At 41.3% G+C, this 72,089-nt stretch overlaps 1 protein-coding gene across 1 annotated transcript; it reads right to left on the reverse strand.

The window, feature by feature from the left end:
- On the reverse strand, positions 23,957-56,810 carry LOC102169502 (membrane cofactor protein-like). The gene is made up of 8 exons (XM_018059967.1): positions 56,672-56,810; positions 56,064-56,108; positions 50,781-50,969; positions 50,338-50,440; positions 39,456-39,541; positions 36,947-37,141; positions 26,371-26,553; positions 23,957-24,000 (listed from the first exon to the last, which is right to left on the reverse strand). Exons 1-8 carry the CDS (start codon positions 56,808-56,810, stop codon positions 23,957-23,959), a joined length of 984 nt encoding a protein of 327 aa, XP_017915456.1.

Raw genomic sequence — 72,089 nt, forward strand, 5'->3', positions numbered from 1 at the left:
CCAGCGGGCGCCCCATCGTCTCCCAGCAGGCGCCCCATCGTCTCCCAGCGGGCGCCCCATCTCCCAGCGGGCGCCCCATCATCTCTCAGCAGGTGCCCTGTCTCCCAGCGGGCGCCCCATCATTTCCCAGCAGGCACCCCATCATCTCCCAGCGGGCGCCCCATCATCTCTCAGCAGGCGCTCTGTCTCCCAGCGGGCGCCCCGTCTCGCCTGCTTCATGCCGCAGCTGGAAACATATCTGGGCCCTTCTGGTCCAGCAGCTAAGAAGCAGACCCTGCCCCCTTTCTGGCTGTAACTACCACAGGACAAGGACAAGGTCCCGCTCAGTATCTGGCAGAGGCTCTGGCCACCAGGACACCAGCCACACACTCTTTCTAGAGGAGAATGGCCAGCACACACTAAGGAAAAAGGCAGCAGTCATCCATAATAAAAACAGCCCTTCCACCAAAAACATTAAACCCATGCAGGCTAGACAGGGATGGGCCCATGTAAACTAGTCCTCCAGGACCACAGTAGATAACTGTTTCTACCAAATTCATAGAGGAAGAGAATTAAAGCAAAAGAGGAAGCAGAGGAACTGCTCCCAATTAAAAGAGAAAAAGAATTGACTGGAAACAACTGATAATGAGTCAGACGGAGCCCAGACAGACCAGAGGAGCCCACAAAAACTAGAAAACTCATTTCCTGAGACAAAAACTGACCTAAAGCCAGTAAGTTGAAGATTGAATAATGCAGAAGAATAAGTGATCTGAAAGGCAGAAAAATGAAAATCACCCAATCAGAAGAGCAAAGTCAAGTGAAAAACAGAATGAAAGCAATATAAAAGACCTATGGGATAATATAAAGTTGCCAATTTATGCACAATAGGGATTGCAGAAGAGGAAAAAGAAAAGGAGAGTGAAAATATATTTGAAGAAATTATGGCTAAAAACTTCCCATACCTATCGAAAGAAGCATATCCTGGTATACAAAGCACAGAGTGTCCCAAGCAAGATGAATCCCAACAATTCTACAACAAGCCATGTTACAATTAAAATGGGAAAATTAAAGATAAAGAGAGGATAGTAAAGGTAGCAAGAGTTAATTAATTAAACAAAGAGTTAATTACAAAGACTTAAAAAAAAGATGTGTGTGTGTTTGCGTGTGTGGGTTAGTCACTTAGTTGTGTCCAACTCTTTGGGACCCCATGGACTGTAGCCCACCAGGCTCCTCTGTCCGTGCAGATTCTCCATGCGAGAGCACTGGAGTGGGTTGCCATGCCCTCCTCTAGAGGATCTTCCTGGCCCAGGGACTGAATCCACGTCTCGTACATCTCCTGCATTGGCAGGAAGGGTCTTTAACAACTAGCACCACCTGGGAAGCCCTTGACAAAGATAAATAAGTATTAATATAAACTTAAGCAGCTCATTTGATATAACAAAGAACCTGATTAAAACAACAAAGATGATGAAAATGTGAGCTAATTACAGTTATGTTAAATTATCTTCAGCATTCCTTAAGTCAACTCCAAGTGTTCACAGACACTTGAAGCTCATGGGCTGTCTGAACACTTTCCTGCTTGGCTTTAGCCTCGAAGAAATCCTTAGAGAACCGCACAGAAACATAAGGCTGGCTAGGCCCACGTGCCATTCCAGGTGGGATGCTTTGTCTTCACCTTTTCCCCTGTGATGAAAGACACCACTGTGCTTTTACTAAGAAGTTGCCCCTCTCACTGGCCTTTGTAGAATCTGCTCCCAAAGTTGTGACTGTAACCTAAGGTAGAACCACATATCACAGGTTATGTAAAATGCACCTCCTCTCTTCCCCTCTCTGTGGACACACATTCTGGTCCCCCCGAAAGAACTTCTAATTCATTTCATTCAGAGACAGAAAGCAGAGGGGGGTTACACATCTGAGGGCGATGCATTTCATGATTTTCCCAAACCGATGGATGGTGGTGGATTTTATTATGTGATAAAAATATCCTAGTCAAGGAATGCCTTTGCAGAATTAATATTTACAAGTTGAAAGTGAATTTCTTTACAAAATTAAGTAAAATGTATTGTGATTTCTATTTTAAAAAAAAACAAAGTGAACATAAAGTGAACAGATTCTGTTATTATTTCTCATTGGGCTAAAAAATTCCCCCATGTTTTGGATTCCCAGCTCCTAGAGGGTAGAGGAGTTAGTCTGATGGATAACTCTGTGGTCAACAGTTACTTTAAGTAAGTAAGTAAGTGTTAGTCACTCAGTCATGCTTGACTCTTTGCGACCCCATGGACTGCAGCCCACCAGGCTCCTCTGTCCATGAGATTTTCCAGGCAAGGATATTGAAGTGGGTTGCCATTTCCTTCTCCAGGGGATCTTCCCAACCCAGGGATGGAACCCGGGTCTCCTACACGACAGGCAGATTCTTTACTGACCGAGCTACAAGGCTCCTAAGTCAAAGCAAAATGTGTGCGTGCACATTATTTTACATGAAAACAGGGAAGGTAGGAGAAAACATCAATAATCTAGCAGAGAGAACAAGAAACCAGGCATCCCTTGGATGTCCACGGCCAAATTAGTGTCAACAGCTAAATATTCATTGAACATCTCAGAAAAAAATGCAACAGAAGAGAGATATTTTTCAGTGGTAAAAGCAAACCTTTCTCTCTTCTCAGAGGGAAATAAAACTTCCTTGTCTGTGGCTCTCACCAGTGAGGTATGTGCTGAACAGAAGGGGAGAGTGCTGAATGAAATAGTGACGTCAAACAGAAAGGAGGCAAGGGTGGCATAAAAAAGGGATACATCAGTGAGGGAGGAGAAGGGAAGTAAGCTGACAATTAAGTTTATAAATTATGGCTCTCCTGATTCTCACTAGGAACCGGAAACAGGAATTTGGTGCAAGAAACCACTTTACCTTCAAAGTCTTATAGGTCATGCAGCAGATAAATGGCTTGTAAATTTGTGTACAATCTGTTTGCCCATGAAACCACTTAGCCTCAAGTGAGTAATGTAAACTCTTTTTTTCTCCGAATGAGACAGGATGAGGAGAAATGGTCCTGGCCTCTATCACCTTAGACTTTGAGGCAATGCACAGAGCAAGTATTAATTCCATGTAACGTTGTCTCTGAAATCGATTTTTATGACATCACACATTTTGAGATGGATCTTTTGTGTTGAAGACAGTTTCTTCCTGTGCCATAGTTGTTTCCACCTATACAGCTTATTATATAACCTTTCCTTTTCCTGAAATAGATCTAAATTTTGTACATGCGCTCTCCCAACTAATCAAAAAAAAAAATCCTTGTTATTAGTTTCTGTTTAAATTTTTTTGAAAAGTTTTTTGATTGCTCAAGAAGAGTAAGCCAAGTAGAAAAAAGTTCCAATTAATTTGAGCCTTCAAGTTTTTGCTGCATAGCTTACACTCCCACTGCCTGAATTGGATTTATTGAATCCAAAAAACTTTAGGAAAGCTCATTTAAGCAGACAGCTTAAAAACTACAAAGTTTCTGGATGAGTCATTATTTATATAACATTAAAATAATTTTAAGTTATAACGAATAAGGGACTCCAATCAAAATGGTGAAATAGGAGGTATAGCTCACTTCCTTCCTTAGATACATCAAAAATATATCTCCATGTGGAACAATTCTCACAGAATGCCTCTTTAAATGCTGACAGAAATTTTCAGATACCTAAAAAAACAAAAAAGATCTCCACCAAAATGGGTGGCATGAAAAAACAAACTAAAAAGGAGGCAGAAAGGAAATTGCCTGCATGCACGGGGGCAGGCAGCTGTGAGAGGGAAGGTTCCTGCACCCTGTGAGGTCCCTTCAGCGGCTGGGACAGAAGGGCAGCTTGGAGGAGTCAGCGGAGAGCGCGCCCATCAGTTTTCCTGCGCTGGCGGTCTATGCCGCCGCCCTGCGCTCCCCAGCCTGCGACGTGCATCCAGTGACGCAAGCCGGGCCTGGGCCCTGAGACTATGGAGGACTGACCCGGGAGAGGACGAGGGCTGGCTGCAGACGTCCCGAAGGGCCTGGAGGGTAGTATGGCGGCCACCGGCACGTGTATATGGAAGAAACCTCGGCCTCCCCCAGAAGCGAAGCGCCCTCGTCGCCAAGGGTCACTGGAATGGAGGGTCTGAAAACAACAGCCTGACTTTCGGTGTGCTCAGAGTGGGTGTGGTCTAAGGTCTAGCCTTAGCGTCCAGTGGCTGTGTGCGCAGAGAGACTGGGCCAGGCCAGGGTCTGGGTTGCTTCCAGAGCTCCGAGTGTGCATCCGTTTGCACAGAAGTGGCACGCTTACCTGATTCAGTGCAGAGACACTTAGCGAGCTGCACCGATGTGAAAACCGCGCCTGAGGGACGGCAAGACTGCTGGTATCATACCCGTGACTGATGTGGGGCTGAGGGCAGTGCCAGCAACACTGTAGCTGGTGAGCCTGCGCAACAGGTGACAGGTGACATCACAGAGAGTGCACCCTGTGGGCAGAGCCAGTGGAGGAGCACTGGGCACCCCGTCTCCCAGCGGGCGCCCCATCATCTCCCAGCGGGTGCCCCATCTCCCAGCGGGCGCCCCATCATCTCTCAGCAGGTGCACTGTCTCCCAGCGGGCGCCCCATCATTTCCCAGCAGGCACCCCATCATCTCCCAGCGGGCGCCCCATCATCTCTCAGCAGGCGCTCTGTCTCCCAGCGGGCGCCCCGTCTCGCCTGCTTCATGCCGCAGCTGGAAACATATCTGGGCCCTTCTGGTCCAGCAGCTAAGAAGCAGACCCTGCCCCCTTTCTGGCTGTAACTACCACAGGACAAGGACAAGGTCCCGCTCAGTATCTGGCAGAGGCTCTGGCCACCAGGACACCAGCCACACACTCTTTCTAGAGGAGAATGGCCAGCACACACTAAGGAAAAAGGCAGCAGTCATCCATAATAAAAACAGCCCTTCCACCAAAAACGTTAAACCCATGCAGGCTGGACAGGGATGGGCCCATGTAAACTAGTCCTCCAGGACCACAGTAGATAACTGTTTCTACCAAATTCATAGAGGAAGAGAATTAAAGCAAAAGAGGAAGCAGAGGAACTGCTCCCAATTAAAAGAGAAAAAGAATTGACTGGAAACAACTGATTATGAGTCAGACGGAGCCCAGACAGACCAGAGGAGCCCACAAAAACTAGAAAACTCATTTCCTGAGACAAAAACTGACCTAAAGCCAGTAAGTTGAAGATTGAATAATGCAGAAGAATAAGTGATCTGAAAGGCAGAAAAATGAAAATCACCCAATCAGAAGAGCAAAGTCAAGTGAAAAACAGAATGAAAGCAATATAAAAGACCTATGGGATAATATAAAGTTGCCAATTTATGCACAATAGGGATTGCAGAAGAGGAAAAAGAAAAGGAGAGTGAAAATATATTTGAAGAAATTATGGCTAAAAACTTCCCATACCTATCGAAAGAAGCATATCCTGGTATACAAAGCACAGAGTGTCCCAAGCAAGATGAATCCCAACAATTCTACAACAAGCCATGTTACAATTAAAATGGGAAAATTAAAGATAAAGAGAGGATAGTAAAGGTAGCAAGAGTTAATTAATTAAACAAAGAGTTAATTACAAAGACTTAAAAAAAAGATGTGTGTGTGTTTGCGTGTGTGGGTTAGTCACTTAGTTGTGTCCAACTCTTTGGGACCCCATGGACTGTAGCCCACCAGGCTCCTCTGCCCATGGAATTCTCCAGGAAAGAATACTGCAGTGGGTAGCCACTGCCTTCTCAAGGGGATCGTCCCAAACCAGGGATTGAACCTAGGCCTCCTGCGTTGTAGGAAGATTCTTTACCATCTGAGCCACCAGGGAAGTCCTGAGCAGTCTTTTAAAATATATATATACAATTACCTTGAATCACTGAAACAGTTTCCAGTAAGCCTGGCGATGTTTCTTCAGAGTTAAAGAGCTTGGGCACATCAATAACAGTTGATGGTTTTATTACACCTGGTTTCTCTCAGTGTCCTTCAGGCCCAGCAGCAGCCTCACTGGGGAATTCTTTAGAAATGGGTTCTCAGAACTCTAATGCTACTGATATTGGTGGTGGGATGCTCAGATAATTGTTTGGCTTTAAAGAAACTCATTACAATGAGAGACAGTTTGGTTAATGTTTGAGAACTTTTAAGCATTTTGCTGCAGTAATGTTTTAAACAATGAAGGAGTAAGGAGCAGAAAGCTATTTTACTTTGCTTCTTTAGAGGTTATTTCTACAAGTCTTTTGGATCTTTAAAAATATCTTTTAAAAATATATCATCAGTTTAATTTTCTCTTAGACTTCTGTGTATACATAATTAAAAAGTACTGCTGATAGAGTAATCAAATATGCCTATCATGTGTTCTATTAATATAAGATTTACGATTCATATCAAGGCATTATGGGTATTTTAAAAAGATTACCAAACAACATTTTAAAAATTTGAGCTCTAAAGGAGTGAAGAAGTTACTTTTATTACACAGTCCAAGCTCATTCATTAATATAAAAATGTGTATATTAAAACCACAAGTAAACTATGAGTTGCAAAATCCTTAAAATTATTAGTCTGATTTGAAAGCGATTTCCAAAGCATTACAGGGGGAAATTATGAAAAATCATGAATTTCAAAACACCTTATCTTAGTCTATGCTCCATGATTTATTCTAAGTCTTTGTTAAGTTGTCAGTTATTTCATTACAATTTAAGCTTGATTAAAAAACCCTATTCTCCTCAGAAGATATGCATTTATATATATTTTTAAAAAATCAACTCCCCCTTCCTTTTTTAAATTTATATATAAAAAGATAGACAATATTAATGAGATGTCTTGTAAATCTTAACCCACTCAGCAACTCAGTTTAACCCCATTGGTTTTACTACTACCCGTTCTTTTCATTATAGGGGACTGGAATGCAAAAGTAGGAAGTCAAGAAACACCTGGAGTAACAGGCAAATTTGGCCTTGGAATGAGGAATGAAGCGGGGCAAAGATTAATAGAGTTTTGCCAAGAAAATGCACTGGTCATAGCAAACACCCTCTTCCAACAACACAAGGGAAGACTCTACAGAGGACATCAAGAGATGGTCAACACCGAAATCAGATTGATTATATTCTTTGCAGACAAAGATGGAGAAGCTCTATGCAGTCAACAAAAACAAGACCGGGAGCTGACTGTGGCTCAGATCATGAACTCCTTATTACCAAATTCAGACTCAAACTGAAGAAAGTAGGGAAAACCACTAGACCATTCAGGTATGACCTAAATCAAATCCCTTATGATTAGACAGTGGAAGTGAGAAATAGATTTAAGGGCCTAGATCTGATAGATAGAGTGCCTGATGAACTATGGAATGAGGTTCGTGACATTGTACAGGAGACAGGGATCAAGACCATCCCCATGGAAAAGAAATGCAAAAAAGCAAAATGGCTGTCTGGGGAGGCCTTACAAATAGCTGTGAAAAGAAAAGAAGCAAAAAGCAAAGGAGAAAAGGAAAGATATAAGCATCTGAATGCAGAGTTCCAGAGAATAGCAAGAAGAGATAAGAAAGCCTTCCTCAGCGATCAGTGCAAAGAAATAGATGAAAACAACAGAATAGGAAAGACTAGAGATCTCTTCAAGAAAATTAGAGATACCAAGGGAACATTTCATGCAAAGATGGGCTTGATAAAGCACAGAAATGGTCTGGACCTAACAGAAGCAGAAGATATTAAGAAGAGGTGGCAAGAATACATGGAAGAACTGTACAAAAAGATCTTCATGACCCAGATAATCACGATGGTGTGATCACTCACCTAGAGCCAGACATCTTGGAATGTGAAGTCAAGTGGGCCTTAGAAAGCATCACTACGAACAAAGCTAGTGGAGGTGATGGAATTCCAGTTGAGCTGTTTCAAATCCTGAAAGATGATGCTGTGAAAGTGCTGCAGTCAGAAAATTGGGAAAACTCAGCAGTGGCCACAGGACTGGAAAAGGTCAGTTTTCATTCCAATCCCAAAGAAAGGCAATGCCAAAGAATGCTCAAACTACCGCACAATTGCACTCATCTCACATGCTACTAAAGTAATGCTCAAAAGACTCCAAGCTAGGCTTCAGCAATACGTGAACCGTGAACTCCCTGATGTTCAAGCTGGTTTTAAAAAAGGCAGAGGAACCAGAGATCAAATTGCCAACATCCGCTGGATCATGGAAAAGGCAACAGAGTTCCAGAAAAACATCTATTTCTGCTTTATTGACTATGCCAAAGCCTTTGACTGTGGATCACAATAGACTGTGGAAAATTCTGAAAGAGATGGGAATACCAGACCACCTGACCTGCCTCTTGAGAAACCTATATGCAGGTCAGGAAGCAACAGTTAGAACTGGACATGGAACAACAGACTGGTTCCAAATAGGAAAAGGAGTACGTCAAGGCTGTATATTGTCACCCTGCTTATTTAACTTCTATGCAGAGTCCATCATGAGAAACGCTGGGCTGGAAGAAACACAAGCTGGAATCAAGATTGCTGGGAGAAATATCAATAACCTCAGATATGCAGATGACACCACCCTTATGGCAGAAAGTGAAGAGGAGCTAAAAAGCCTCTTGATGAAAGTGAAAGAGGAGAGCGAAAAAGTTGGCTTAAAGCTCAACATTCAGAAAATGAAGATCATGGCATCTGGTCCCATCTCTTCATGGCAAATAGATGGGGAAACAGTAGAAACAGTGTCAGACTTTATTTTTGGGGGCTCCAAAATCACTGCAGATGGTGAGTGCAGCCATGAAATTAAAAGACGCTTACTCCTTGGAAGAAAAGTTATGAGCAACCTAGATAGTATATTCAAAAGCAGAGACATTACTTTGCCGACTAAATTCCGTCTAGTCAAGGCTATGGTTTTTCCTGGGGTCATGTATGGATGTGAGAGTTGGACTGTGAAGAAAACTGAGCGCCTAAGAATTGATGCTTTTGAAGTGTGGTGTTGGAGAAGACTCTTGAGAGTCCCTTGGACTGCATGGAGATCCAACCAGTCCATTCTGAAGGCGATCAACCCTGGGATTTCTTTGGAAGGAATGATGCTAACGCTGAAGCTCCAGTACTTTGGCCACCTCATGAGAAGAGTTGCCTCACTGGAAAACACTCTGATGCTGGGAGGGATTGAGGGCAGGAGAAGGGGACGACCGAGGATGAGATGGCTGGATGGCATCACGGACTCAATGGACATGAGTCTGAGTGTACTCTGGGAGATGGTGATGGACAGGGAGGCCTGGCGTGCTGTGATTCATGGGGTCGCAAAGAGTCGGACACGACTGAGTGACTGAACTGAACTGAACTAGATTAAAACAATATAAGAGGGCAATCAAATAGTGTTGTTTTTAACTCCCAGTTTAGCCTGGATAAATAACAATCTAAATGAAAAGTAATCAAACAGGGTATTTGAATTAGACACCTATGCAGCTTCTTAAAACTACCTAAGCTACACAGACAAATGAAACATTTACCATAACAATTTCAGTGACTACAGTTTTCAAGTCTCCACAGCTAACCATTTTAAATTTAATCTTGGACATTTGTCCAATCTAGGCACAGGGTACATCTAGGGAGGGAAGGCTCATGACTTGCTGCAGCACTTAAACCTCTAGTCCCACAGAAATTTTTCTTAAATCATAATAGCTGAAGTGACCACCGTGGCCACTCTTCTTGAGTTGATATTAGCAGCAGATAAAGACATTTTTAGTGAAGAAATTCTACCTGAATGGCACACACGTGCACACAGTTTTTTGTTTTTGTTTTTGTTTTTAAGTCAGCATGTAAAATAGAGTACAAAAAAGCTTCACACAAGTATGTCAAGAGTGAGAAGGACCAGTAAATGAAAGAAACATGCTTTAATGTACCCTCTCTGTCCGCTCTGCAGAATATTTGTACAGGCAGGCAGTAACTATTCCAACGGCAATAACTATAAGAAACCAGGAAACAAGGGACATGTAATTGAAAAATCACTGCCAAGTTTCAAAATCTAGCAGAAGAAATAAATGTTGGTTAGATTTCCATGGTCAGAAAATGATATTTTATTTAAGCAAGTACACATTTTTATTCTGTTTTGTCTCTTCACTATCTGAATCCAATTCTCTGGAATCACTTACACGGTTCACAGTAAGTCAGAGAAGCCCTTGATTAATTTCAAAAATGACCCACACCATATTTGGGGTGTAAACTCATATGGCTATGCATCTTGAAACAACATATATTATTTAGCGTTTGTTAGTAAGTGGGCATATTGAATATAAAAGAATATATACAAGATAGTATATTACATGAAAGTTTATGTTTTCCTAAACTGGTTTACTTAATTTCACACTATTAAAACTAAAGAAACTGAAAAATCACTAAAAAATCAATGCACTTCTTCAGAGTGATATCTTGATTTAAGTGGTATCAAAGTTTGGAATACTTACGTACAGAAAGAATAATCACACCAACGACTGCTGCATCTGGGAGAAACAAAAACACTTTGATGATAATTGAGCATGTAGGTGTCTCCAAGTAGCGGTTGCATCTTAATGTGTAGATCAGGTATAATTACAGCAAAGAAAGAATTATCAATCTACTTTTAGCATGACTGCAAATGCATCCATGTCTTTCTGACCACAGAACCTTTCGAAATAGATTCCTTTTGAAATTCTTAACAAGACCCTTACATTTTAACATTGTGTGCCGTAACTGCCATCCTAGGTTATTTAGTAAGGTAGCTGGAACAATTAGAATTCAGTAGATTAGAAGAAAATTGTTTTAAAACATTTTGTCCAATTATATTCAGTATTAAGTCTATCCCTTATGATTTTGCTAGGCATTTTACATACTTTTCCCCCCAAAGTGTGATTGTTTAATAAACCATAATGAAGTTCTAGAAATCTATCAAACATATGCTATGTGCCATCTTCACAAACAATAGCTTTATCTTATCATCACCCCTCTTTATTTCCCTGTCCCTGGAATTAAGATACAGTCCTAATTATAAGGAGATTTTCTCTAATAATGCAGATGAAACATCAGGGCATATGGATAAAAATTATACACTGAAATGTAAACATGTGTTTTTTAAAAACTATCCAGAGAACAATAAATATACTACCAAATGTTAATTCTCAGAAACGTCTGTCAGTAGCTCCTCTGCTTCTAAACTACCATTATTTGTATTATCTAAAACTCAGACCATAAAATGTCATGTTAGGTCCTGCTCTTTTTATTCCATAAATATTATGAAGTAATAACATCTGAAACAGAAGATATGAAGAGGTGGCAAGAATACACAGAATAACTACACAAAAAAGATGCTAATGACCTGGGAAACCACAGCGGTGTGAGCACTCACCTAGAGCCAGACATCCTGGAGTCAAGCAGACCTTAGGAAGCATCACTACGCACAAAGCCAGTGGAGGTGATGGAATTCCAGTTGAGCTGTTTCAAATCCTACAAGATGATGCTGTGAAAGTGCTGCACTCAATATGCCAGCAAATTTGGAAAACTCAGCAGTGGCCACAGGACTGGAAAAGGTCAGTTTTCATTCTAATCTCAAAGAAAGACAATGCCAAAGAATGTTCAAACTACCACACAATTGTCCTCATTTCACATGCTAGCAAAGTAATGCTCAAAATCCTTCAAGTCAGGTTTCAACAGTATGTGAACTGAGAACTTCCAGATGTTCAAGCTGGATTTAGAGAAAGGCAGAGGAACCAGAGATCAAATTGCCAACATCCATTAGATCATAGAAAAAACATAGGAAAAAACGTCTACTTCTGCTTCATTGACTACTCTCAAACCTTTGACTGTGTGGATCACAACAAATCATGGAAAATTCTTCAAGAGATGGGAACACCAGACCACCTTACCTGCCTCCTGCAAAACCTGTATGCAGGTCAAGGAGCAATAATTAGAACCAGACATGAAACAATGGACTGGCTCAAAATTGGGAAAGCAGTCTGTCAAGGCTGTATCTTGTCACCCTGCTTATTTAACTTACATGCAGAGGACATCATGTGAAATGCCAGGCTGGATGAGGCAGAAGCTGGAATCAAGATTGTGGGGAGAAATGTCAACAGCCTAAGATAGGCAGATGACACCATCCTTATGGCAGAAAGCGAAGGGGAACTAAAGAGCCTTTTGATGAAGGTGAAAGAGGAGAGTGAAGAAAGCTGGCTTAAAACTAAGTATTCAAAGGATGAAGATCATGGCATCTGTTCCCATCTCTTCATGGCGAATAGATGAAGAAACAACGGAAACAGTGACAGACTTTTTTTTCTTTGGCTCCAAAGTCACTGTGGACAGTGACTGCATCCATGAAATTAAAGACACTTGCTCTTTAGAAGTAAAACAGTGACAAACGTAGACAGCTTATTAAAAAGCAGAGTCATTACTTTGCCTACAAAGGTCTGTCTAGTCAAAGTTTTGGTTTTTCCAGTAGTCATGCATGGATGTAAGAGCTGGACAATAAAAAAGGCTGAGTGCCTAAGTTTGATGCCTTCAAACTGTGGTGTTGGAGAAGACTCTTGAGAGTCCCTTAGACAGCAACCAGAGTTCCAACCAGTCAATCCCAAAGGAAATCAACACTGAATATACATTGGAAGGACTGATGCTGAAGCTGAAGTTCCAATACTTTGGCCACCTGATGAAAAGAGTCAACTCATTGGAAGACCCTGGTGCTGGGAAAGGTTGAAGGCAGGAAGAGAAGGGGACGACAGAGGATGAGACACTTGGATGGCATCACTGACTCAATGGACGTGAGTTTGAGCAAACTTCGGGAGTTGGTGATGGACAGGGAAGCCTGGCACGCTGCAGTCCATGGGGTCGCAAAGAGTCGGACATGACTGAGCGACTGAACAGCAGCAAGAGTAGCCTCTGAAGATGGCCCTGAATTTACTTGGCACGGTGGCAGTCTGGCCACAGTTTTCAGAGGGGAAAACGTTAACAAGCCTCAAGTGCATTTTATAAAAAGCTTAACCTGACTAAACTAGTCTAACCTAAAGAAAAACAATAGCTATTTCTCTTCATTTTCTGATCAAGAAATATTTATACTTCATTTAACTGTCACCACTATACTTCACCAAGCTCTTAAGCATATATTGTGTGAATTATGTGAGAAAAGATAAAGTGGGCAACTCCTGCCTGTTATAGAAAAAGTATTTCACTTGTCCATGAGGCTTGTGTATACAACATAGCAACAGAAAGAAAACCTATCTACAAATCTCCATCACAAAATAACTCTCAAATCACAAGTGATACATTTTAATGTACACATGACCTTAGCATTTAAGAAAGTTACATCATCCTACTGGAAATCCTAAATTGGGACACTTCTTGAAAACTGCGTTATCTGCATGTCTACACATAATGCTGCTTACATTGGTCATGGGATTAGCACTATGAAAATATAATATGTGCCAATAACCACCAATCTGTGATACAATGTTTCTTCTCTAATTACAGATCATTGACATAGTTTCATGTAGAACACTAGGGTTTCACAATGCAAGGTTATTTATAACCAAAATAATACCGAGGTCCTCTAAATATTCGGGCTCTAAGTCAACAGTTGGAGAGTCATGTGCTGAAAAAAGAAGAAAAAATAGGTATAAGAAAAAAAGGTAGAAGAAGAAAATTATAAAGGTCAAAAGATCTATAAATTTAAGGGGTTTAATTTGTTTCTAAATTAAATCCTTAATTTCATTTTCCCCTGCATGAATTATATTAATGCTTCTCTTTAAAGCTAGTGTTATAAAATCATAAATTTATATTCAATGTCAAAGCATTCTTCTTCCTATCCATTAACATTTCCTAGGATATTTTGCGGTACAGAAAGCAAATTTATCATTAGTATAATGCCAAAATTAGCCATCAATTTAATGTGGTTTCACTTAAAATTAAAAGACATAAGATGGCTTAAATATAATTTAAACATTTATCTGCAATAGAATGAAATTCAACCTAATAAAGATCATTTATGAAAACCCATAGCTAACAACATGCTCAACAGTGCTTTCGTGCTCACTCGGTCGTGTCTGACTCTGAGACCCCACGGACTGTTGCCCACCAGGCTCCTCTATTCATGGAATTTCCCAGGCAAGAATACCGGAGTGGGTTGCCATTTCCTACTCCAGGGGATCTTCCCAACCCAGGGATCAAACCTGTGTCTCCTGCGTTCTTTACCTGTGAGCCACCTGGGAAGACCCATACTCAGTAGTAAAAGATTGATTCTTTTCCCTTAAGTCACCATACAGGATGCCCACATTTGCCATTTCTATCAACATAAAATGAAATTTTAATTTCTTTTTCTTGCCTAATCAGAGCAATTAGGCAAGAAAAAGCATCCAAACTGGGGAAGAAGAAATAAGATGATCTTGTTCCACATTAAATAATCTTTTAAGTGGAAAACTCTAAAGATTATACATACATACAAATGCACAAATACACACCAATTAGAAAAATTAATTCAACAAAGTTGGAAGCTATAAAATCAACAAATAAAAATCAGTTGCAGTTCTATACACTACCAATGAACAATCTAAAAGTGAAAGTGTAAGACGCTCAGTCGTGTCCGACTTTTTGCGACCCCATGGACTATACAGCCCAAGGAATTCTCTAGGCCAGAATATGGAAGTGGGTAGCTTTTCCTTTCTCCAGGGGATCTTCCCAACCCAGGGATCAAACCCAAGTCTCCTACACTGCAGGCAGATTCTTTGCCAGCTGAGCTACAACAATCAAAAAGAAAAATTTAAAAATCCAATAAAGTAGCATCAAGAAAGATAAAATACAAGAGGAATAAAAGTAACCAAAGAGGCGAAAGCCTTGCACACTGAACTACAAAGCATTGCTTCCAGAAATTGAAGAAGACATAAAAATATGAAAGCAAATCCTGCATTCATGGATTGGAAGACAATATTCTAAAGATGTTAATACCGTAAAAAGCAAATATACAGATTAAACGCAACCCTTTGACCATACTGAAAATGCACTTTTCATAAAGAGGCAAATTAAACCTGTAATTTATATGGAATCTCAAGGGAGTAGAATAGACAAGAAAATCTCTCAATAAGGAAATGCAAAGTAGAAAAGACTCATTTTTTCTAATTTCAGAATTTACTTAAAAAACTACAATAATCAAAACAAACTGGTATAATCAGAGGAAAAACACACAGACCAATACAACAGAATAGAGAGCCCAGACACAACAGGATATACTGCGCAGCACAGGGAGATACAGCTATTACTTTGTAATAACTTTAAATGGAGTATGATCTTTAAAAATAAAAAAATCACCATGTTGTACACCTGAAAATAATACTGTAAAACAGCTATATTTCAATTAAAAAATAAAGAGCAGAAAGCCCAGAAATAAACTTTCACTTTTATTGTCAAAAGACACTTCACAAGGGTACTAAGAAAATTCAACGGTGAAAGGGCAATCTTTAAAAAAATGAATCTTGGAAAACTGGATGTGTGTTAGTCGCTCAGTCGTATCCGACTCTTTGCAATCCCATGGACTATAGCTCGCTAGGCTCCACTGTCCTTGGGATTCTCTAGTCAAGAACACTGGAGTGTGTTGCCATTCCCTTCTCAGGGGATCTTCATGACGCAGGGATCAAACCCAGGTCTCCCGCATTGCAGGCGGATTCTTTACCAGCTGTGCCACCAGGGAAGCCTGATTTCAGTACTGACCACCTGGTGATGTCCATGTGTAGAATCCTCTCTTGTGTTGTTGGAAGAGGGTGTTTGCTATGAGCAGTGTGACCTCTTGACAAAACTCTGTTAGCCTTTGCCCTGCTTCATTTTGTACTCCAAGGCTAAAGTTGCCTTTTACTCCAGGTATCTTTTGGCTTCCTACTTTTGCAATCCAATCAAGGACATCCGTGTTTTGTTTTGTTTCGTTTTGTTGGAGTTGGTTCTAAAAGGTCTTGTTGGTCTTCAAAGAATTGTTCAGCTTCTTCAGTGTTAGTGATTGGGGCATAGACTTTGATTGCCATGATGTTGAATGGTTTGCCTTGGAAACAACCGAGATCATCCTGTCATTTTTGATTAAAGAGATTAGATCTGGTATATAGAGTTCTAAAGAGGTATGGAAGGAGGTTCCAAACATTGCACAGGAGGTGTTGACCAAAACCATCCCAAAGCAAAAGAAATGCAAGAAGGCAAAGTCATTGTCTGAGGAGGCTTTACAAATATTTGAGAAAAGAAGAGAAGCAAAAGACAAAGGAGAAATGGAAAGATTTCCATCTCTGCATCTGAATGCAGAGTTCCAGAGAATAGCAAGGAGAGATAAGAAAGTTTTCATAAGTAAACAGTGCAAAGGAATAGAGGAAGCCAATAGAATAGGACAGATTCGTCACACTGTTTATTTAATGTCTGTGCAGAGTACCTCATGAGAAATGTCTGGCTGGATGAATCACAAGCTGTAATCAAGATTTCTGGGGGAAATATCAACACCCTCAGATGTGCAGATGATACCACTCTAATGGCAGAAAGTGAAGAGGAACTAAAGAGCTTCTTGATAAGTGTGAAAGAGGAGAGTGGAAAAGCTGGTTTAAAACTCAACATTCAAAAAACAAAGATCATGGCATCTGGTCTCATCTCTTCATGGCAAATAGATGGGGAAACAGTGGCAGATTTTATTTTCTTGGGCTCCAAAATCAGTGTGGATAGTGATTGCAGCCATGAAATTAAAAATGCTTGCTCCCTGGAAGGAAAGGTATGAAAAACCTAGGCAGTGTATTAAAAAGCAGAGATATCATTTTGCCAACAAAGGTCTGTATAGTCAAAACTTTGCCAGTAGTCATGTATGGATGTGAGAGTTGACCACAAAGAAGGTCGTGAAGTGAAAGTTGAAGGTGTTAATCTCCAGCAGGCAGATTCTATACAGTCTGAGCCAACAGAGAAGCCCCCAAAAGGTTGAGCACCTATGAGTTGATGCTTTTGAATTGTGGTAAGACTCTTGAGCGTCCCTTAGATTGCAAGGAGAGCAGACCAGTCAATCCTAAAGGAAACAAACCCTGAATATTTGTTGGAGGGACTGATGTTGAAGATGAAGGTCCAATACTTTGGCCACCTGATGTGAAGAGCTGACTCATTGAGAAAGACCCCAATGCTGGGAAAGACTGAGGGGAGGAGGAGAAGGGGGCAACAGAGGATGAGACAGTTGGATAGCATCACCGACTCAATGGACATGAATTTGAGCAAGCTCCAGGAGATGGTGAAGGACTGGGAAGTCTGGCATCCTGCTGTCCATGGGGCTGCAAAGAGTCAGGCATGACTTAGCGACTGAACAACAACAAATGGATGAAAATGACCTGAAAAGTAGAATAAATGATCTTTACAACTAAAGATATAAAGAAGGAACCAATGTGAGCCAGGAAAGAGGACCAGAGACATGGTATAAACAAGACCTGTAGCTCTGGGGAGCTGACCCACAAACTGTGGCAATCATTATAATTGCAGAAGCTCTCCCCACAGAAGGAGGGGTCTGAGTTTCACATGGGATTCCCCAGGCTGGGGGTCCTGCACCAGGAAAACGAGCACCCACTACCCCAGAATATTTGGCTTTGAAGGCCAGCATGGCATACTTTTGGGAGATCCAGGGAGTTTTAGGAAATAGAGACTCCACTCTGAAGGGTGCAAATAAAATGTCATACACTCTTGAGACCCAGGGCCAAAGCAGCAACTTGAAAAGATCTTGGCTTAGATCTACTTGCTGATCTTGGAGAGGCAGAGGACAACGAGGACTCACTCTGGGGACCAGAGGCTGGCAGTAGCCACTGTTAGGAACTCATACCACAAACACTCTGGTGCTGGCAAGCATCATTTTGAAATCCTCACTCTATCTTACTAGCACCAAGATTGTGATATGACCCTTCCCCCCAGGAAGGTGGGCACAATGGTCTCAACACCGCAGAGTGAGCAGTTACTGGACTGGCAACACAACCCCACCCACAAGCAGGGAAGTGTCATCTTGCATCCTCTGGGACCCATCCTTGCCCTCCAGCGGGTCCAGGACCTGCCCCAGTTCGCTGCAGTCAGACCCTCGGCCCTGGCTCTCCTCACCAGGGGGCCAGCACGAGTCCTGGAACCCCACGGGCAGCAGCCCCACCAACTGCAGCCTGATACCAGCTCCAGGAACTGTCAGCCCCTCCGCCAGCTTCCCCAAGGTCAGACCCCATTCACCAGCAGGACAAGAACAGCTCCAGGACACCCTGACACTATAGTCAGCTACGTCAGGAAATGGCTAGCCCACCAGGACCCTCCAGGCCACAGGCCTATGGACCAGAAGGCTGACACTTGCTCTGAGGCTCACAGCCTGTTTCCCCAGCTCTACCGAGTCAGCCAGTACTAGCCCTGCTACAGCAGAATCATCCACATCTGCCATAAATAGTTAAAAGATGAGCAAAACAAAAACATGTAAAATACGATGGGACAAACATTAAATGTGATGGGATGGAGTGAAAATGCAGTGTTGTTAGAATTATTTCAAAATGAAGAGTTTAGCAACTAAAATAACCATATGTTGGATATTTGTAAATCTCATGAGAATTACAAAACAAAACTCTATCATAGATACACCCATAAGAAAGAGTAAGGAATCCAACATAACATTAAATATAGTCATCAGAGCACAAGTGAAGAGAGGGAAAGAAGAAAGGAGCAAAAATGAACCGTGAATTTAAGAGCTAAAATCACGAAACTCTTTAAGGAGAACACGGAGGACAGCTTCAGGATGTGGGGTCTGGCTGTGATTTCTCGGATGTGTCACCAAAAGCACAGACACCCTGGGTTTCATCAAAACCAAACGCAGCCGTTTACAAAGGGACACTGTCATCAGAGAGCAAGCAGGCCACAGAATGGAAGGGAACTGCATTACATATCTGATAAGGGGTTAACCTTCAACATATATTATGAGCTTTTAAAAACTGAAAAAAGATCCAATTCAAAATTGGGCAAAGGACTTGAACAGACATTTCTCCAGAGAAGATATAGAAAAGACCAACAACATGCACATGAAGAGATAATCAATCACTAATAATTGTAGAAATGCAAAGAAAAACCACAGTGAGATACTACTTCTCATATATTGGTATGGATTGTATCAAAAAAAACAAGAAACAACAAGTGCTGGCAAAAAGATGGAGAAATCAGAACTTTTATGCATCACTGGAGGGAACATAAAATCATAAAATCATAAAATCGTGCAGCTGCTATGGAAGACTCTATGGCTGTTCCTCAAAAAAAGTAAACATAGGCCTACTATATAACCCAGCAATTTATTCCTAGGTACATAACCACCAAAATTAAAAATCGGGACTCAGATACTTGAATGCCAATGTTCAGAGCAGCGTTATTCAGAATATCCAACAGGTGGAAACAAACAAAGGGTCTTTCAACGAATGAATGAATTAAGGAAATGTGGCTTATATAATGGAATATTATTAAGCTAGAAAAGTAATAAAGTTCTGATACATGTTACAAGGTGGATGAACCTTGAAAACATTAGGCAAAGTGAAATAAACCAGAAGTGATTCCAAGTCTGTGAGGTACCTAGAACAGTGAAATTCACAGACGCAGAGAAGAAGCAATGGTTAGCAGGGCTGGAGGAGGGAGAATGGAGAAATTGTTTCATAGGCATAATGTTTCATTTTGAGATGATGAAAAGCATTTGGAAATAGATGGTAGTAATGGCTGCACAAACATGTGAATATACTTAATGCCACTGAAATGTACAATTAAACCAGTTTAAAATGTCAGTAAAATAAAATAGAAGCTGGTCTAGAAAAATCAACACAGAGAGTAGCCTGAACATCTGAAAAGGAAGTGTTCTGCCAGATATTAAACGCATCATTGTGCTGTAATCAAAGCATCGATTTGGTGCTGGGGCAGGAATGGGCAGAATTCAAGGGAACAGAAAGATCAGATCACGCATGAATTTAACGTGTGATAAAAACTGGCACTTTCACAAGCTGGAAAGGAGACGACTTACTCAACAAATGGTGCTGCTTCTCATTGGGGTCTGGACCAGCCCAACAGCGAACTGACCTGAGGGAGCGGTGCCACAGAAGAATGAGGAAAAATAAGACTCATTCACAGGCAAAAGCCCAGATCCTAATCTTTGCATGCCTTTTAATGTTGACATCTACTTCCTTCTACAGATATGCTCTAGAGATATCCGTTCTTTACAATCTCAGATCCCAGATAAAGATAAAGCACAGCCCTCAATGTCAAACCTTCAGGCCTTTCATGACTTTGTTTAGCTAGACACGCCCTTTCTCAGCAACTCCCTTAAGCCTCTGGTTACGGGAACAGTCACTAATGGTTTTCCATCACTCACATCAGTACTTCAACATCTTATTTTCAAGATGTCTTTCCACAATGTACTTTTTACTGCTCCCAGCCCTTCATCTGGGAGTGATGATAAAGTCATTTTTATTTTTCAAAGAGGCCCTGTTACTAATAGTACAGGCCTGTGCACAGCATATTCCCTATAATTGGATGAAGGTCGGTGGAATGAGGAGAGGCGCAATCTCATTTCCCATACCATAAAGAATGTGAGATGAATCAATGATCTAACGCAACCACACAGTCACGTTGCAGAAACATTTATATAATTTAGCATGGAGAAGATCTGAAACTTTTTAAGAGAGACACAACACTCATAGTCATTAGGGAAAACATCAACGCATCCAACTTCCTATTAATGTAAAAATTCTGCGCTAATTACCACTGAGATAATAGTTGAGTGAAACATGGTACATGTTAAAATCATCATTTAAAAAGATGGGAATAAATCTAGCTACAGCTCCAGTTCAAGTGGAAAAAGTGCAAATTTCAGAAACACATGAATAGCATAATGACGTGTTTTGGATAAAAAAGGAAAAAATGCTAAAATGTATATAAAAATAAGAATGCTGATGTGTAGAAATAGATTAAAAAGACACCCTAAACTCTAAAGATATTAGCTTAGATAATAGATCAGAGAAATAAGAATGCTGATGTGTAGAAACAGATTAAAAAGACACCCTAAACTCTAAAGACATTAGCTCAGATAATAGATCAGAGAAATAAGAATCCTGATGTGTAGAAACAGATTAAAAAGACACCCTAAACTCTAAAGATATTAGCTCAGATAATAGATCAGAGAAATAAGAATGCTGATGTGTAGAAACAGATTAAAAAGACACCCTAAACTCTAAAGACATTAGCTCAGATAATAGATCAGAGGAAGAGGGGAGAACTAATCTTGCTCTCTATGCTTTTGCAACGTTTGTGATTAGCTCAGATCGTAAAGAATCGCCTGCAATGCAGCAGGCCTGGGTTTGATCCCTGGGTTGGGAAGATCCCCTGGAGAAGTAAACGGCAACCCACTCCAGTACTCTTGTCTGGAGAATCCCATGGATGGAGGAGCCTGGTGGGCTACAGTCCATGGGGTAGCAAAGAGTCGGACAGGACTGTGTGACTAACTTTCAACTTTCACTTTTCATATTAGTATCTACTTATACAATTAAAAGTTTCAGAAAGGAATCTGTAGGAAATAGAATAAAATCTTAAAAGAAAACTGACTAGTAAAATAAGGCAAAGAAAAAACCTAGAAGAAAATTCCACTTCATGTTAAAAGAGCTTAAATAATAAATTGACCAAAAATATATTTCAGAAACCACATAGAAAATTAACAAAGTACCAAAATACATGACAATTGACAAAAAATTCAGCTTTATTGATAATTTAAAAATGCAAATTAGTACATTACATCATTTTCACTCATCGCCTTATTAAACTCTAACCAGTGTTAGTAAGATAAAGAGGCACCGAACCTGCGTGACTTGATGCTGCAGCTGTAGTTGGACGAAGACCTGGAAAAATTGATTTGATTCAATTCACCCATTTCATCAGTACAAAATTATAGATTTAATTCTGATGTTTCATTCTTCAAGATTATTTCCCAAAATGAATTACTTCTCAGAATGAAAAATATGCATCCTTTCCAAACTATGTTATTCTACTTCTGGAAAGTTAACCTAAATGTATATTATTAACATAAGTACATAAGAATGTATACATAAAAATGTTTACTATAGCTTTGTATTAGAAATCAACAAAAAATAAATCATAAAGATCATGTATTCAGAATAAATATACAATGTTTTAAAAATACCATCCACAGAGTGTCATACTACATATTTTGTATCGTTTCTTTTTCACCTCGTGTTTTGCCCACATTTTTTCATATACACATAGTCACATCTCCCTGGAAGGGCATAAAATTCCCAGGTGGCACAGTGGTAAAGAATCCATCCGCTAATGCAAGAGACGAAAGAGATGGGGGTGTCCCTGGGTCTGGAAGATGCCCTCGAGAAGGAAATGGCAATCCACTTCAGTGTTCTTGCCTGGAAAATTCCATGGACAGAGGAGCCTGGCAGGCTACAGTTAACGGGGTCACAGTCAGATGCAACTGAGCACACACACATAATCACATCTACTTTATACCATTATATTTCACTAATGGTCCTTTTCATAGTCTTTTTCTAACTGATGATAAAAACTCATGTTCTGATGATAAAAACTCTAACTCATGTCCTCTCATGAGGAATTTTGATTTTTATATTTTAAAAAAGGTCCCTGTAATTTACTTTCTTTATAAACTTGTCCTCACAATTCTGTCTTCTTTTAAACACTAAACTGGATCAGTGTTTTATAAATGCTTTATGAAATGCTTACAGTCAACTCTTTCAAAAGAGCATATAAATATAGTTACCACAGTGCATATTCCCATTAGGAACAGGTGATTAAACATTGGTGGGCCCATGAGTAAATATATGCAATCTTTATATATCATCCACCAAAAAAAAAAAAAAACTTTCCCCACAAAACTTCACAGCACTCACCAAGGTACTCAATGACTAAACTCAGTGAGGGTACCAGGTTTATAGGAATTATAAAAAGATGTTCCAATTACCATGTTAACATGAATAATGCCCCTCACTTTCTCAAAATGTTAGGGCAGAAGGAAAAAAACAAACAAGAAGGCAGTAAGTGACATTTGTCTGAGTCATTAAACAATGGGAAACTGGAACCTATAGCAATGATATTACTTGTGAGCCAAGCCACACTAGGACCCTGAGTGAGGTCTGCCCAGGCTAAGGCTGTTCCCACTGTTCTCCTTGTCTCTTGCTTCTGCTGAAACCTAAGAGAAGCCAAAGAGAACAGCCCTGGAATCAGGAAGGTAATTCCTTCCACCACATCAAAGTCTCTCAAGTCTTAGGCAAGAGTAACTGCTCAGTTCCTGTCCCTGCCAGAAAACCTCCATTTCATTTCAGTAAATAAGGGCAAGTCTTACAAATGTATGTTAGTACACTACTTATGTAATTAAAAGTTGTAAAAAGCAATCTATATTCAGTAGTATAAAATCTTATAATTTTATACAACTGACTAGTAAAAATAAGGCAAAGAATAAAACTAGAAGAAAATTCCACTTCATGTTAAAAGGCTTTTAATGTGTATAATGAATTCTGATAAGTCAACAAGATAATTACTTCTGAAACCACATAGTTAAATACACAGAGGTGTAAAAATAAGTGAAAGTAGATAAAAAATTCAGCTTCATTGATAATTTAAAAAGCAAAGTTAGCATAGGATATCATTTTTCACCCAACGCCTTATTAAGTTCTAACTGCGTAGATAGGCAATGGCACCCGACTCCAGCACTCTTGCCTGGAGAATCCCATGGACGGAGGAGCCTGGGAGGCTGCAGTCCATGGGGTCGCTAAGAGTCGGACACGAATGAGCGACTTCACTTTCACTTTTCACTTTCCTGCATTGGAGAAGGAAATGGCAACCCACTCCAGTGTTCTTGCCTGGAGAATCCCAGGGACAGAGGAGCATGGTGGGCTGCCGCCTATGAGGTCGCACAGAGTCGGACACGACTGAAGCGACCTAGCAGCAGCCTAGCAGCAGCATGTAGATAGGATAAAGAGGTACTCAACCTGTCGAAGTTGGCACTGTAGTCGTATTTGGACGAGGACCTGGAAAAATAAATTTAATTCATCAGTCTCATCAGTACAAAATTATAGAATTGTTTTGGTTTTTCAGTTTTTAAAAAATTATTTCTCAAAATTAAAAATAGATTTATTTTCCAAACTCTGTTATTCTACTTCTGGGAAGTTAATCTAAATATACATTTATATAAGTACATAAAATTGTGTGCATAAGAATGTTCACCATATAGCTCTGTATTATGTAGAAGGTAACAAATAATAAATTATAAAAATCTTGTCTGCCCACTCTTTCTCCTGTTCTTGCTTCTGCTGCAACCAAAGAAAAGAAGATAGAGATAGCAGCTCTGAAGTCAGGAAGACAATTCCTTCCATCATATCAAAATAGTCTCTCAAGTCTTAGGAAGAGTAGCTGATCACTTCCTGTCCCTGCCAGAAAACCTCTATTTCATTTCAATAAATGACAAATCTTACAAATGTATGTTAGTATACTATTTATGTAATTAAAAGTTATAAAAAGCAATCTATATTCAATAGTACAAAATCTTACAATTTTATACAAGTGACTAGTAAAATAAGACAAAAAAAACCTAAAAGAAAATTCCACTTCATGTTAAAAGGGCTTTAACTTATAATGAGTTCTGATAAGTTAACAAGAAAATACTTCTGAAACCACACACGAAAAAATGAACAGAGGTCCAAAAATCAGTGAAAGTAGATTAAAAAATTCAGCTTCATTGATAATTAAAAATGCAAAATTAGCACAGGATATCATTTTTCACCCATCGCCTTATTAAGTCCTAACTATGTAGATAGGATAAAGAGGTACTAGACCTGTCGAACTTGGCACTGCAGTTGTACTTGGATGAGGACCTGGAAAAATAAATTCAATTTATCAGTCTCATCAGTACAAAATATAGAATCGATTTTGGTTTTTCACTTTTTAAAAGATTATTTCTCAAAATGAAAAATAGATTTATTTTCCAAACTCTGTTATTCTACTTCTGGGAAGTTAACCTAAATATACAATTATATAAGTACATAAAATTGTACACGTAAGAATGTTCACTATAGCTTTGTATTATGTAGAAGGTAAATCATAAAAATCCCGTCTTCCCACTCTTTTCCTTGTCTCTTGCTTCTGCTGCAGCCAAAGAGAAGAGACAGCAGCCCTGAAGTCAGGAAATATCAAAATAGTCATTCACGCCTTAGGAAGAGTAGCTAATCAGTAGTCGCTGCCAGAAAGTCTCTATTTCATTTCAATAAGAAGGGACTTTTCCTGCCCTTCGGTTGTTATAAAACTTATTTTCTGCTGCCACACACACACACACACAAAAGCCAAGTAAAGAGAAAAATAATAATTGCATGGATTGGCAGGTGTTGGGGGTGAGGAGTAGAAACACCGGTCTTGTTCTGAAGACAGCAGAAATTTCTCAGTTAAAATTACACTATTTAAAAAGAACCAAATTCCTTATTGGCAGGAAAATGAAACACATTCCTGGACCCAGATGATACCCTGTACAGGTGTCAACAGGTCACTTTTAAAGTGAATAAATTATCGATGTTGATGATACAGAAAACATACGTGTTAAAAACCAGTAGCTGTGGATCTTCCTCTATACTAATACTAATTACAGTGAAACTGGGCGCTAGCAGAGCTCCCTTTAAGAGCTTTCTAGACGCTAGGCCCTGTGCCAAATGCTTTAGGTGCATCCCATTGTAACTTTACTATCACACAGTGAGGGAGGCATTCAACCATTATACGTGTACGTAAACAAGTTTATACACATTACCTAAGTTTACAGATCTGGTTTAGTAAATAATTTTAGACTAAGTACAAAAATGGCTGTAAATGCATTCTCCCTCCTTCTATGACCAAAAATTACAGTGAGTGTAAGTCACCAGACATTTAAAGGATTTTGAAAATTCACAAAGAATTAAAAGGATATTGACAAGTATGAGCAGGGCTTTATGAAACCTGAAGCACGGGTAGTTGAAGGCTTAACAGTAGCAGCAACTGGCACTGGAAAACAAAAATATAAACTCATTGAATTACTTGGAATTTATCACTTTCTTTTCATTTGCATACTTATTTGTATAAAAATGTAATTGCTTTAATTTACACCGAAAAATGTTTCCTATCCATCTTACATGTAAAGATGCTGAAAAAGAGAAATTTATGCAGCTGTGATGTACATAACATCACATTTTAAGAGCCTATAAAAGCACAGAAAAATCAAAACAGCAGCTTTCTTTGTGAATTAGTTGTCATGCATGCAACATGGAAATGGCTATAAGAGAGAGATCAGTACTAAAATTGTTTCTTTTCTGTTATTCTGTATCATTGAGATTTATTGTAAAAAAAAAAAAATCACAATAAGGAGAAAAACACCTTCATACCTTTAGCACATGTTGGTATCTCGGGCTCCCAAGTACTGTTTGCATTACAGACAATTGTGTTGCTGCCATGAAGGGAAAAACCCTGGTTACACTGAAATACAACTTGCGCTTTGTAGTAAAATTTTCTTCTAAATCCTGATAATATCATTCCATGTTCAACAACTGGATAGTCACATTTGACCACTGAAAAGGGGAAAAATTCCAAAATTAATGGAAATCTGCTTCACATAGCAGCAAAAGTCTAGTGCAAAGTAATACTTACCAGTGGGAAGAAGCAAAGAATGAAAGGCAGGATGTTAATTGGAAAAAAAAAAAAAAGACTTTATTTGTGCATTTGACTTCAGGGAAACAGATTTAGAGGAATCTAATAATGTTTTTCTACTAGGAACAGACCATCATTATAGTTTATTGACTTTTCTACATTTTTTTTCCCCCCCAGTGCTGGCAAGTTTTGAAAAGGTCTGACTATCAGATACAAATTCAGGGTAAGTTCAAAAGTGACTTTTGCTATTCTTCAGCTCTAGGATTTTTTTCAGCTCATGCTGAGGCTAATTACATACCTTGTTCTTTTAGAAAGATAGTAAAGACTTTTGGAGAAGGTAATAGTTGGGCTCAAATTTAAAAGTTTAAAAGAAGCCAGTCATGAAAAAAATATGAAAAATAAAAGTTTTCATATGGCAAAAACACACAGGAACTGGGGTGTTCAAGAAATACAAAGGCCAGTGTAATTAGGACGGTGTTTCCCAAACATTTTGGACTACAATCAAGAAATAATTTTTAAGTTGTAAAGCAGTATCCAAGCATGCAGACCCAAGATCAGGTTTCAAGTTAATACTTAGTCCTCACACCAGTGTGCTCTGCTATTTCCCGTTCTACTCTGCTTCTCCAGACTCCCCTGGTGGCGCAGAGGTTAAAGCGTCTGCCCGCAATGCGGGAGACCTGGGTTTGATCCCTGGGTTGGGAAGATCCCCCGGAGAAGGAAATGGGCAACCCACTCCAGTACTCTCGCCTGGAGAATTCCATGGACAGAGAAGCCTGGTAGGCTACAGTCCACAGGGTCACAAAGAGTTGGACACGACTGAGCAACTTCACTTTCACTTTCTGCTTCTCCAGAAGCAAATTACAGATTATGACACTCAAGCTTGACTTCAGGATCTACTAACAGCTTTTGCAGAACTTGGAAACAAAGCAAAACCAAAAAGCGCTGGACTGGGCAGTGACTTCAAGAGAATGTTTTATGAGATTAAATCTGCAATAGATGCAAGTGAAAAAGTGAAAGTGATAGTCACTCAGCCTTGTCCGACTCTCTGAGGCCCTACAGACTGTAACCCGGCAGGTTCCAGTTGACAGGAAATTCTCGCTTGTTTCCAGTGCGGGATGATTATGAGTAAGGATGCTATGAACATTCTCATGGAGGTTTCCATCTGTACCTGTTTTCACCTGACTTGGATCGCTGAGTTGTACCTTGAAGTGTTAGTCTCTCAGTCAAGTCCCAACTCTTTCAACCCTATGAAACGTAGCCCACCAGGCACCTCTGTCTACGGATCCTCCAGGCAAGGCTACTGGAATGAGTTGCCATGCCGTTCTCCAGCGGATCTTCCTGACCCAGGGATTGAACCCTTAAGTGGATGCTTAACTGTATAAATGCTAAATTGTGTTCCAAAATGGTCATACCACTTGGCATTCTTAACAGTAATGTATTGGAGTTTCAAATACATCATATCCTTACCAAAACATGAAATTGTTAGTTACTCTTTTTAATTTCAGGCATTCTAATTGGTTTTTAGCAGGTTTTTCATCATGATGTTAGATTAAGTTTCTGTTATTACTAACGATATTGAGCAACATTTCATATACTTCATTGGCATTCACATTTCTTCTTTGGTGAAAAAATTCTATTCAAATATGTTCCCCCTTTTTTGTAAATTGGGTTGCTTTTTTCATATTGTGTTTTAAGAGTTCTTTATTTATCATAGTTTGAAGTCCATTCAGCAATGTCCTTGGCAAACATTTTATCCCAGTGTATGGCTACTTTTTCTTTCTCCAATGTGTTTGAGAGCAGCAGTTCTGAAATTTTAAGAAGTCTGGTTTATTCATTTTTCTTTAAAGGATAATGCTTCTAAGGTTTTCAAAGAAATCTTTGGTTACTTATAAATATTTTCTATCTCTTCCCATAAAGTCTTAGAGTCCAGGTCTTACATTTGAATATATGATCAAATATCTTTTCTAATCACAAATCAACCACAGAAGAAAACTGGAAAAAAAAATGCCACATGGAAACCAAAAAACATGTTACTAAACAGTCAATCATTCACTAAAGAGATCAAAAAGAATATAAAAAATTTTTAAGATTAATGAAAATGATGTGTTTCAAATCTGTGCAACACAGGAAAAGCAGTCTAAGAGAGAAGATTATAGCCACACAGGTTTACCTCAGGAACAAGAAAAGTGAAAGTGAAGTCGCTCAGTCGTGTCCGACTCTTTGCGACCCATGGACTGTAGCCCACCAAGCTCCTCCATCCATGGGATTCTCCAGGCAAGAGTACTGGAGTGGGTTCTCAAGTAAATAATCTAAACTTACACCCATAGCAATAAAAAACAACCCTCCCCACAAAATGTGTACAAGGAAGAAAATAATGAAGAACAGAGTGGAAATAAATGAAATTGAGCTAAAAAACAGTGAAGATAAGAGATGGTTCTTTGAAAAGATAAAATTGACAAACATATAGCCACACTCATCAAGAAACAAAACAAAGGATCCAAGTAAATGAAATAAAAAACAGAGGTTACAACCAATACCACAAAAATACAAAGGGTCATAGAGAATACTATGAACAACTACACATCCAAAGTTGGAAAACCTAGAATAAATGGACAAATTCTCAGAAACATTCACTCTCCCAATACTGAGTCCAGAAGAAATAGAAAATGTGAATATAATGATTGCTAGTAATGAAATTGAATCAGTGATCAAATAACTCCCAAAAAACAAAATAAGGATTATGTGGGTTCACAGGTGAATTGCAATAAACATCTAAAGAATAGTTAATTTCTACTTTGAAAGACAGTGTATAGAAATAAATACAGTGAGACATAGCCTAGGGGAAAATAGAACTACCATATGATCTAGCAATTTTACTTCTGGGTATTTATCCAAAGAAAATAAAACACTAATTAAAAAGATTTGTGCAGCACTTTTTCCATTACAGCATTTTTTTTTAAAAATAATAGCTAGCAAGGTAATGCTCAAAATCCTCCTCAGTTCAGTTCAGTCGCTCAGTCATGTCTGACTCTTTCCGACCCCATGAATCGCAGCACGCCAGGCCTCCCTGTCCATCACCAACTCCTGGAGTTCACTCAAACTCACATCCATCGAGTCAGTGATGCCATCCAGCCATCTCATCCTCGGTCGTCCCCTTCTCCTCCTGCCCCCAATCCCTCCCGGCATCAGAGTATTTTCCAATGAGGCAACTCTTCGCATGAGATGGCCAAAGTATTGGAGTTTCAGCTTTAGCATTATTCCTTCCAAAGAAATCCCAGGGCTGATCTCCTTCAGAATGGACTGGTTGGATCTCCATGAAGTCCAAGGGACACTCAAGAGTCTTCTCCAACACCACAGTTCAAAGCATCAATTCTTCAGCACTCAGCTTTCTTCATAATCCAACTCTCACATCCATACATGACCACTGGAAACACCATAGCCTTGACTAGATGGACCTTTGTTGACAAAGCAATGTCTCTGCTTTTCAACATGCTATCTAGGTTGGTCATAACTTTTCTTCCAAGAAGTAAGCATCTTTTAATTTCATGGCTGCAGTCACCATCTGCAGTGATTTTGGAGTCCCAAAAAATAAAGTCTGACACTGTTTTCCCATCTATTTGCCATGAAGTGATGGGACCAGATGCCATGATCTTCGTTTTCTGAATGTGGATCTTGAAGCCAACTTTTTCACTCTCCACTTTCACTTTCATCAAGAGGATGTTTCGTTCCTCTACACTTTCTGCCATAAGGGTGGTGTCAGCTGCATATCTGAGGTTATTGATATTTCTCCTGGCAATCTTGATTCCAGCTTGTGCTTCTTCCAGCCCAGCATTTCTGATGATGTACTCTGCATATAAGTTAAATAAGCAGAGTGAACTGCTTATTTATACAGCCTTGACGGTCTTCTTTTCCTATTTGGAACCAGTCTACTGTTCCATGTCCAGTTCTAACTGTTGCCTCTTGACCTGCATACAGGTTTTTCAAGAGTCAGGTTAGGCGGTCTGGTATTCCCATCTCTGACAGAATGTGGTCCACTGGAGAAGGGAATGGCAAGTCACTTCAGTATTCTTGTCTTGAGAACCCCAAGAACAGTATGAAAAGGCAAAATGATAGGATACCAAAAGAGGAACTCCCCAGGTCAGTAGGTGCCCAATATGCTACTGGAGATCAGTGGAGAAATAACTCCAGAAAGAATGAAGGGATGGAGCCAAAGCAAAAACAATACCCAGTTGTGGATGTGACTGGTGATAGAAGCAAGGTCCGATGCTGTAAAGAGCAATATTGCATAGGAACCTGGAATGTCAGGTCCACGAATCAAGGCAATTTGGAAGTGGTCAAACAAGAGATGGCAAGGGTGAACGTCGACATTCTAGGAATCAGTGAACTAAAATGGACTGGAATGGGTGAATTTAACTCAGATGACCATTATATCTACTATTGCAGGCAGGAATCCCTCAGAAGAAATGGAGTAGCCATCATGGTCAAAAAAAGAGTCCGAAATGCAGTACTTGGATGCAATCTCAAAAACGACAGAAAGGTCTCTGTTCGTCTCCAAGGCAAACCATTCAATATCACAGTTATCCAAGTCTATGCCCCAACTAGTAATGCTGAAGAAACTGAAGTTGAATGGTTTTATGAAGACCTACAAGACCTTTTAGAACTAATACCCACAAAAGATGTCCTTTTCATTATAGGGGACTGTAATGCAAAAGTCAAAAGTCAGGAAACACCTGGAGTAACAGGCAAATTTGGCCTTGGAATGTGGAATGAAGCAGGGCAAAGACTAATAGAGTTTTGCCAGGAAAATGCACTGGTCATAGCAAACACCCTCTTCCAACAACACAAGAGAAGACTCTACACATGGACATCACCAGATGGTGAACACCAAAATCAGATTGATTATATTCTTTGCAGCCAAAGATGGAGAAGCTCTATACAGTCAACAAAAACAAGACCAGGAGCTGACTGTGGCTCAGATCATGAACTCCTTATTACCAAATTCAGACTCAAATTGAAGAAAGTAGGGAAAACTGCTAGACCATTCATGTATGACCTAAATCAAATCCCTTATGATTATACAGTGGAAGTGAGAAATAGATTTAAGGGACTAGATCTGATAGATAGAGTGCCTGATGAACTATGGAATGAGGTTCATGACATTGTACAGGAGACAGGGATCAAGACCATCCCCATGGAAAAGAAATGCAAAAAAGCAAAATGGCTGTCTGGGGAGGCCTTACAAACAGCTGTGAAAAGAAGAGAGGCAAAAAGCAAAGGAGAAAAGGAAAGAGATAAGCATCTGAAAGCACAGTTCCAATGAAAAGCAAGAAGAGATAAGAAAGCCTTCCTCAGTGATCAATGCAAAGAAATAGAGGAAAACAACAGAATGGGAAAGACTAGAGACCTCTTCAAGAAAATTAGAGATACCAAGGGAACATTTCATGCAAAGATGGGCTCGATAAAGGACAGAAATGGTCTGGACCTAACAGAAGCAGAAGAGATTAAGAAGAGGTGGCAAGAATACAACTGAAGAACCGTACAAAAAGATCTTCATGACCCAGATAATCATGATGATGTGATCACTAATCTAGAGCCAGACATCTTGGAATGTGAAGTCAAGTGGGCCTTAGAAAGCATCACTACGAACAAAGAGCTAGTGGAGGTGATGGAATTCCAGTTGAGCTATTTCAAATCCTGAAAGATGATGCTGTGAAAGTGCTGCAGTCAATATGCCAGCAAATTTGGAAAACTCAGCAGTGCCCACAGGACTGGAAAAGGTCAGTTTTCCTTCCAAAATCCTCCTAGTTAGACTTAAACAATACATGAACCAAGAACTTCTAGAAGTACAAGCTGGATTTAGAAAAGGAAGAGGAACCAGAGATCAAATTGCCAACATCCATTGGATCATATAGAAAAAGCAAGAGAATTACAGAAAAACATCTGCTTCATCGACTACTCTAGAGCCTTTGACTGTGTAGATCACAACAAACTGTGGAAAATTCTTAAGGAGATGGGCATACCAGATCACCTTACCTGTCTCCTGAGAAACCTGTATGGAGGTCAAGAAGCAACAGAACCCGATAAGGAACAATGGACTGGTTCAAAATTGGGAACGGAGAATGTCAAGGCTGTATATTGTTACCCTGATCATTTAACTTATATACAGACTACATCATGTGAAATGCTGGGCTGGATGAAGCTCAATATGGAATCAAGATTGCCAGGAGAAATATCAATAACCTCAGATACGCAGATGACACCACCTAACGGCAGAAAGCTAAGAGGAACTAAAGAGCCTCTTGATAAAGGTGAAAGAGGAGAGTGAAAAAGCTGGCTTAAAACTCAACATTCAAAACAAGAAGATCATGGCATCTGGTCCCATCACTTCATGGCAAAAAACAGAAACAGTGACAGATTTTATTTCCTCTGGGCTCCAAAATTACAGTGGACGGTGGTTGCAGCTATGAAATTGAGACGCTTGCTCCTTAGAAGAAAAGTTATGGCAAACCTAGACAGTGTATTAAAAAGCAGATACATCATCTTGCCAACAAAGGTCCTTCTAGTCAAAGCTATGATTTTCCCAGTAGTCATGTATGGATGTGAGAGTTGGACCGTAAAGAAGCCTGAGTGCCAAAGAATAGATGCTTTTGAACTGTGATGCTGGAGAAGACTCTTGAGAGTCCCTTGGAATGCAAGGAGATCCAACCAATCAATCCTAAAGGAAATCAACTCTGAATATTCATTGGAAGGACTGATACTGAAGCTGAAGTTCCAATACTTTGGCCACCTGATGCGAAGAGCCAACTCACTGAAAAAGACCCTGATGCTGGGAAAGACTGAAGGGAGGAGGAGAAGGGGACGACAGAGGATGAGATGGTTGGATGGCGTCATCGACTCAACGGACATGAGTTTGAGCAAGCCCTGGGAGATAGTGAAGGAGAGGAAATCCTGGTGTGCTGGAGTTCATGGTGTTGCAAAGAGTCGGACATGACTTAGTGACTGAACAACAAGATATGGAAGCCACCTAAGGGTAGAACGGGTGAAAAAGATGTGGTATGTATGCAATGGAATATTACCCAGTCATAAAAAGAACGGAATCTTCCCATTCATGACAGCATCGACGGACCTAGATGGTGTTATGCAAAGTAAAATGTCAGTCAGAGAAAGACAAATACCATATGACTTCATCTATATGTGGGATCTACAAAATAAAGCAAATGGACTAACAAAACAAAACAGAAATAGATTCATGGATACAGAGAACAAGTAATAGATGGAGAGGAGGTGGTTGGGAGGATGCACAAAATAAAAGAAGTGGATTAAAAGGCACAGACTTCCAGTTATCAGACAGATAAGCCATGAGGTTACGTCATACACAACAGACAATACCGTCAATAATTCTGTACTTACTCTAAACAGCGACAGGTGGGAACAAGACATCATGGTGATCAACTTGCTTTGATCTTGTAAATGTCAAATCGCTATCTTGTACGCCATCTGCTTTTGGCGTCAGAGCAATGCTGTCCTCATGAAACGAGCTGAGGATTCCCTCTTCTTGTATTTTCTTAAGGCTTTGTGTAGAACTGCTATCATCTATTCCTTAAATGTTTGGTAGAATCCCCCAGTGAGGACACAGGGTTTGTAAGTACTCTTTGTAAGGTTTAAGCTGTCAAATTTATAGGCATACGATGGTTTGTTTTCTTTCTTATTTTTCTTCAAATGTCTGTAGGATATTTTGCAGTGGTCTCCTTTTCACTCTTGTTATTGGTAATTTATATCTTTTTTCCTGTCAGACTGTCTATAAGTTTATCTATTTCATCTATTTTCTCTAAGAACCAGGCAGATTTCTTTGATTTTCCCTGTTTTGTGTCTCTTCTCAATTTCATGGATTTCTAACTTTATTATTTCCTTGTGTTTTCTTGCTTTGGGTTTAATTTGTTCTTCTTTTTCTGTTTCTTATGGTAGGACTTAGATGACTGATCTAACATAAGTATTTCACACTAACATAAGTATTTCACACTAAAAATATCTTTTCTAACATAAGTATTTCACACGAAAAATATCTTTCTGAGCAACACTTTTGCTGTAGCCCACATCTTCTGATCTACTGATCTGCTGTGCTCTAATCTTTATCCGATCCATCACTGTCTAACCATCCTTCTGACTGCTTCTTTGACTCATGGGTTCATCAGTAGTCTCTTGCATACTTTTCAAATATTTGGGAATTTATACATAGAACTTGCTTTTTCCATGATCCAGTGGATGTTGGCAATTGGATCTCTGGTTCCTCTGCCTTTTCTAAAATCAGCTTGAACACCTGGAAGTTCACGGTTTACGTATTGCTGAAGCCTGGCTTGGAGAATTTTGAGCATTACTTTACTAGTGTGTGAGATGAGTGCAATTCTGCGGTAGTCTGAACATTCTTTGGCATTGCCTTTCTTTGGGACTGGAATGAAAACTGACCTTTGCCAGTCCTGTGGCCACTGCTGAGTTTTCCACATTTGCTGGCATATTGAGTGCAGCACTTTCACAGCATCATCTTTCAGGATTTGAAATAGCTCTACCGGAATTCCATCACCTCCACTAGCTTGGTTCATAATGATGCTTTCTAAGGCCCACTTGACTTCACATTCCAGGATGTCTGGCTCTAGGTGAGTGATCACACCATCGTGATTGTCTGAGTTGTGAAGATCTTTTTTTGTACAGTTCTTCTGTGTATTCTTGCCACCTCTTATTAATATCTTCTGCTTCTGTCAGGTCCATACCATTTCTGTCCTTTATTGTGCCTTTCCTTGCATGAAATTTTCCCTTGATATCTCTAATTTTCTTGAAGACATCTCTAGTCTTTCCCATTCTGTTGTTTTCCTCTATTTCTCTGCACTGATCACTAAGGAAGGCTTTCTTAACTCTCCTTGCTATTTTTTGGAACTCTGCATTCAGATGGGAATATCTTTCCCTTTCTCCTTTGCTTTCACTCCTCTTCTTTTCTCAGCTATTTGTAAGCCCTCCCGAGACAGCCATTTTGCTTTTTTGCATTTCTTTTCCATGGGGATGGTCTTGATCCCTGTTTCCTGTACAATGTCACAAACCTAATTCCGTAGTTCATCAGGTACTCTATCTATCAGATCTAGTCCCTTAAATCTATTTCTCACTTCCAACATTCAGAAAACTAAGATCATGACATCTGGTCCCATCACTTCATGGGAAATAGATGGGGAAACAGTTGTAACAGTGTCAGACTTTATCTTTTTGGGCTCCAAAATCACTGCAGATGGTGATTGCAGCCATGAAATTAAAACACGCTTACTCCTTGGAAGGAAAGTTATGACCAACCTAGACAGCACATTTAAAAGCAGAGACATTACTTTGCCAACAAAGGTCCATCTAGTCAAGGCTATGGTTTTTCCTGTGGTCATGTATGGATGTGAGAGTTGGACTGTGAAGAAAGCTGAGCACCGAAGAATTGATGCTTTTGAACTGTGGTGTTGGAGAAGACTCTTGAGAGTCCCTTGGACTGCAAGGAGATCCAACTAGTCCATTCTGAAGGAGATAAGCCCTGGGTGTTCTTTGGAAGGAATGATGCTAAAGCTGAAAGTCAAGTACTTGTCCACCTCATGCGAAGAGTTGGCTCATTGGAAAAGACTCTGATGCTGGCAGGGACTCAGGGCAGGAGGAAAAGGGGACGACAGAGGATGAGATGGCTGGATGGCATCACTGACTCGATGAACGTGAGTTTGAGTGAACTCCGGGAGATGGTGATGGTCAGGGAGGCCTGGTGGGCTGCAATTCATGGGGTCTCAAAGAGTCAGACACGACTGAGTGACTGAACTGAACTGAACTGAATATTCCATTACACACATACACTATACCACACCACATCACACCACTTCTTCTGTATCTATTCATATATTGGTGGATACTTAGTGGGTTAGTCTTTTAATATTCCTGTAGCCAGAACTCTCAGAGATCTTGTAATACAAGATAAAATTTTCTTATTTCTTAAGCCAGGGTGTGTTGAGTTTTCTGATGCTTTCAAACAAACAAGAAAACCAAAAAGTTCTAGCTCGTGCATATACACAGTAGCTCATGATGTATAAATTGGAATGCCAAGGACATGTGGAGCGACTGGTGGGGAACTCTACAACTAGAATTATCTTTTAATTTGATTTGACCAATATTAAATTAAATTAGAAGTCAATTTAGCAAGAGGAGTAACTATTTATGACTGTTGTGTTTACTTATAGGTGAAACTATTTATGAAGTGCTTCCATGGTCTTTGCAGACTCAGGAGGAAATAAATGGAAATATTATTACCTTTACATTCTGGAGGATCACTGCTCCATCTGTCTTGATCAACACAAATAAGCCTACTCTCTCCAACAAGAGAATATTCATCTGGTCCATTTGAAGGATCACACATATAAGTTACTACCTCATTATAATGATATTCATCCTTGTAAATGGTAAATCTTCCATTTTTTATATTTCCAGGTGTGGAACACAAAATCTCTTTAAAGGGGAGAAAAGGACATGAAGCAAAGATAAAATAGTAAGACAGCATTAGCAAAGTCCTATGAACGTCCTTCAAATAATTCATAACATACAATTAATATAAGCTAGCTGTGAATCCAATATCCAATTAGAAGAAAGTCTCTATGTCAAAATGTATTATCTCAAATTCAAAGCATTAATTTAGAAATTAACTTTTAGAATGAAGCTTATTTCCCAAAATATGACATACATATATTTATCTACAAGGCCATTCTAAGTTTTGTTTTCACCTTCATAAAAGCAGCTGACAATTTAATGCTAAAATGTACTTGTGATTAAAAATAAAAGTCTGTGCTAAGAAAATCCTTTATGATTTATAAATATCTCCACTAACAAATTGATTGTTAACATTAATACTGAGTATTACTGTCATTTTTCAATTTCATCCCTATGAGAGTATGGTTAAATTTTTCAGAGGTTACAAACTGTGTGATTTTGCAATAGGCTGAATCCAGATGTCTTCCTTTAAGCCAGTTATGAAAGTATTTTGCAGACTCCCTTGGTGTACAGAGGATAGGAATCCATGTGTCAGTGCAGAGGACATAGGTTTGATCCCTGTGGTCTGGGAAGATTCCACACGCTGTGGGACGCAAAAGCTTGCAGCCCACAGCCACTGAAGCCAGAGCGTTCCAGGCCCGCAACCCGCAACCCGCAACTAGTGAGCACCTGCGCTGCAGCTGCTGAAACCCTGCATCCGGAGCCTGTGCTCCGCACCACAGAGAGGCCTGCACACCGAAACGACCATCAGCCTCACATGGAAACGTGCAAAACCACTGGTTATCACAGAAATTCCAATCAAGACGACAGTGAGATACCACCTCACACTGGTCAGAACGGCTATCACCAAAAAAATCCACAAGCAACAAATGCTGGAGAGGGTGTGGAGAGAAAGAAGCCCTCCTGCACTGTTGGTAGGAATGTAAATTGGTGCAGCCACGATGGAGAACAGGATGGAGGTTCCTTAAAAAACTAAAAACAGAGCTACCGTATGACCCTGCAATCCCACTATTGGGCATAGAGAAAAAGTTGGCTCAAAAAGAAACATGCCCCCCAGTGTCCATCGCAGCACTGTCTACAGCGGCCAAGACGTGGACTCAACCCAGATGTTTATCGACAGAGGAACGGATACAGAAGAGGTGGTGCGTATATATACAGCCGTTACGAAGAATGGATCGGGCCATTTGCAGCAAAATACAGATGGACCTAGAGAGCGTGATCTTGAGTGAAATAAGCCAGACAGAAGGAGAAACATCATATGCCGTCCCTTGTATGTGGAAACTAAAAAGAAATGATGCAAATGAACTTACTTAGAAAACAGAAGGAGACTCACAGACTTAGAAAACGAACTCATGGTTGCCGAGGGGAAGGGATAGTTGAGGACTTTGAAAAGGTCCTGTGCACACTGCTGTATTTAAAAAGGATAACCAACAAAAACCTACTGTACAGCACATGGAACTCTGCTCAATGTTACGTGCCAATCTGGATGGGAGGCGGCTTTGGGGAAGAATAGATACATGTGTATGTACAGCTGAATTCCTTCACTGTTCACTGAAACTATCACAAAATTATTAATCAACTACAATCCAATACAAAATGACTTTGGTGTAAAAATAAACAAATAAATTAAATAAAAAAGAGTAGCCTCTTGTTCACAGTAACTAGAGAACACCTGTGCATAGGAACAAAGACCCAGCATAACCAAAAATAAATTAACTTTAAAAAATTATAAAGTGTGCATGGAATCTAGAAAAAAATTAAGTAATATGGAAAAAGGTAAAACAGTACCACAATTCTCACTTTTTGTTTTAAAATTTTTTGATTTTTCATAAAAATTTGTTGCATATATTTACATGTATTGTGCTTACTCTTCTTAAAAGTGAATTAACAATTATTTAAAAATTTTTTCAGCTTTAATTCCAGTATAATATTAATATCAATAGACATAACCCATATAAAGAAAAGCTCTTGGGTGTCTACTTCATTTTAAAAGAATAAAGAGGTCCCTGCATCAAAGGGGCTTCCCTTGAGGTTCAACTGGTAAAGAGTCTGCCAGCGATGCAGTAGACCTGGGTTCAAACCTTGGGTTGGGAAGATCCCCTGGAGAAGGAAAAGGCTCCCCACTCCAGTATTCTGGCCTGGAGAATCCCATCGCCTGGATAGTCCATGGGGTTGCAGGGTCAGACACGACTGAGCACCTTTCACTCACTCACACTCACCACATCAAAAAGTTTGAGAACTGCCACTCCATATGCTAAAGAGAGGATATACTTACTTTCACATACTGGGGGATCATCATTCCAGTTCACATTATTTTCAGAAATTTCACAATGTAGAATTCTTGCTCCAATCATATAAAAACTAAATGAGAAAAGAACAGTTGCTATGTTCTTTAGCAATTAGAAGTTGTGGATAAAAATGAAAAAATATTAATAGGGTTGTCTTTCTACACTATAGTAAATTGAAAAAGAAGTTTCTTAAAATATTATGGATATGCTAAATCTGGAACTCAATTGAAGAGAGTTTCTGCATGTGGACCCACTTTGGCCTACAGTAAAATGGGTAAATTACTGTCACGCTGGTCAGTGTAGCCCCTCTGCTCCCTCTGGCAAGTGTATTACACACTGACTTCTACTCTATGCTCACACCATTTTCCTCAGTAAGGACTAAGCAGAGAGATCAGGGCCCTAGAACTTGCCTGCCTGGCATTCAAGTTTCAGCTCCATGACTGCCTTGAGCTTGAGAAATCCCATCAGTTCAGTTCAGTTGTTCAGTCATGTCTGACTCTTTGCGACCCCATGAAACGCAGCACGCCAGGCCTCCCTGACCATCACCAACTCCCGGAGTTCACTCAAATTCACGTTCATCGAGTCGGTGATGCCATCCAGCCATCTCGTCCTCTGTCGTGCCTTTTTCCTCCTGCCCTGAGTCCCTGCCAGCATCAGAGTCTTTTCCAGTGAGTCAACTCTTCACATGAGGTGGCCAAGCACTGGACTTTCAGCTTTAGCATCATTCCTTCCAAAGAACACCCAGGACTGATCTCCTTTAGAATGGACGGGTTGGATCTCCTTGCAGTTCAAGGGACTCTCAAGAGTCTTCTCCAACACCACAGTTCAAAAGCATCAATTCTTTGGCACTCAGCCTTCTTCACAGTCCAACTCTCACATCCATACATGACCACAGGAAAAACCATAGCCTTGACTAGACGGACCTTTGTTGGCAAAGTAATGTCTCTGCTTTTAAATGTGCTGTCTAGGTTGGTCATAACTTTCCTTCCAAGGAGTAAGCGTGTTTTAATTTCATGGCTGCACTCACCATCTGCAGTGATTTTGGAGCCCCCAAAAATAAAGTCTGACACTGTTTCCATTGTTTCCCCATCTATTTCCCATGAAGTGATGGGACCAGATGCCATGACCTTCGTTTTCTGAATGTTGAGCTTAGGCCAACTTTTTCACTTCCCTCTTTCACTTTCATCAAGAGTCTTTTTAGTTCCTCTTCACTTTCTGCCATAAGGGTGGTGTCATCTGCATATCTGAGATTATTGATATTTCTCCCAGCAATCTTGATTTCAACCTGTGTTTCTTCCAGTCCAGTGTTTCTCATGATGTACTCTGCATAGAAGTTAAATAAGCAGGGTGACAATATACAGCCTTGACGCTCTCTTTTCCTTATTTGGAACCAGACTGTTGTTCCATGTCCAGTTTTAACTGCTGCTTCCTGACCTGCATACAGATTTCTCAAGAGGCAGGTCAGGTGGTCTGGTATTCCCATCTCTTTCAGAATTTTCCACAGTTTATTGTGAACCACACAGTCAAAGGCTTTGGCATAGTCAATAAAGCAGAAATAGATGTTTTTCTGGAACTCTCTTGCTTTTTCCATGATCCAGCAGATGTTGGCAATTTGATATCTGGTTCCTCTGCCTTTTCTAAAACCAGCTTGAACATCTGGAAGTTCATGGTTCATGTATTGCTGAAGCCTGGCTTGGAGAATTTTCAGCATTACTTTACTAGCGTGTGAGATGAGTGCAATTGTGCGATAGTTTGAGAAATCTTTGGCATTGCCTTTTTTGGGAATGGAACAGAAACTGACCTTTTCCAGTCCTGTGGCCACTGCTGACTTTTCCAAATTTGCTGGCATATTGAGTGCAGCACTTTCACAGCATCATCTTTCAGGATTTGAACAGCTCAACTGGAATTCCATCACCTTCACTAGCTTTGTTCGTAGCGATGCTTTCCAAGGCCCACTTGACTGCACATTCCAGGATGTCTGGCTCTTGATTAGTGATCACACCATCGTGATTATCTTGGTCATGAAGATCTTTTTTGTACAGTTCTTCTGTGTATTTTTGCCACCTCTTCTTAATATCTTCTGCTTCTGTTAGGTCCATACCATTTCTGTCCTTTATCGAGCCCATCTTTGCATGAAATGTTCCCTTGATATCTCTAATTTTCTTGAAGAGGTCTCTAGTCTTTCCCATTCTGTTGTTTTCCTCTATTTCTTTGCATTGATTGCTGAGGAAGGCTTTCTTATCTTTTCTTACTATTCTCTGGAACTCTGCATTCACATGCTTATATCTTCCTTTTCTCCTTTGCTTTTTGCTTCTCTTCTTTTCACAGCTATTTGTAAGGCCTCCCCAGACAGCCATTTTGCTTTTTTGCATTTCTTTTCCATGGGGATGGTCTTGATCCCTGTCTCCTGTACAATGTCATGACCTCATTGCATAGTTCATCAGGTACTCTATCTATCAGATCTAGTCCTTTAAATCTATTTCTCACTTCCACTGTATAATCATAAGGGGTTTGAATTAGGTCATACCTGAATGGTCTAGCAGTTTTCCCTAGGTTCTTCAATTTGAGTCTGAATTTGGTAATAAGGAGTTCATGATCTGAGCCACAGACAGCTTCCAGTCTTGTTTTTGCTGACTGTATAGAGCTTCTCCATCTTTGGCTGCAAAGAATATAATCAATCTGATTTTGGTGTTCACCATCTGGTGATGTCCATGTGTAGAGTCTTTTCTTGTGTTGTTGGAAGAGGGTGTTTGCTATGACCAGTGCATTTTCCTGGCAAAACTCTATTAGTCTTTGCCCTGCTTCATTCCGCATTCCAAGGCCAGATTTGCCTGTTACTCCAGGTGTTTCCTGACTTTTGACTTTTGCATTCCAGTCCCCTATAATGAAAAGGACATCTTTTGTGGGTGTTAGTTCTAAAAGGTCTTGTAGGTCTTCATAAAACCATTCAACTTCAGTTTCTTCAGCATTACTAGTTGGGGCATAGACTTGGATAACTGTGATATTGAATGGTTTGCCTTGGAGACGAACAGAGATCATTCTGTCGTTTTTGAGATTGCATCCAAGTACTGCATTTCGGACTCTTTTTTTGACCATGATGGCTACTCCATTTCTTCTGAGGGATTCCTGATCTGAGTTAAATTCACCCATTCCAGTCCATTTTAGTTCGTTGATTGCTAGAATGTTGACGTTCACCCTTGCCATTTCTTGTTTGACCACTTCCAATTTTCCTTGATTCATGGACCTGACATTCCCGGTTCCTATGTAATATTACTCTTTACAGCATCAGACCTTGCTTCTGTCACCAGTCACATCCACAACAGGGGATTGTTTTTGCTTTGGCTCCATCCCTTCATTCTTTCTGGAGTTATTTCTCCACTGATCTCCAGTAGCATATTGGGCACCTACTGACCTGGGGAGTTCCTCTTTTAGTATCCTATCATTTTGCCTTTTCATACTGACCCTGCACCCTGAGTGCGGGCGGCTGCGACCTCGTGCACTGAGCATGGCGGAGAAGAGTTACCCCACGTCCGAGGTCAGGGGCAGCGGCCGAGAGTGCCAGGCTGCGACGGCACAGGAATGGCTGAGAGGAGCTACCCAAGACCAAGGTCAGGGGTGGTGGCCCAGAGGAGCTACCCTGCGCCCGAGTTCAGGGGCAGCGGCCGGGAGGAGCAACCCGAGGAGCGGTGGCTGCGCAGGTGCAGGAGGCCTTAGGGAGCTATCCCACGTCAGGAAGGGCAGTGGTAAGGAGATACCCCTTGTCCAACCAAGGTAAGGAGCAGTGGCTGTGCTTTGCTGGAGCAGCCGTGAAGAGATACCCCACGCCCATGGTAAGAGAAACCCAAGCAAGATGGTAGGTGTTGTAAGAGGGCATCAGAGGGCAGACACACTGAAACCATACTCACAGAAAACTAGTCAATCTAATCACACTAGGACCACAGCCTTGTCTAACTCAATGAAACCAAGCCATGCCCGCAGGGCAACCCAAGACGGGCGGGTCATGGTGGAGAGGTCTGACAGAATGTGGTCCACTGGAGAAGGGAATGGCAAACCACGTCAGTATTCTTGCCTTGAGAACCCCATGAACAGTATGAACAGTATGAAGTAACTTAAAGGGGCTTAAATATTTAGGAGAAGGCAAATGGCACCCCACTCCAGCACTTTTGCCTGGAAAATCCCATGGATGGAGGAGCCTGGTAGGCTACAGTCCGTGGGGTCGCTAAGAGTCGGGCACGACTGAGCGACTTCACTTTCACTTTTCACTTTCATGCATTGGAGAAGGAAATGGCAACCCACTCCAGTTGTTCTTGCCTGGAGAATCCCAGGGACAGAGGAGCCTAGTGGGCTGCCGTCTATGGGGTCACACAGAGTTGGACACGACTGAAGTGACTTAGCAAATATTTAGTGGCCTTTGTTTCCCCTTTCATTGTTTGCTTTTTCTCCTTTCAGGAGGCAGACATTCAACATCAGGACATTCAAAAGCAACTGCATATGTAGGGGAAATAAGTAAGTGATAGTGTGTGCCTAGGGAAAGGCTCAGGAAAGACCTGAGACAATCTTCAGTTTATATAGCAGGCTGATCTTCATCATGGAGACACAAAAAACATCAACACCAAAGAGCAAGCCCCAGGTAAGAGGGGAAATCTAATTTTCAGAATTACCAAAGTGTTAGGTTCAAGGGTTTTTTGTTCAGTAAGAAAATCACAACACATGCAAAGAAATAAGAGTACGAGCCATTCAAAGGAAGAAATAAATCAAAATACTTTGTCTTTGAAAAAGAACTGATGGCAGATGAACTGGACAAAGGCTTTAAACTAACTGTCTTACGAAGGCACTTGCAGTGGCAAATCAATTAATGCCAGTTCTGCTGTCTGCTGTTTCTTCAGTGAGGGGCTAAGTGAGAGACATAGAGCTGCAGATCTTTATGAACATCCTGCAAGTAAGAACCTCACTCTCAGGGTCAAGTTCAATGTCATCACTGAGAATATCAAACCTAAAATCCAAGAAAAGGGAGACATCCTGTTTGCCTAACCGTTTTGAATTTTGGGGGCAAATAGCTGGAGGTTGACCACACACTCTCAGACCACAAATTCAAGAAAGGATTCAACTTGTACCTGGCGCTTTGCCTGTGGGGTGGCATCACTGAGCCTTCCTCCCGCAAGTTTGCCCCAAAATACACTGCTACTAAATGATCTCTCACAAGTATTTGCTCACTTCCATCTCAATGCTGCCGACTGCCACAAGAAGAAATGTGTCCACACCAACAACCTGCGCCTCCAGAAGAACATTAAATGATTCCCATACCATGGTACCTCTTTGCCGGCAGGGAGGTCTCTTGCCTAAACCCCAAGGTCCTGGGCCCCCAATGAAATTTGACAGAAAAAAAAAAGACTGCCTTAATGATGCCTAAAAAACTAAAGGAAGAAATCTAGAAAATCAAGAAAATATGTGTAAAACATGGAAATCTCAAACAGGAGACAGAAAAACCAGAAAGAAGCCGAAAGGAACTTCTGGAGTTGACAAGTCGCTCCGTTGCTAAGTCGTGTCCTGCTCTTTGCGACCCCCACGGTCTGCGGCATGTCAGGCTCCCCTCTTCTTCACTGTCTCCTGGAGTTTTGCTCAAATTCACGTTCACTGAGTCAGTGATGCCATCCAACCATCTCATCCCCTGCCGTTCCCTTCTCCTCTTGCCTTCAACTTTTCTCAGCACCCCTACGTTCACTGCTGCATAAAGTAGAGATGATAGAGTAGCTAACTATATGCCTTCAGGAGACTAAAGGGATTAAGAACTCATGGATAAACAAACACAATGGACTATAGCTCAGCCATAAACACAGGGAAATCTTGCCATTAGCAACAACATGGGATGGGCTTGGAGAATATCATGCAAAGTGAGAAAAGTAAGAAAGAGAAAGCTAGACACTGCATGACTTCATCTATAAGTGCAATTACACAGAAAGCGAGTGAGAGACAACAGAACAGAAACGCACTCCAGCCACAGAGAACAAAAGAGCGGTTGCCGGAGGAGGGGGTGGAGGGAGGAATGAATTAGGGGAGTGAAACTAGGAGGTACAGTTTCCAGGTATGAAAGAAAGAGGTTATGAGGATGAAGGTGGGAAACCAGTAGTAACTGTGCAATAAGCTCGTATGGCGGAGAAGGCGATGGCACCCCACTCCAGTGCTCTTGCCTGGAAAATCCCATGGATGGAGGAGCCTGGTGGGCTGCAGTCCATAGGGTCATGAACAGTCGGACACGACTGAGCGACTTCACTTTCACTTTTCACTGTCATGCATTGGAGCAGGAAATGGCAACCCACTCCAGTGTTCTTGCCTGGAGAATCCCAGGGACTGGGGGAGCCTGGTGGGCTGCCGTCTATGGGGTCACACAGAGTCAGACACGACTGAAATGACTTAGCAGCAGCAGCAGCAACTTCGTATGGTGACAGATGATTAATAGACATCATGGTAATCACTTTTAAGTATATAGAAATATCAATCCCTATGTGATGTGCCTGAAGTAATTTAGTTTGTAGGTAAATTATTCTTCAATTAAAGTAAGAAACCTAATGTTACAACTTAAGGAATTAGTGAAAGAAGATATCAACCCAAAACTACCAGAAGGAAGTAACTAATAAAGACTAAAGCAGTAAAATAGAGAAGAGAAATTAGTAGAGAATGTCAATGAAACCAAAAGTTGGTTTTCCAAAAGAGCAAAAACACTGACAAACCCTTAGCTAGATGGACTAAGAGAAAAAGAAAAATCTAAATTACCCAAATCAGAAATTAAATGAGGATATTATCACTTATTTCTACAGAATTAAAAATATTGAGATCTCTATGAATAATTTTATGCCAACAAATGATAGCCTAGATACAACAAACAAATCCATGTAAACACAGTATCTACCATGACGTCATTAAAAAATTATAAAATTTGAATTGAATATGACAAGTGAGTAGATTGAATCAGTAACCAAAAATCTTCCATTAATAAAAAAAGTCTTGGATCTGATGCTTTTCAACTCTTTAATTCTGCCAAATGTTTAAAAGAGAAGTTATACCAATCCTTCTATGAGACGGGGATTTGAAGATGGCTGAGAAGTGAAACATAGAGACCGTCTTCCTCCCCACAAATACACCAAAGTAAATCTGCACGTGGAGCAACTTCTATAGCATATTGGAATGCTGGCAGAGACCCCAGACTTCAAAAAGGCAAGCTAATTTTCATGTAACAGGGTAGGGCAAAAGAAATTTTAAAAGGAGACAAAGGTATAGGGACATGACCTGTGCCTCTGGGAGGGAGCTATGAAGGAGGGAACATTTCCACACATTAGCAAATCCCCTAATGGGAGGGGATAGGGGTGAGCTTCAGAACCTCAGAGGGGAGCCCGCAAACAGGTCCTTGGAAAAAGAAGTGGAAAGAATTCACCACAGACCTCAGTGCTGACAGCACCTCCCAGTCTGAGACATTTGTTTGCGTGCCTGCCGTGGTGAGTGGTGGCTGGGTGTTGAGGCTTGGGCTTTGGAGATTGGGCCATTGGGAGAGGACTGGGGTTGAGGGCCATGATGAAAGCCTGAAGGGCCCCGCGCAGCACAGCCAAGGGATTCCAGGGAAAAGTCTGTGCCAGCCAGAGAAGTAAGAGATCATTGCTGTGGGGACCTTCCAACTCTGTGGGCTTGCAGACAGCAAGACACTGCCTTCATGAATGCCAGAGGTGAGATGGGCTGGGGTCTGTGGTCCCAGAGGTGGGCAAGCAGGCTGGCTGCCACCAAAGCACGTGCCAGAGATAGGGGACAAAATGCCATGGCAGACCCCCGCCCCAGAGGTTGGCATGACGTCCACCACAGCCTCCACCAAGCTGCCAGCAGGCAAAAGTCACTGCCCGTACCTGTGCTGCTTGGCGCTGCCAAGGGACCCTCGACCTGGGGCCAGTTCCCCTGGGGGAGCAGACAACTGCCTGAGGCTGTACTAACTTCCTACAGGTCTCTGCTGCCACAGGTTTTCCTTGCACATCCCAACTGTGTCCGGCATATTGCTCCCTTTGCCCGGACTGACTAAGCAAGTGAGTTCTAATAAGCCACAGCCTTTGCTGCCATTGCCTGGGTGGGGAACACACACCAGAGGATGGTCTATAAAAGGAGATGGGACCAAAACCAAGACTGAGCACCAGGGACTCAGAGGAAGGGAATTCCCTGTGTAGTCCCAGGAGCAGCCAACTAAATCCCCACAATTAGCTTAAGGCTGTGGACTGTGAGACTTTGTAAGCAAGTAAAAGCTGGAGTAAAACCAGATCTGAATCTGAGTTGACCCCACAGTGCCCACAGCAGGTTTCAGAGACCTTCCTAGAATTTTTGGAGGCGTTTCTGAGTAGGCAGACTTACTGGAGCTCTCAGTGTGACGTGGACACGGACAAATGAAAGCCACAGGAAAATATTCTTACTACAGTCTTTATATATTTTTTCTCTCTTCTTTTTATATTGTTTTATTGTTATTCTTTACTACTGCTTTTATTTTTCCTTTACTTAATGCTTTTTGCTTTTAAATAAATTTTAAAAATGGTTTTCCTATTTCCACAGTACTTTCTCATTATATTACAGTTTTCCCCATGTTTTTGATTCTGTATTTTGCTAGTCTAGTTTCTACTGTTTGTTTTCATTTATGGGTTTGTTTATGGTTTAATTGCTCTTTTCATTTTTTTGTTCCCATTTTCATTCTTTAAAAAAAAATTTTGAGTTTGTGAGTTCGATAGTATGTTATTACATGTTAAGTGCTGCTTCTAATATTTGTCTTGGGCCTTTGTTTGTTTTAATTTTTCTTTTTTTCTGTCTTTTTCTTTCTCTTTCTCTTCTGTGCTGTATGGCTTGTGGAATCTTGGTGCTCCAGCAATGGGGTCAGGCCTGAAACTCTGAGATAGGAGACCTGATCCATGATGAGAGAACTTCCAGCCTCACGGAATATTAATTGGGAAGAAGTCTCCAAAAGGCCTCCATCTCAACCATAAGACCTGGCCCGACACAAAGGCCAGCAAGCTCCAGTGCTGGACACTTCATGCCAAACAATTAGAAAAACAGGAATAGAACCCTACCCATTAGCAGACAGTCTGCTCAAAGCCATACCAAGTTCACAGACATCTCAAAATACACTGCTGGATATATGGCACTGCCCTTTAGAGACAAGATCTACCTCCAACCACCATAACAGACACTGGCACTCCCTACCAAGAAAGCAACCCCACCCATGGGAGACAGACATCACAAGTGAGAGGAACTACATCCTTGCAGCCTGTGAAAAGTAGACCCAAGCACAGTAAGCGAAACAAACTAAAAAGACAAAGAAGCGTGTAGCACATGAAAGAGCCTGGTAAGAACTCACAAGACCAGACAAATGAAGAGAGAATATGCAGTCTACCCAAAAAAGTTTAGAGTAATGGGAGTAAAGATGAGCCAAAATCTCAGAAATAAAATGGAGGCATAGACAGATAGGATGGAGGCATGGATAGAGAAGATACAAGAAATGTTTAATAAGGACTTGGAAGAAATAAAGAATTGTCAATCAGCAATGAGCAAGGCAATAGCTGAAACAAACAGTACACTAGAGGCAGCCAATAGCAAAACAACTGAGCCAAAACAAAGGTAAGTGAGCAGGAAGATAGAATGGGAGAAATAACTGAAGGAGAAAATTAAAAAGAATGAAAATAAGAGAGGACAGTCTCAGAGACCTCTGGGAAAACATTATGCAAACCAACATTCAAATTACAGAGGTCCCAGGAGAGAATGAGAAAAAGAAAATCATGAGAAAATATTTGAGGAGATTACAATTAAAACCTACCTGACCTGCCTCTTGAGAAACCTGTATGCAGGTCAGGAAGCAACAGTTAGAACTGGACATGGAACAACAGACTGGTTCCAAATAGGAAAAGGAGAACGTCAAGGCTGTGTATTGTCACCCTGCTTATTTAACTTATCTGCAGAGTACATGATGAGAAACGCTGGGCTGGAAGAAGCACAAGCTGGAATCAAGATTGCTGGGAGAAATATCAATAACCTCAGATATACAGATGACACCACCCTTATGGCAGAAAGTGAAGAGGAGCTAAAGAGCCTCTTGATGAAAGTGAAAGAGGAGAGTGAAAAAGTTGGCTTAAAGTTCAACATTCAGAAAACGAAGATCATGGCATCTGGTCCCATCACTTCATGGCAAATAGATGGGGAAACAGTGGAAACAGTGTCAGACTTTATTTTTCTGGGTTCCAAAATCATTGCAGATGGTGACTGCAGCCATGAAATTAAAAGACGCTTACTCCTTGGAAGGAAAGTTATGACCAACGTAGACAGCATATTAAAAAGCAGAGACACTACTTTGCCAACAAAGGTCCATTTAGTGAAGGCTATGGATTTTCCAGTAGTCATGTATGGATGTGAGAGTTGGACTACAAAGAAAGCTGAGCACTGAAGAATTGACACTTTTGAACTGTGGTATTGGAGAAGACTCTTGAGAGTCCCTTGAACTGCAAGGAGATCCAACCAGTCCATTCTAAAGGAGATCAGTCCTGGGTGTTCATTGGAAGGACTGATGTTGAAGCTGAAACTCCAGTACTTTGGCCACCTCATGGGAAGAGTTGACTCATTGGAAAAGACCCTGATGCTGGGAAAGATTGAGGGCAGGAGGAGAAGGGGACGACAGAGGATGAGATGGTTGGATGGCATCACTGACTCGATGGACATGGGTTTGGGTGAACTCTGGGAATTGGTGATGGACAGCGAGGCCTGGCGTGCTGCGGTTCATGGGGTTGCAAAGAGTTGGACACGACTGAGCGACTGAAATGAACTGAACCGAACCTTATTTTCTGTAAGTAACATCTTACTTACCCCTGATTACAAACAAAGTGAGCCTGTGAACCAAACAGAACACTTCCATTGACGAAGTAAACTTGACCATTCACTGGATCTCCCAGATTAGGACATGATTTTCCTAAGAGAAAATATTAAAAATTTGTTGGTTTACAGCAATTTCAAAAAATAGATTTAAATCAAATTCAAAATTCTACAATTCTTGTTTGAACCCATGGGGATCTTATTATTCATTTAATTATTATTTTCTTTCCATATTATATGGCCAAACATGGTTCATATCTACCCAGGTAACCAATTGCCAAGACGATTATTCTCTGGGGATTTTTTAAGCCTGAAAAAATGCATTGCCATCTAAAACCTATATTCGCATGAGAAAACCATCATTGAAGTAGATGACTATGTGCACTATAACGTGTGAAACTCTCCAGAGCAATAATAAAAAAAAAAAGTTTACCTACTTGTACAGGCCTCCTCGAGAGCTGACCATGTATTGTCATCCTCACAAACAGCAGATCTGGAACGAAGAGGAACTATGGGCTTGAAACCTAGGCGACAGTCATATTGCACACGTTCCCCGGGACGATACCTGGGCTTAGGCGCACCCCGGAGCCTCATAGTTTCAAACCTTGGTGGATCACCACAGGCATCTAGGTATAAAGAGAATAAGAGCATGAAAATAAAGTAGTTTATTTCATCAGGCGGGGACTGCGGCCTGGCATCAGGTAGGTAGTACAGAATAAATCGAAAGATTCTTGGCAAGGTTTTAAATGACTGTTCTTGCTTTTACTCAAGTGGTAATTGCAGCAAAGGATGTGTCTTGCTTATTTTAAATGATAATCCATGAGCTTTTGGTTTGTTGAGGATTAAGGTGAAGTTTCGTTCAACACTAAATTGAAGAGATAGCCTCAATGTTTTTGGTTTTGAAATATGTTTATAGGTATGTGTCCTTCCCCACTTCTTTCTAAATTCAGTATTTTGACATTCACCTCTCCTCTAAGAGGTCTTCTGTAGTCTATGGCACTCTGCTCAGATTATGCTTCCATAGTTTGAAACACAAACCTATGATCACCTACCACTTTGGGCTCAGTTTCCTCTCAGAAAGCAAGGCCCTAGAGGGCAGAGAGCATACATCTTCTTTTTATACTACACCCTGTACACACTGGGTGCTCAAGACATGCTATGGCAAGAGGTAAATATCAAATAAGCCTTGTGGATATCAGAGATCAAAATAAATATCGACTAAAATATTTAAAATTATGACTTCCTCTTAGGTGTTTTGTATTAGTGAATTGAGCATTTTGCAAATAAATGGAAACCTTGAAATATCAAATTTTATTACCTTGAATAGCCTTGGTAAAAATTGGTTTCTTGGATGTTCCAGTAGTAATAATTTAATCTTCTTTCACTGATTAATGGATTATGCATTCCCTTAAATGCCCCCTGCAGTAGCTCTTTGGGCTGTTTATCCAATGCATCTGGACTGTAAAGCTGTTATATTGTTACACTTTTAGAACTTTTTTTTACCTCTGTCCTTTTTCTGTGGGGGGGGGTGGTGGTGGTTCTTCCCTCGAATAGTGTTGTTCCTACGTCAGCAAGTCCTCTTCCTTTTAATTATCTGTGCTCTTAATAATCTTATAAATCTATTAGAAAATAATGTAAAATATTACGGTGGAGACACATTGGTTAAAGTCTAAAGTGCTAAAAGGATGCAGAAGCCTCTCCCATAAGGTTATAGGACCTAAGGAGATGGGAGATAGACTATTTTGATCCCTGAGAGAAATTTTCTTTCTTATTCTTTGGGTCTAGGTCTTTAGATGGAAAGACTAGTCAAGAGAGAACTCTAAACAAGTGAATGTTATCATCCTTTTTCATCACTTTCTAAATTCTAAGCGCCTCTCTTAAAATTTGGTCCAACATTTCACTACACCACGTGCTGAAATCCACTTTTGGCAAAATGTTTTCAACATTTCCAGCATTCTGGTCTTAATATATGAATTCTCCTCAATCAACTGCCGAAAACAAAAGCAACGAACAAACAAACAAAAAAAGATGTTGTTATTAAAAACTTTGTTTAAAGATCAGTACTAAAGAGCCTCTTGAAGGAGAAAGAGGAGAGTGAAAAAGCTGGCTTGAAACTCAGCATTCAAAAAGCCAAGATCACGGCATCAGGCCCCATCACTTCATGGCAAATAGATGCGGAAAAAGTAGAAGCAGTGACAGATTTTCATTTTCTTGGGCTCCAAAATCACTGTGGATAGTGACTGCAGCCATGAAATCAAAAGATGGTTGCTCCTTGGAAGGAAAGCTATGACGAACCTAGACAATGTGTTAAAAAGTAAAGACATCACTTTGCTGCTAAAGGCCCATCTAGTCAAAGCTATGGTTTTTCCAGTAGTCACGTACGGATATGAGAACTGGACCATAAAGAAGGCTGAGTGCCAAAAAATTAATGCTTTGGAATTGTGGTGCTGGAGAAGACTCTTGCAAGTCCCTTGGACAGCAAGGAGATCAGACCAGTCAATCCTAATATTCACTGGAAAGACTGGTGCTGAAGTTGAAACTCCAAAACTTTGGCCACCAGATGTGAAGAGCCAATTCATTGGAAAAGACCGTGATGCTGGGAAGGATTGAAGGCGAAAAGAGAACGAGGGGGCAGAGAATGAGATGGTTAGATAACATTACTGACTCCATGGACGTAAATTTGAGCAAGCTCTGGGAGAGAGTGAAGGACAGGGAAGCTTGGTTTGCTGCAAATCATGGGATTGCAAAGAGTCGAACACGACTTAGTGACTGAACAAGAACAACAAAAAGATCAGTATAGCATTGAATTTTATTAATAACATTAAATATACTGAATATTCTGAGCCATACATTGTCATTTTGCAATAGGAAAAAAATGGATTATAAATGCAATATGATTCCTATTAATAAGATACAAATATATAACATCATTCAGAGTTTCCTGGGACCAAGAGAGAAATCAAGGAAATAGCATGTCCATAATTAAATTATATAAGTGTCATTTGTTTATGTATTTGATTTCACTACCTATCTCGAAACCATATCATGAAAGAATTTCTAATATGAAAAGAAAAGAAATGTCAATGTGATGGTTTAATCCATTCAGCTAACGAGTATTTCTTCCCACTAACAAGCATCATGAAAGGCACACTTTCAACTATATACAGTTTGGAATGTATGCTTTGGTAACCAGTCGAATACAAGGTTTAAACACTGTAATGATTGAGTCCAATATCATGCTTTTCAATTACCAAATTTCTTCTCTTACTCAGAATACTGAATTCTTTATTCCTGTGAGGATTTTCAAACTAAACATTTCTCATTTCAGAAAAATAGTGACTAAGTTTTTTTCTAGATAATTTACAATATAATAGTTATTGGGTTGCAATGTTACACATTAACAGCGGATACCATTATATAATATGATAGGCAGCATTCATAAAATTCCCTAGTTTTCCAGATGAGTTTCAGGAATCTGAAACAGTCTCTACTACATATCAAGAGAACTGTTCACCTTCTGTACACTTACAAAAGTTGTGCCGAGACTCTGTACTTGCTCACTAAATTTAAACATTACCCTGGTACTCGAGCACAAAACCAGATCCCCGCCCAGGTAGTACCTTCAGGAAACTTCTGGTCTCTGATCAAAGTGAAATCTCATTGAAACCTGACCATCTTGCCCCCTTCTCTCACTGTCTACACAAACTATTTTTTAAAATGAATATAAAAAACAAAAGTTTATTGAAATTAATGTCCATGCTTGATTAATGAACTTTTTAGAAGGCTGGCACAATGCTTGTAAGCAAGAACATCTACATTCTCTAACACTGCACACCTTTTTATCAAACTTGGAAAATGTGCTACAAAATCATGGTTCCAGTCGGTGGGGAAGATGAAACTGGATGGTAGATGCATCATCAGTTGTAAAGAAAAGACACTGAATCCAAGTCTTCAGAAACAATTCATGACTGTTTCTTACTTTCTGTCTGTTTGCCTTCCTTCGCAGGTAGGCCCCCAGCAGGTAGGTTGGGGTATAAAAGGCTTAATGTTTTTATAAAACACCACGTACAGTATTTTGATTAGTTAGAATTCACCCCTATACATGGTTAACTTACTTCTTTGGAACTTTAACATGCATAAAAAGTATGAGGGTAACTAGGTGGAGAAGGCGATGGCACCCCACTCCAATACTCTTGCTTGGAAAATCCCATGGACGGAGGAGCCTGGTAGGCTGCAGTCCATGGGGTCGTGAAGAGTCGGACACGACTGAGCAAATTCCCTTTCACTTTTCACTTTCATGCATTGGAGAAGGAAATGGCAACCCACTGCAGTGTTCTTGCCTGGAGAATCCCAGGGACAGGGGAGCCTGGTGGGCTGCCGTCTATGGGATCACACAGAGTCGGACACGACTGAAGTGACAGCAGCAGCAGCAGGTGCAATAAGGCAGGAAGAGAATGATTCAACCCGTTAGAAATTAAAAGATTTTTTCCCCAGCAGGTGGCACTACAGCACCAGTCTTTGGTTTCTCTCCTCTGTGCTGCCTCTGGCAATATCTGCAAGTGGGCACTTTCACCCTCCACTGCCTCTTTCACAGGTCTTGCCCAGTGGCCACCTTATTACTTTCTATACGTCTTGGGTGTTGGTACCTTGCTGCTGCCAGCGTCAATGGCATCACCACGTGGGGCACAAGGATGGTGACTTCTGCTGCCTCCAGGATCCTGAGTTACAGCCTCCACCACCAAAGAGGAACTGGGAGGGTGGGGGGAGTGGGTGGGGGCCCCACCGGTGGGGGCCCCACCCAGCACACGTTCTTATCTGACCTCCAAATGAACTTCCCAGCCCCACACAAAGCAAGCAGTAGTTTCCTGGGCCCACACTTGGCACCGCTGGATGGCCACTTCTACAAAGCACACACTAGGAAACACTCTGTGTGGGCTCTCCTAGCCCAGCCAAGCCCCAGGGGCACAAACACCCCTACTCCCAAGTTATCAAACTGCCCAGAGAATATAGGGCAAACTCTCCCCACAGGCACAACACCAGCCTAACTACATTCCCAGGCACCTGAGCAAACCGTCACCACCAGCGCCAGATCAGCAGTCCTGTGGTTCGAGTCTGAGTGAACTCCGGGAGTTGGTGATGGACAGGGAGGCCTGGCGTGCCGCGATTCATGGGGTCTCAAAGAGTCGGACACGACTGAGCGACTGAACTGAACTGAACTGATGAGAACTGACTCGTTGGAAAAGACCCTGATGCTGGGAAAGATTGAAGGCAGGAAGAGAGAGGGACGGCAGAGGAGGAGATGGTTGAATGGCATCACCGATTCAATGGGCCTGAGTCTGAGCAAACTCCAGGAGATGGTGAAGGACAGGGAAGCCTAGTTTGCTGCAGTCCATGGGTTTGCAGAGTCAGATACGACTAGCGACTGAAGAACACCAGCCTGGCCCTTGGTAAGCCTCAGCTTCGCCCATCACGCCGCCCCGCTGAGTGCCCACCGCAAGCAAGACTTCTCTTCCAGCGCTATGTGGTCCCTACTCCACGCAGCACGACCCGCGGACGCGCTGGTCATGCTTTCTACCCCAATTCCTTATGACCCCGGAGTGGACCCAGCCCCGCGACTCTCACGAGAGACTAAAAGCAAATCTCCCACCCTCGGTTCCAGTCGGCCGGCCTCGCGAGCCGCTCCGGTTCCCCACCAGGGAGCACACTCTGCAGGCTCCTACCGGAGACTGTGGGCAGCAGGAGCACGAGGACCACCAAAAGCATCCCTACGAAGCACCAAAAAAAGGGGGACTCCCGGGGCGACCAGGAGGGGCTTGCGCGATACGAAAGCCTCTGTCACTTTCGGGAGAGCAGCGGGAAAGCTGAGCCCAGCCGGTGGAGCTCTGAGCTCGGTTGCCAGACGCAACAATCCCCAGACTCACAGGTGTCCGGAGCTGTAACGCGGTGGGGCGTGGCTGGGCCGTGGCTGGGCCGTGCCGGGGGCGGGGTTAGTGTCTAGCGGGGCCAATGAGCGGGCTGCAAGGCGGGGCCTCGGCGCCAGGAGCGGTCCCTGCTCCTGGAGGGGCGGTCCCCGTGCTTTAGGGGCGGTTCCTGCGCCGGGCGGGGCGGGGCGCGGCGCTACAGAGGGTTCCCCGTGGGCGGGGAGACGTCGGCACACGGCGCGTCTCTAGTTCCTCTGCCTGCAGACCTGAAGGAGAGCCGCGGCGACTCGGCGGGAATAGCTGGTTCACCGGCTATTGGTGAAAAGACTGTTAACCACCTTACGCAGGAAGGGTGGAAAGGAATCAAGGGCTGGCGTGGTCATCATTGTCCTTTTTCCGGAAAAATCAAGCGTAACGACCTGAAGATAGAAATCTAGAGCTTAGGCAGTGGTCACTGTGGGACAGACACCCGTCATGACTCCTTTTGGACCTGGGGCCCTCCAGATTGTAACGACACCTGGGCCCTCCTTGCTCGATCTTTGCCATTAGTCAGGCATCATTCACGACAGTATTTGAAATTTCCGTGGCTGAGCCTCTGCTACTGAAGCCTCTCATGGCCGGATAGATTCCCGAATCACGAAAGGTTTGGCCATCGCTCTCCCAACTGCTAAAATCCGTTTGTTCTACCCTGTGTTCCCAGGAGAGCATGTCTGGGAAAGTAAATGGTTAAACAACCCGGGGCCGTTAGCATAATGGGTCTCAACTCTGTGGAAGCCTTGCTATTGAGGGACTAAATGTTTTATGGAAGATGAAATATACATACACGAAAAAGGAAAGAAAGGTGCATTAAGGGCCAAATTCTTGGAAGCAATGAATGTCATTATAGTTGGGAGGAGTAGGAATTGGTTGGTGAAATGGATAAAGGGGAAAACTTTTCTGTTGAAACACTCTTACACACTGCTGGAAAATTAAGAGTGAGCACAGTTTATGTGTAAAGTTGTAAGTAAACCTGTATGACTAGAAGAAGAAAAATGAATGTAACCTGACTGGCATTAAGGAGCAAACAAAAGGGGCTGCCATATTCTTATTACTTGGCAAAGAATAAAAAGGTTAACCAGTGTGAGTAAACGTGTTGAGGGGACCAATACCCCCAAACTTTTAGTTTTTAACATAACATTTTTGTATGTTAAAAGTTTTAATATGGACATGACTTTTAAATCATCAGTCCCATTGAGAATTTATTCCAGAGAAATCACCGAGCCATTATAGTTTGGGGAAAAATTTAAACCCTGTGTCTAGCAGAAGTCTTAAGGATTTTATGATAGGTAGTTCACAGCTTGGAAGTCTGTGCAGCTGTGTAAAAAAATATGAATGTGAGAAACTATGATATATTTTAAGTGGAAAAAGAAGGCTCCAAATCACTACATAACTTTTGTCATTCCTTCTGTTAAAACAAAAGTCCTACTTGAGACACATAAAGGGATTAGCAGGAAATATTCCAGAATTAACTAGTAGTTGATAGGATTATGGATATTTCATTTTCTTTGTGCTTTTCAGCTTTCTGTATTGACCCTATGTTACCATTTCTAATCAGGTAAAGGAAAAAAAAACATTTACATGTGACCGGCATTTCAAATGTTCATAGAATGGTGGGGACAAAGCCTGCATCATATAGAATAAAGCAGTGAGAGGATGGTGAGGAAATGAAAATTCTCCCTGTAAAAGTCAAAGGTATCAGCTGGAATTACAATACTTTATACACATTTAAGCAATTTTATATCTGAAATATGCTAAAGATATTCTGGGATACACAAACCATGGGATTTCTTCTTCCTCCCAGAACAACACAGTTTTTTTTTAATTCTTGGAGAAGTTTATAAAACTCAAAGTATGGGTGTGATAAAAAAAATCTTAGTGTCTTGTTTTTGTGGCCTGTGGGTTTCTCTAATTGTGGCACGCAGAATCTGGGGTGTGCAGGGCCAGTAGTTGTGAAGCACGGGTTTAGTTGCCCCACGGGCATGTGGCAATCTAGATCCCGAGACCAGGGATCAAACCTGCGTCTCCTGCATTGGAAGGTGGATTCTTAACCACGGACCACCAGGGAAGACCACACCTTAGTCTTGGATTAAAAGACTAAGTGTCCACATCTTGGATTAAAAAATCCAGACTTTCTATGATAACACAACTAAATGAGATATAAGGAGACATGCGAAAGAAAATATAATGAGAGGGCATTGTCATTTCTTTTCATTCTTATGGTTGTGAAAGATTGATATAAAGGAAATGTTTTGTGGCTCAGTGTTGGCAATACTTTATGAGAAGAGGGAATCCTTTTATTGTTCTCTGCAACCATCTGTACACAATATTCCACCTAAAGTATACATCATAAAGCTGAAATAACTTCTCTTTTATTTTTAGGCTTGAAAGTAAGTTTCTTTTTAATTTAGCGTGGTTTTCTATTTACAGGTGATAGATTAGATTCAAAGGTTGTGTTTACTGAAACTTTATGACCAGTGAAATTTCTGTACCTAGGATCCATCAAATCATTCTAAGTATAATTGAAGACTTCACATTGATTTCTGAAATTATATTTGACCCAACGGAGGTTCCATTTAAAAGATTTTGGGCCTTGTTCCCTATTTTTCTGAACAAGCTCCATGAGGCAAAGATGTAGTTTTCTTGCTGTATCTCCAGTGCTGAGACAGTTCTAGACCTATACTAAGGGCATAAAAGTACCCACTAGATACTGAAGGAAATAAATGAGTGTTGCCATCAAATGCATTTAACGTGTCTGCTGATCCTCCCCTTGCCTGGATTTACCAAATTCTGGGAAATTCTGAGAAATTTCGATTTTAATAAGGTTAGACACTAAAAACAAAGCAGGATTTGTCTCTGAAACGAATGACCTGCAACTGTCTGCACAGAAAACTCTCCTAAATCAGGCCGACAAGCTGACCTATGAAGTGGATCTGTTCACTGTTTAACACTTAGCTTTGAGATCATTTTAGTGACAGAGTTCAAAGGGAGGGTATTGACTGTGAACTTCCTAAGGTCTTGAGAGGAACAGAACCCAGGAGTCTGGGCTTTGAGTGAAGTAGGGGCTTAAACACTAGTGGTCTCTCCAACAAACTGCCAGCAGAAAAACGAGGAGAGAATGGAGAACATGATTGATGGTAGACCAGGTTTTCAACGATGCGGTAGCTCTTCTGCAAGCTTTAGGAATGGTGGTAAGTAGAGGGAGGTGTCTGGGGATGGTCACTCAGCTAAAGTGATGTTAGATGATCCTTTGCCTCATCAATGGGTATATTTGCATTCTGCTTTTCAGAAGTGGACACAGCAGCATGAAGGGACCTGTGCACGCTCTCAGAAGGGGCTTGCCCCTCTCTGCACGTTAGGCATTTGCGGAAACCTGAAAGAGAATGGCTTAGCGAAGCACAGTTAAGCCGCCTTTCTGATGTTGGTCCTGGGAGCCCCGCCACCTCTGCTTGCACCTGGTAGGCGCCTGCCAGACCTCAGGAGAAGCACTGCGGAGCCACACCCGACACAGGGATCCTAACTGCCAGGCACAGAGAGGAGGGCCTTGCTCAGAAGGACCACACGCTCGCTTTGTTTCCTCTTGGCTTTCGGAAGCTTCACACCGAAAATATGTTACAAGCCGTATTCCAGAAGCAGCCTTGCATAGAGAGTATCTTTTATTCCTTTCTCATTATAATGGTGGAGAGAGCACATTTAAACATCGTAGACTTTAACTTACAACTCACACACAACTGTGCAGAAAGGCAAATGAAACAGAAAAAATTAGAATGCTATCACTAGGAATAACTTCAAGACCCATTGTTCCAATTCCTGCTTTTCAGATGAAAATGTAAGGCCAGAGGTGAGCAGAGCCTCTCAATAATACAAGCAAAGTCAGGCAAAATAGTATTTTACCCATAGTTAGTATAGGGCTGCCGTCTATGGGGTCGCACAGAGTCGGACACGACTGAAGTGACTTAGCAGCAGCAGCAGCAGCAGCAGCAATATATAAAATATTCCCTATAGATAACTGAAGGTAAAAAAATTATGTGTCTCTAGAAATTACATTTTTTTCCCTTGAGAAAGTGTGAATTGATACAGCGTATTATTGTAACAGCATATTATTGACACAGCATGCATTACTCTATTTGCAGAAATATATTCTGATCTTAGAAGAATGATACCTATTTAAAAATAACTATTTAACAAAAGTATGTGCATTAGGAAACATATGAAGAAAGATTATCAGAAAAAGAATTAAAATATTGATTAACAGTGGTTATCACTAGGTACTATAATTACACATAACTGACAGTTTTACATGTGTTCCTCATGCATTTTCCAAATTCTCAATTACCCTTCTGTATTAAAAATATTAATTAAAATATTTGACAATAAGGAAGAAAAATGACTGGGCTTCCCTTGTTGCTCAGCTGGGAAAGAATCTGCTCACAATGTGGGATACCTGGGTTCGATCCCTGGTTTGGGAAGATCCCCTAGAAAAGGGAAAGGCTACCCACCCCATGGCTGTATAGTCCATGGGGTCCCAAAGAGTCAGAAACGACTGACCGACTTTGACTTTCACGTCACTTTCACAAGAAAAATGACAAGCATGTAAACAGAAATCCTGGGTGACATCTTTCTTTAAGTCATTGTTCAGTTCAGTCTCTCAGTCATGTCCAACTCTTTGCAACCCCGTGGACTGCAGCACGCCAGGCCTCCCTGTCCATCACCAACTCCCAGAGTTTACTCAAACTCATGTCCATTGAGTTGGCGATGTCATCCAGCCATCTCATCCTCTGTCATCCCCTTCTCCTACTGCCCTCAATCTTTCCCAGTATCAGGGTCTTTTCCAATGAGTCAGTTCTTTGCATCAGGTGGCCAAAGTATTGGAGTTTCAGCTTCAGCATCAGTCCTTCCAATGAATATTCAGGACTGATCGCCTTTAGGATGGACTGGTTGGATCTCCTTGCAGTCTAAGGGACTCTCAAGTCTTCTCCAACACCACCGTTCAAAAACATTAATTCTTCAGCACTCAGCTTTCTTTATAGTCCAACTCTCACATCCATACATGACTCAGAAAAACCACAGCTTTGACTAGACGGACCTTTGTTGGCAAAGTAATGTCTCTGCTTTTTAATATGCTGTCTAGGTTGGTCTTTGTAACTAGTTATAAATCCTAAGTGTAGTTTTCCCTGACTAGACAATCTATGCTTTCAGCACAAGAGAAGAGGGTGAAGTGGTGACCAGAATCCAGAGTAAGAGGAGGGAGCTTCATTGCCTGCTGGGAGAGCTTCAACATCTTCGAGGGTACATGTTCGCATTTCTGTGAAGTCACTTCAAACATTTTATGAGTCTCAGATTTCACTCTGGTGACATGAATTGGCTCCTTCCCAATCAATATTTTAATTTGAGGTATTTTTCAGCTTTGTAGTACTTTGTTAAGAAAGGACACTGAAATAACAGATTTTCATTCAGATGAAAGCATGATCAACAACTGAATTACCTAGAATTAATAGGCTAATAATTAGAGCCAGACATCCTGGAATGTGAAGTCAAGTAGGCCTTAGAAAGCATCACTACGAACAAAGCTAGTGGAGGTGATGGAATTCTGGTTGAGCTGTTTCAAATCCTGAAAGATGATGCTGGGAAAGTGCTGCACTCAATATGCCAGCAAATTGGGAAAACTCAGCAGTGGCCACAGGACTGGAAAAGGTCAGTTTTCATTCCATTCCCAAAGAAAGGCAATGCCAAAGAATGCTCAGACTACCGCACAATTGCACTCATTTCACACACTAGTAAAGCAATGCTTAAAATTCTCCAAGCCAGGCTTCAGCAATACATGAACTGTGAACTTCCTGATGTTCCTCTAAAACTTCCTGGTTTTAGAAAAGGCAGAGGAACCAGAGATCAAATTGCCAACATCCGCTGGATCATGGAAAAAGCAAGAGAGTTCCAGAAAAACATCTATTTCTGCTTTATTGACTATGCCAAAGCCTTTGACTGTGTGGATCACAATAAACTGTGGAAAATTCTGAAAGAGATGAGAATACCAGACCACCTGACCTGCCTCTTGAGAAACCTATATGCAGGTCAGGAAGCAACAGTTAGAACTGGATATGGAACAACAGACTGGTTCCAAATGGGAAAAGGAGTAGGTCAAGGCCGTATATTGTCAACCTGCTTATTTAACTTCTATGCAGAGTACATCATGAGAAATGCTGGTCTGGAAGAAGCACAAGCTGGAATTAAGATTGCCAGGAGAAATATCAATAACCTCAGATATGCAGATGACAGCACCCTTATGGCAGAAAGTGAAGAGGAACTAAAAAGCCTCTTGATGAAAGTGAAAGAGGAGAGTGAAAAAGTTGGTTTAAAGTTCAACATTCAGAAAACGAAGATCATGGCATCTGGTCCCATCACTTCATGGGAGATAGAGATGGGGAAGCAGTGGAAACAGTGGCTGACTTTATTTTGGGGGCTCCAAATCACTGCAGATGGTGACTGCAGCCATGAAATTAAAAGACTCTTACTCCTTGGAAAGAAAGTTATGACCAACCTAGACAGTGTATTAAAAAGCAGAGACATTACTTTGCCAACAAAGGTCCGTCTAGTCAAGGCTATGGTTTTTCCAGTGGTCATGTATGGATGAAAGAGTTGGAGTGTGAAGAAAGCTGAGAGCCAAAGAATTGATGCTTTTGAACTGTGGTGTTGGAGAAGACTCTTGAGAGTCCCTTGGACTGCAAGGAGATCCAACCAGTCCATCCTAAAGGAGATCTGTCCTGGGTCTTCATTGGATGGAATGATGCTAAAGCTGAAACTCCAGTACTTTAGCCACATCATGTGAAGAGTTGACTCATAGGAAAAGATCCTGATCTGGGAGGGGTTGGGGGCAGGAGGAGAAGGGGACGACAGGATGAGATGGCTGGATGGTATCACCGACTTGATGGACATGAGTTTGGGTAAAGTCCAGGAGTTGGTGATGGACAGGGAGGCCTGGGGTGCTGTGATTCATGGGGTCACAGAGTCGGACATGCCTGAGCGACTGAACTGCCTGACACACTTTTGTGCTCTCTGTGCTGAGTGCTAGAAAGTATGGCATATACTGAGACACTGAGCGGAAAAGAGAAAGATTACCTGACTTTTCTGCATGGCTCCTTTGTCAGCAAAAAAGTATTCATTAGAGTTGAGCAATTAAATAAAAAGAGCCTCATTCCAGAACGCACACAGGTCACATATATCACACAGTGTGAGTCCTGTGCCAGTAGCATTAGAGTTCTGAGACCCCCATTTCTAATGAGCACCCCAGTGAGGCTCCTGCTGGGCCTGGACAACACAGATAAACCAGGGTGTAAACTGTTACTGACTTGCCCACGCTCTTTAGCTTTGAAAAATCACCAAGCTTATTGAGAAATGTTTCACCTGTTCAAGATGGCTGGATTTTTGAAAGACTGCTCAGCTATGTGTGTGCTTTCCAAAAGAATGTGGGGGTAATAACCTAGCTTTAGTTTGCTTTCCTTTTAAAAAGGTGAATGTTTTTATCATGTTATTTGCACTGTTGAATGCCCACTCTCTCTCCAAAATTGCATTTGTTGTTCATTTAAATTATGATGAAAAATTGCCACAAGGTTCAAGCATTCAGCTGTAGCTTTCTGTTTCTTAGCTCCCAATTCAATTCCAAACATATACAAAAGCAGAGAGAGAAGGTAATGAACCCAGTGTCCCCATCACTGCATTCAACAAATGTCAACATATGGATAATCATATTTTATCCAGACACTCCATTTTTCCCTACCAGATTTATTTTTAAAATAATCACTGACATTATGTAGTTACTTTATTTGTAAATTTTTGATTTCTCAATTTTTTTTTAAGAAAAAAATTTAAATTTAGGTAACATATAACATTATATAAATTTCACATGTGCAACATTTTTCTCCTAGCTCTGTACTCCTAAAGCATGCTCGCCATAAGAAATTTAGTTTCCATCTCTCATCACACAGCCAATCCCTTTGCCCATTCTACTCTCCCCTCTACTCCTCCCCTCTGTGAACAGCTCCTCAGCCTCTGTATATGCCTGTTTCTTTTTGCCTGGTTTATTTATTTTGCTAGTTTTTATATTCCACATGTGATGAAACCATATGTATTTATCTTTCTCCATCTGACCTATTTCACTTACATAATACCCTCAAAGTTCACCCATGTCGTTGCAATTGTCAAGATTTCATATTTTTTCCTGGCTAGGTAGTACTCTCTCTCTCTCTCTCTCTCTATATATATATGTATATATATATATATGTATGTATATGTATAATATATAGATATAGGAGAAGGCAATGGCACCCCACTCCAGTACTCTTGCCTAGAAAATCCCATGGATGGAGGAGCCTGGTAGGCTGCAGTCCATGGGTCGCTAAGAGTCAGGCACAACTGAGCGACTTCACTTTCACTTTTCACTTTCATGCATTGGAGAAGGAAATGGCAACCCACTCCAGTGTTCTTGCCTGGAGAATCCCAGGGACGGGGGAGCCTGGTGGGCTGCCGTCTGTGGGGTCGCACAGAATCGGATACGACTGAAGCGACTTAGCAGCAGCAGCAGCAGCAGACATACACGTGCGTGTGGATGATCTGTCCATTGATCTAAGTGGGGTATTAAGTCCCTATTATTATTTTTTTGCTGTCCATTTCTTCTTTTATCTATTAATGTTTGCTTTATGTGTTTAGGTGGCCAATTTGATATATATATGTATTCACAATTCTATATTTTCAACTTGGATTGATCCCTTAACCTTATGGCTTTCTTTGTTTCTCCTTACAGTCTTGTATTAAAGTCTCTTTTGACTGATATAAGTATTGCTACCCTGGCTTAATTTTGATTTTCATTTGCACGGAGTACCATTTTCTATCCTCTTGCTTTCTCTGTGTGTGTGTCTTTGGATCAGAACTGAATCTCCTGTAGGCGGAATATATATATGGGTCTTAATTTATATCTATTCAGTCAGTGTATGTCTCTCGATTATTTAGTCCATTTACATATAAAGTAACCATTGATAGGTATGTAATTGTTGCTATTTTATTATTTTGTTTTTTTTTAAGTTCTATTTTATATTTTTTCTTATTTCGTCCTCCTCCCCTGTGATTGGATGACTATCTTTACTGTTAGTGCTCCTAAAGGAAATCAACCCTGAATATTCACTGGAAGGACTGGTGCTGAAGATGAAGCTTCAATACTTTGGCCACCTGATCGAAGAATTGACTCATTGGAAAAGACCTTGATGCTGGGAAAGATTGAGGGCAGGAGGATAAGGAGGCAACAGAGGATGAGATGGTTGGATTGTATCAGTGACTCAATGGACATGAGTTTGAGCAAACTCCAGGATAAGTTTAATTATACTTATCAAAGAGCTTTTACTATCTAAATGGTAATTATGTCAATCACAAATTCTTTGTGTTTGATCACCAAAATCATAAAATAACTGCATTAACCAAGTTAGTAATTACTTACATTTTGCTGGAACAAAAACTGAGCTATGATTGTTACTGCTGTCTGTGACTTGCTCATGTGATTCCAAACTCCAGGAGATGGTGAAGGACACAGAAGACTGGTGAGCTTCAGTTCATAGGATCACAGTCGGAAACGACTGAATGATTAAAAAAGAACAGCAGCTGCAACACACCTCTGCTGGTGGGTGAGGCTGGTATTGGGGCTAGTACTGGCCCACTGGTGAGTGAAGCTTCTCGGAGTCTCCGGTTGTAGGGTGTCTGGTGAGTTAGGGCTTGTTCTGGTGCACAGATGTATGCGGCGTGGACACTCTGATGGACAGGGCCATGACCTGGGCAGTTCAGTGCTCAAGGGGTCTTAAGGCAGCCAGCCTGCTGGTGGTTGGGGCTGTGTCCTTGCCTTGCTTGGTGCTTGGCCTGAGGCATCCCATCACTGGCGCTGACAGTCTGGGAAGCTAAGAAGCTAGAGGGAGGAGCTCCATTGCCAGCTTTCTCGTGATAGAACGAGCTCCCCCAAATGACTGCCACGAGGCTCTGTGTTCCCAAGGGGAGGTACAGTTGCATCCTGCCTCTCTGAGACTCTTAGGATCACTTCAAATGATTGCTTCTGCCTTGGGTACCAGAGTGTGTAAGATTTTGTGTGTGCCCTTGAAGAGTGGAGTCTCTATTTCTCACAGCCCTTTGGGTCTCCCAAATGGAAGTTCTCTGAATTCTAAAGCCAAACATTCTGGAGGCACAACTTCCTGGTGCAGGACGCCTGGGCCGTGGAACGTGATGGGGCTCAGAACCCCTGCTCCTTGGAGAGACCCCTGCAATTGCAATTATCCTCTTGTATGTGGGTTGCCCCCCAGGGGTGTATGGGTTTCTACTACACCCATATACTAACCCCACTATACCCATGTTTCTGCCCCTCCTATCTTATTTTGACTCCGTTAGAACTTTAGTTATAGAAGATATTTTCTATTAGCTTTCCAGTCTCTTATTCACAGCTGTTCTAGATATAGCTGTAAAGTTTGTTCTCCTGTGGCAGGAGATGAGCTCAGGCTCTTCCTGCTCTATCATCTTGGCTACACACCCCTTTGTATAATTATATATTTATATTAATTATATATGTATATTACTTATTTATATTCAGCTTTATGTCTCTAGAAGGTTGAGTTTGTTGTATATATGAGTTTTATACACACTGAGTGTTCTTGTAAAGTTCTACCATAATCCTGTAAGATGTCCAAATAGATTTCTAGCAAGCTATTTTAACAAATACCAAAATGAAATGAACATTTTTCAATTATCAAGAGAAAAAAAATTTTTTTAATCTTACCTTGCTCTAGTAAACAGTGTAGGATAACTCAGTAATGTATTGATATATAAAACACTTTTTAGTTCAGTTCAGTTCAGTTCAATTAAGTCGCTCAGTCGTGTCCGACTCTTTGCGACCCCATGAATTGCAGCACACCAGGCCTCCCTGCCCATCACAACTCCCGGAGTTCACTCAGACTCACGTCCATTGAGTCAGTGATGCCATCCAGCCATCTCATCCTTGGTTGTCCCCTTCTCCTCCTGCCCCCAATCCCTCCCAGCATCAGAGTCTTTTCCAATGAGTCAACTCTTCTCATGAGGTGGCCAAAGTACTGGAGTTTCAGCTTTAGCATCATTCCTTCCACACTTTTACCTGTTTTTAATGATTGATTTTTTGGTATATTTTATTGTAGTGTATGGTTTGGAGATTTAGGGCACCTTATTTCATTTCAATTTGTCTCACCTCCTTGTTGTTGTTGTTGTTGAGTTGCTAAGTTGTATCTGACAGTTTGCAACCTCATGGGCTGCAGCACTCCAGGCTTCCCTGTCCCTCACTATATCCTGGAGTTTGCTCAAACTCATGTCCACCGAGTGGGTGATGCCATCCAACCATCTCATCCTCTGCTGTCCTCTTTTCCTTTTGCCTTCAATCTTTCCCAGCATCATGGCCTTTTCTAGTGAGTTGGCTCTTATTGGCCACCTCTTATATAGATGGAAAAAGTATTGGAGCTTCAGCTTCAGCATCAGTCCTTCCAGGGCTGATTTTCTATATGATTGACTGATTTGATCTCCTTGCAGTCCAAGGGACTCAATTCCTTATACCATACTAATTTATGATAAACTCTGTTTTCTTTTCCCTATAACATATCATATTTTCTCATAACATACCATTTTATATATTCATTTTTAAGCTTGTTTACTGACTTATTTTCTTGTTTATTTTCTGCCTCCCCAAATAGAAATGAGCTCAATGCAAGTAGGGCTAAGACTCTCCTATTTAGCACTTTCCCAACATGGATAGTTCTGGCACATGGAAAGCCTTCCTTGATCAATGTGCTTAGTCGCTTAGTCCTGTCTAACTTTGTGACCCCATGTACTGCAGCCCGCCAGGCTCTTCTGTCCATGGGGATTCTCCAGGTAAGATTACTGGAGTGGGTTGCCATGCCCTCCTCCAGGGGATCTTCCTAACCCAGGGGTTGAACCCAAGTGTCCTGCATTGCAGGCAGATTCTTTACCAGCTGAGCCACCAGGGAAGGCATCCTTGATAAATACTATGGACTAAACGAGAGGCTGGATAAATAGTTCAAATGTGTGAGGGGATAAAAGGACACAAACGTTTAAGAGAGATTACTCCTTCGCAGTGAAACTAAAAAAGGTGCATAATTAAAGTGTGATGTACGGTTATGTTTTCTTTCTCCCCACATATTCCCTACAAAATTCAACACCGGCAGCAAACAAATGACTCACCATATTGGTAACACGAGCATATGATGTATGAGACACACCAGATCTTCTAAAAATTCTTACAGCAAAGAAGTGTTTTGCCAGTAATTCAGTTAAATAAAGATCCAGGCAACAGGTGATTTCATGAAGTGGATAAAAACCAAAACGAGATACCCAGGCTGCGGAGTCATTCTTTTTTTTTTTTTTTTTAACTATTTTATTTTATTTTATTTATTTTATTTTATTTTTTTTAAGATTTAAAATGTTTTATTTTTATTTTTATTTTTTTTAATTTTATACTCATAGGAACACTGCTGCTCACACACAGGAATGCTGCTGGTCCAAGGGCTTTTCATTCCAACCAAAACACAATGACTAGCAGAGCTGCCTTTTAATTGGAACCTAAGGAAAAAACAGTAGCAAGTAGGGGAGAAATTCCCATCTCTCCATCTTTCCACTGATACATGCTCAGCTTTCTCACTTCAGCCTATTACCATTTGCTTCTTAGGCTCAGAACAAGTTGGAAGTCTCAGTTCATTAAGCACCTGAATTTAGTAGCTGCCAGAAATTCAGAAGTCAAATTATGCTAAAGTATCATGGTGTCAGACAAAGCAATCAGAATGTGTACACTTAATAGTCAAACAGACATCATACCCCAGTGTCACTTCAGGAGTTTCTGAACTTAGACTGGATTCTCCCCTGTGCCCGAGACCCTCCCCTGTGTCTCAGTGACAGACTTCTGACATCCCTCTCATCTTTATTAGTGGGTCCTGAGCAAGAACGGCTCCTCATTGGGGAAGCAAAGCAGAGAACATCTGGAAATGAACCAACATTGTTCTTACCGCTACGGCTATAATGGCCGAGAGAGGCTCACAGAGGTCTCTGCCACCCTGAAATGCCCAGATTATTATTGTATCCTATCGTTCTTATGAAATCTGCTCATTGTTATTGGGTGGCAGACTTTGTAAACATCAAAGATTCATTGGAAGTTGTTTAAATAACTACTATGGTGGACAATGGCATTAGCTCCCACAGACTGAATTTTACTGAGAGGACTAGATCCAGAGAAACAACTAATACTACTCCCTCAAACAGTGACATTAGCCATTATAATCCCCAAATCCAACACACTGCTGATGCAAACACGTGACTGCATTAACTCCTATCCATACACTGTTACAAATTCCACGTTTGATTGGTTTTTATTTTCCTGAAGCAACCTTTGCCTGATTTATCACATTTCAAACAATTTTTGTCCTATATGGCCATTATATGTCCTATGTATATAGCAGATTTCCCCGAAAAGTACATGCTCCTGCCTTCAAACTACTATCTCCCCATTTACTTCAAGTTCTAACCATGAATTCAAACTCAGTGTCTATATTTATGGTTGTATGCAACATTGAATTACATGTGGCATTTTCTTTTTTTTTCTATTTTAAATTTTTATTTTTACTTTATTTTGCTTTACAATACTGTATTGTTTTTGCCATACATTGACATGAATCTGCCATGGGTGTACATGAGTTCCCAATCCTGAACCCCTCTCCCACCTCCCACCCTATATCATCTCTCTGGATCTTCCCCATGCACCAGCCCCAAGCATCCTGTATCCTGTATCGAACATAGACTGGCGATTCGTTTTTTACCTGATAGTATACGTTTCAATGCCATTCTCCCAAATCATCCCAGCCTCTCCCTCTCCCACAGAGTCCAAAAGTCCGTTCTACACATCTGTGTCTCTTTTGCTGTCTAGCATACAGGGTTATCATTCCATCTTTCTAAATTCCATATACATGTGTTAGTATACTGTATTGGTGTTTTTCTTTCTGGCTTACTTCACTCTGGATAATAGGCTCCAGTTTCATCCACCTCATTAGAACCGATTCTTTATGTCCTTAATAGTGGTGCCCCCTTTCTTCAAAACTGCTGAGTAGTCAGGCAGTCTGGGTACTTCTCTTCCATAGGTCAGCATCCCTTTGTGGATTAACCCCAGAACCCAAGAGAGGCACTATTCACCACAGGGTCTGGCCTCCATTCTAGGATTCCCTCATTGCCAAAGAAGGATACTTTTGTGCCAAGTTGGAAATGAAGTGGAAAGAGCACGTGTCCATGAAGGAGTGGGTCCAGGAAGTCAGCACATGCTTTCACTAGGGAAAAATAACACAGGAGTGAGACATCCACACGGGGGAGAGACAGGCTGATCCTCAAACCAGATGAGGATATGGGCACCTGTACCTCTGGGGGCTGCCTGGTTCCACTCTCACTGGGAGGAACAGTGCAGAGAAGCAGACCCCCAGAGCCCACAGCTGTGAAATACTTCCTGCCCAGGACTAAATTCAGCCTTGTGTCTTGGGATGTGCTGACCAGACAGGATTTCTGGAGGTGGCTGGCATAGTGAGGAAAGAGTAGCAAAGTGCCTGTCGACTATGCAGAATAGTTTCTGCTGTATCCTGAGCTGAAAGTCAAAGTGAAAGTCGCTCAGTCATGTCTGACTCTTTGCGACCCCATGGACTAAACAGCCCATGGAATTCTCCAGGCCAGCATACTGGAGTGGGTAGCCTTTCCCTTCTCCAGGGGATCTTCCCAACCCAGGGATCGAACCCAGGCCTCCTGCATTGTGGGCAGATTCTTTACCAGCTGAGCCACAAGGGAAGCCCGAAAATACTAGAGTGGGTAGCCTTTCCCTTCTCCAGGGGATCTTCCTGACTCAGGAATCGAACCGGGGTCTCCTGCATTGCAGGCAGATTCTTTACCAACTGAGCTATCAGGGAAGCCCCGTGCTTACTAGGGAGCTTAAAGATCTGACTTACAGAATGTGGATCTCAAAGATCTCCTTTGAGAATACCCGTGTTTTACTGATAAGCAAACTAAGGCCATGGGGCAGAGCTGTGAGTATGAACAGTTCTCCAACACCTTGTCTGTGTTGCTTTCTACTAAAACATTCTGAAGACGACAAGCAGAATTTTCCTTTGCTTTCCAGGACTGGCTATGTAGGACAGAGCTGAGTGCTGGTGGGTTGTTCCGCTCTTACACTTTCTAGAAAGCTCTCCTTTCTGGCCTCAACAGGGGACACCTTTGCCCAAGTGTCATTGAACAGGCCCCTCACCTAGCTTACTATATGTCAGCCTTGCACCCCCTTCATCTTTACTCCAAGCTTCTCCTCCAGTACTGTGAGCCTCTGCCTGGTCTGTATATCTCAGCCTGTTTTCTTCCCATTCCACAGCTAAATCAGTCATTTCAGCATAAGAAGGCAAGAGAAGCCACCAGGAACAACATCTCCATGAAAGAAAAATCACTTTGAGAATACATTGTATACAGCACGCACGTGTGCTGAGTCACTTCAGTCGTGACTGACTCTGCGACCCTATGGACCATAGCCCACCAGGTTCCACTGTGCATGGGATTCTCCAGGCAAGAATACTGGAGTGGGTTGCCATCCCCTCCTTCAAGGGATCTTCCCGACCCAGGATCAAACCTTCCTCTCTCATATCTCAGCATTGGCAGGCGGGTTCTTTACCATTCGCGCCACCTGTGTAGAGCAAATTTTGACTCAAGTTGTAGCTG

The sequence above is a fragment of the Capra hircus genome, chromosome 16 (genome assembly GCF_001704415.2).
Source record: "Capra hircus breed San Clemente chromosome 16, ASM170441v1, whole genome shotgun sequence".
NCBI lineage: Eukaryota > Metazoa > Chordata > Mammalia > Artiodactyla > Bovidae > Capra > Capra hircus.

Bases quoted from the DNA above. Each gene is read 5' to 3' on its own strand.
- LOC102169502 (XM_018059967.1), bottom strand. From the start codon at position 56,810: ATGGCAAAGATCGAGCAAGGAGGGCCCAGGTGTCGTTACAATCTGGAG. The intron at 50,970-56,063 runs GTAGGAGCCTGC...CTTTATACCTAG, and splicing joins CCTGCTGCCCACAGTCTCCG to ATGCCTGTGGTGATCCACCA. The intron at 39,542-50,337 runs GTAAGTAAGATG...TTTCTCATTTAG, and splicing joins CACTTTGTTTGTAATCAGGG to TTTTTATATGATTGGAGCAA.